This window comes from Grampus griseus (assembly GCF_964374135.1).
Source record: "Grampus griseus genome assembly, chromosome: Y".
In the NCBI taxonomy this organism is placed as follows: domain Eukaryota; kingdom Metazoa; phylum Chordata; class Mammalia; order Artiodactyla; family Delphinidae; genus Grampus; species Grampus griseus.
The window spans coordinates 440,458-512,546 of NC_139016.1; positions in this window are offsets into that span (position 1 = coordinate 440,458).

Genomic DNA, 72,089 nt, shown 5'->3' on the forward strand with positions numbered 1-72,089 from the left:
CTAGTGGGTGTGAACGGTATCTCACTGTGGTTTTGGTGTGCATTTCCCCATCAATGAATGATGTTGAGCATCCTTGCATGTGCTTATCAGCCATTTGTATATTTTCTTTGGAGAAAAGTTTCTTCCGATATTTTGCCCATTTTAAAATTGGGTGGCTTGTCTTTTCTGTTGTGGAATTGTGGGAGTTGTTTACAAAGTCTGGGTACTACACTCTTATCAGGTATGTGACTTGCAAGTATTTTCTCCCATTTCCTGGGTTTGTTTTTTTCCACTTTCTTTTTTATTATTTTCATTCTCTTTATAGTGTCCTTTGATGCACATATGTTTTAAATTTTAATGAAGTCCAATTTATCTATATTTCCTTTTGTTGCCTGTGCTTTTGGTGTCATATTTAAATGGGCTACTTTAAACTTCAGCTGTGACATCTGCAGGGATTGGGAACAGACTTTTTGAGGGACTCAGGAGACATGCAGCTGTGGGGACACACGTCTTGGGGGACAGGGCAGAACAGGATAGGGCAGGAGTGCCTGGCCACCCCTGATGGGACAGTGTGAGGGTTGGTGCCACTAACCCAGGGTGACCTTTGTGCTTTTAAATGTTGTCATGGCTACCAATGAGCACGAGCGCCAGAGGGAACTGTTGATCAATCGATCTTTGAAGAACAATTCATACTTATGAGCCTAATCTCCCACGAGGCTATGAGAAATAGGAAAAAGTAAACAAAATGAACCCACCGTTGAATGTCTTTGCAGTCACCAGACAACTTTTACATGCTGTCAGATTCAGCTCCACGGAAGGGGATGTTAACACAGTGGTTCTGCCACAGGGCACCAGAGATGTCCTGGCCGACGGGATCTGCGTTTCGTGGGAAGTGACCAGTGGAAACTGCCAGAATCCATGTATCAATTTATTAAAAACTCTGCAGAGTGAATGTGGGAGGAGCTTTTTTTTTTCATGTTTCCGAGAAGTGATAGAACTTCAACCCTAGGCAAATGCACCCAGATATTTGCTAGTACGGGAGGTGTGTGAGAAAAAGAAACTCTTCCCAGAGCCGCATTTTTGTAGTTGTCACCCACTGGGGCAGGTCATTATCCACATCTGTGGTCCATGGTCAGCTCGTGGGTCTGCTGGTTTGGTATTTGTGGGTCTCTCTGGTCTTGTCTTCCCGGTGGCAACAACCCAAGGGCAGAGACAGCTCATTTTAGACCATCTGGGAAAGCATGAATTGGGTTAAAGCATCAACAAGTATTTACTTTAATTGTAGACTCAGGGCAGTGATTACAGATCTCCGTGGAAGGAAGGTTAGAAATAGGAAAGAGGCCCCTGGGTTGGGGACACCAGGTCTCTCCTTTGTGGGGAGAGCGCCAGAGGCAGCCCAATGTGGACCCTCCCGCCAGAAAGTTCTTTTTCAGCATCTGCCTTCCAGAAGCTGAGCTGGGACACTTCTTCATTTCAGAATGCAAGTCAGAAAAGTCGTGGGTTATTAATAAACAACAGATGCTATTTCTTTACCCCCGCCCCGACGGTTGACATGCAGAAGTCTCCGGAGAGCTGGATCTGACTTGTGTGCACCTACTCGTTATTATTATTCATATGCCGTCGAGGTGTTCCAGGCATTTCAGGGGACTCAGAAAGGCCAACTTCCTATTTCGAGTTTACCCTTTCAGCCCATGAATTTTTAATGACGATCCCTCTCATCCTGGAAAACCCTCACCTATGAATAAGTGATGTGTACAAACACAGCTCCTCAAGTCACACATGTCAACTTTTTCTTCCACTTTTTCTAGATATTTTCCCCCCTCTGGAGTGTGAACTATGCCATTCTTTTCGTTTTCAAAAATCTCACCACCATTTCACAGACAATGAGCAAAGGGGAGTATCTGGATGTGTCAGACGTTTAACAGTTCTTGGGAGGAAGGACATTCCTCTGTGTAGCCGTGGTGCTTACGGTGGATACGGCGTTGGTGTTTTTTGTGTTTGTTTGTTTTTTCAGTATTATGAACCCCAGAAAACATCTTTTTCCTCCTATTCCTTTTAAAATCAAATTACGATGTGACATTCCATAAAATACCTTTTGTGCAGCTAATAAAAAACGAGACCGTCCCAGGCTTGACAATTAAGCCACAACATTCAGCACACATTCTCTGATCAAGTTTATGGCTTCACTTTCATGTCGGTGTTTCCTATATGTTTTTTTTTTAAGCCCCATTATTGATTAATAGCCTTCTGTGTTTTAAAAGTTTCTTTTTCTTGTGTGGAGAAAAAAATCATTTGCCTTTTAATGGGGTGTCAGATTTGCTTCCCAAACCTTCTAAAAGGTCATCATTGTTACATATGGATAAGAGCTTTCTTCAGAATCAATGAAAAGTCTGTTTCCAGGGCAATTCACGGCCGCCTCTCGGCAGCGGTAACGTGGAAAAGTTAATTTCACCGTCTTGCAAAGTGGAGGGGTGGGATCTTGCCCTGCGGTTAACGATTTTCACATGGAGGGAAAGGGCCTGCTGGCTTCTCACAGGTACTAAATAACACCCAGGCCGTCCAGCGTCCAGGGCATCTTGGCAGCCCGGTGGGGGTCAGAGCTCACGGGACATGTCCACTCCAATTAGGGACATCGTAAACCTGTGGGCAATTAACTCTTCCCCGGCCAGGTGCCTGGGCCTGATGCTGAGGGGAACGGGTGAGGGCTGGTTATATTTCGGTTCAAATTTGCTGAACAAGTCTTTTCCATTACCAGCAGTGGAACTGCTGCCTGAGGGCTCAGAGGGCACGGTCCAGCACCAGCTGGTCTGAGCTGACCATGAGGCTCTGCTCAGGGCTGAAATTCTATCTCAGTGGTCCTGCCCACATAGAGATGGGCTATTTTTTCTATGGAGGGAGCCTGAACAGGAGCTGTGTGTTGGCGTAAGAAACAGAAGGAAGGGGCAGTCAATTCCATCCTGACTGGGGTCCCTGTGGTCCTGTCGGTGGGGGGGGGGGGAATGACCATCCCTGGAGCTGTGGGACCTCAACTGTAAGGTCCAGAAAGACAGGAGTATACTTGCTGTTGCCGGATGGGAGCCCCCAGGCTACACAATGACCAGAATACAGCAGAAAATATCCATTGACAGGCTGATCTTCCTCAAAGACTGGGGGACAGCAGCCGAGGGAGGGGTGCCTTTGAGTGGCTCGTGCACTAGGAGATGAAAACTGTGGGAATGTAGAATCCCCATCCCATTCCCAGGAGGCTAGAGATGGTCTCTGTGATCTCTTGCTAAAGTTTGGTGAATGGAAACATGGCACGTGAGAGACCCCTGCCAAGAGCAAAGGCTGTGGAAATGGACGGTGGTTACGTCCTCGTCTGAGTGAACAGCAGCAGGTGTGTGGCCCTGACCAGTGAGGGAGAGCTGACCCAGTGGGGTCCAGGCTCACTTAGGGTGTGGGATGAGTTTCCCCTTCTCCCCCACTCCTGATCCTGAGGGATGTAAGTGAACCATGGAGGCCAACACAGAGCAGCAGGGCCAGCAGGCTCTGAGAGCTCCAGGGATGCTGGCACAGAGCACTGGTGGTCCTCCAGGGTGGACCGGTCCCCTTTCCCTCTACCACGGATGGACAACCACTGCCAATACCACTCGGTGACCCCAGATGTGACCTCCATAGGAATGAAGGAGGTGAAGGGGTCATCCAGCCCAGGACTGTACAGGTGTGACCTCAATACACTCTACCTTCCTCCCTGTAATAAAGAATAAAGGAGGTGAGGAGAATCTTCCAGTCCAAGACGTCCCAACTCTGCCTTGGTTTTCACATGATTTCTCCTCTGTGTCTTTGCCTCTCGTATTCTGTCTCTTATAAGGACAGTCGTCATTGGATTTAGGGGCACCCTGATCCAGGGGGACCTCATCTTAAATCTTGATCAAATCTGAAGACCCTATTTCCAATAAGATCATGAATACAAGTTCTATGGTCTATGGCCAGCATGTCATTGAGGGACAATTATTCAACCCATTACACTTTCTTCATATATTATATGATTAAAGAACTCAACGAGGTAACTTTAGGATTGACTCAGTTGTATTGACTTTTACTGACTGTTGATCAATATGGAGAAATAGGAGAAAAGTTGATGTTTCACCTGCCCCAGGAGGACAGAATCTTAGTAAGTCAACATTATGAAGTGTTTTCTTGTCTTCCTGTTGTATTCATGGGATGATCTATATTACATATTTCTTTCGCTCCAACTCAGTGTGATCTTTGCTTGGATAAACTTTCACCAAAAGACTAATGAACAGAAAGTTTTAAAAAAATAGAGTAATCACCAAATAATTGTGTTCAGAGTGTGTCCAAGTATAGAAAACCAGGGCATTAGCAGATAAGAACATATTTCAATATTTATGAAGCAATTTTTCTATAATTAAGAAGAATTCTGTAATAGGTTTTTACTGTTGTCATCCTTTTGAATCTTAATCCATAAATTGTTATCAAACCATTAAAAGGAAAATGTATAACCCTGTGTGAATGTCTTCCCTTTGATAAGCCTGGCGGTATACCAGTTGTTTTAGGTTTTTGGATCACATCTGAGGATAAATAAATGCCATTAGAAGTTTCTGACTCATTAGAGGTCTGAAAATAGCCAGAAAAGGAGAGAGGCAAATGAAAGAGAAAGCTATCCGGAAGACAGAATTAGATGAAACATCTGTGTATTTCCAATGTGGTGGTTTATTAGGCAGAAGGCATCTTGTGCACCCTAGATATCCTAAGTGCAGTGTGGTGAAGGTTCAGTGGGCTCATGTCCATTAGAAGGGAGGCCCTCCGCCTCACCAGGTGGAAAGCTGTGTTTCATACCAGGGTGGACTAAACCAGGGGGCTGAAGATTCCCAGGGAAAGGGGATGCATGTGTTAGTCATGCCTTCTGATCCCAAAACCAACTTCTCCCAGGCAGGGGCCAGAATTTCCATCTCCACAAAGGGGACAATATTATGCTCCTCCCAGGGGTCCCAAATAGGAAACACCCTCTGTCAGTTAGGGCTCTCCAGAGAAACAAAACCAATGGGATAGATAGATAGTTGATTGATAGATAGATTAGACAAATGATAGGTGATAGATAGATAGATAGATAATAGATAAACCTAGACAGATGATAGATTAGATAGATGGATACATAGATAAGATAAATGGTGGATAGATAGATGATAGAACAATAATAGATAGATGATAGACACATATATACGTACACAGATGACAGATGATAAGTAAGTAAATAGGTAGGTAGATAGATAAGTAGATTAGATAGATGGATATACAGATTATAAAAAGATAGATGATAGATAAATAATAGATGATAGATAAATGTAAATAGTTGATAGATTAGATAAATGGATAGATAAAATAAATAGACAAATGATAGGTAGATGATAGATCAATAGGTAGATAGATGGATGATGGATAGGTAAATAGATTAGACAGATGATAGATACATGATAGATGATAGATAAGACAGATGATACATAAGTGATTGATGTATTAGATAGATGGGTAGATAGATTATAGTCAGATAGCTAGATAGTTGGATAGATGATAGATAAATGATAGATGACAGATCAATAAGTAGCTATAGAGGTAGATAGATGATAGATAAATGATAAGTAGATAGTAGATAGATAGATAGATAGATAGATGATAGTTTGTTAAAAGGCATTGGCTCACACAATGACAGAGGCTGAGAAATGACTTGATCTGCCATCAGCAAGCTGCAGACCCAGGAGAGGCAGTGGTAGTTCAGTCCTAGTCTGAACGCTTGAGAAGCAGGAGACCTGATGGTATCAGTTCCAGTTCAAGGGCAGGAGAAAACCAATGTCCTTGCTCAGAAGTTAGACAGGGAGGGGACAAATCTCCCTTTCTCTACCTTTGGTTCTATCCACACCCTCAACTGATTAGATGAGGCCCACCCACCCTGGGGAGGGCAATCTGCTTTCCTCAGTCCACTGATTCACATGCTCATCTCATCCAGAGACACCCTCCCAGACACGCCCAGAAATAATGCTTCGCCAGATATCTGGGCCCCCTGTGGCCCTGTCACGTCGACACATACAATGAACCCTCGCTATCCCCAACTTTGATCATGGCCAGTTCCACCCTGCTCAGCTTTTCCTTGAGGGTCCCTCCAAACTCAACCAATGTTCTCTTGGGGAAGTTTCCCCCAAGCTCTGCTTTTTAACAATGCTCGTGGCCATTATGCTGACAACACATGATTCCCGAGGGGTGATCGGGGGCCCAGGGAGGTGAAGACAGACCTGGGCTGTCAGCAACTAAAGCAGAGGAGTGAAAGACACACGGATCCACATCAGAACGAGTCTTCTTTCTTCTTTGATTTGGCGTCTCTCTCTCTCTCTCTCTCTTTCTCTCTCTCTCTTTCTCTCCCTCTCTCTCTCTCTCTCTCTCTCTCTCTCTCTATCAGGGTTGAAGTATAAAGGAAGGGACGCCATGGGCACACCTTTGTCTACAACACATCTGCAATTGTTTTGTGCATTACTCCGGTCTCTTTGGATAAAGGCCCTGGTTCTGTGAGACGCTCTTTGGATCTGAGACGTCTGTCTCAGGAGGTGGGTAATAAGGTGTGTGTGTCAGGAGGCGGGTGGCCCTCACGCTGATGGGAACCTCCCGCCCCACCCCACCCCCCGTGACTCTCAGCATCTCACCTCGACAGACACCAGTAATGAGTGATAATGAGCCTCCTTCCCTTCACCCAACACGGCCGAGCATGGGAGCTGGATGTGGAGGGGACCCCCTGTGGTCGCAGTAGTGATGCAGGCTCGGAGAATTGCTCTAAGTGGTTTCTAAGTCATGTCTCAGCAGGAGAAGCCCATGGTGTTGGGGAAAGATCAGATCACAGTGGGGCAGGGAGCAGATCACGGCGGGTGAGAGGTACCCCTACCCCCACCACCATGCACCCACCTGCTGGTACTTGTGAGGAGGGCAGGTCTGGGCAGCGGGACCTTTTCAAAGCTCACCAGGGAACTGTAATGAACATCTAAGTTCAAGGGTTACTGGGTTAGAACCCCCCCTACTACTCAAGGAGGAGTCTGCACACCTGCAGCATCATTGTCACCTAGGACCAGTCTCCATCACTGTCCTGTTCCAGACCCGCAGAATCACCTGTACGACCAAGATCCCAGGCGATTCCTGTGCACGTGACAGGTTGGATGCACTGTTTTGAAGGATAGTGAGACGTAAAGAAGCCGCCTGAAACCCTAGAATGGAAGATGAGGTCCTGGAGACACAGGTAAGGGTAGGTGAGAAAGGTGTGCTCTTCTCCTGCCCAATACTCCCTCCAGGAATATTGGGTGGGGGGAGCGTGGATGATGGTGTTGCAGGAACCTGCTGCTACCAGCCTGGACACATGATTGGTAACCATTGGTTCACTGGACACATGCACTGGTTAGGGTGACGTATCCAGTAATCCGTTAAGTGCATGGAATTCTTGAAAGTGTACAACATGGGGCATCATCCTCTGTCTTAGCTTGGGCTGCCATAATAAAATTCCGTAGACTGGGGGGCTCATAAACAACAGACATTTATTTCCCATGGTTCTGGAGGCTGGAAGTCCAAGACCCCAGCGAGGGCAGATTTAGTGTCTGAGGAGGACCCTCTTCCTGGTTCATAGATGGCATCTTCTCGCTGTCTCCTCACATGGTGGAAGGGGCTGGCGAGGGAGCTCTCTGGGGTCTCTTTTCTAAGGACACTAATCCCCTCATGGGGGCTCCATCCTCATGATCTCATCACCTCCCAAAGCCCCTACCTGCTTACATTATCACCTTGGCATAGGGTGACTGCTTCAGGAGGCTGGTATCAGGAGCTCCAGAAAAGGGGCGGAACTGAATGAACTGCAAGGGTTTCCAAGGGTTTCCAGCATCTCTGAGCAGGATTTGGGATCCACAGTGTGATATTATATTAGCCTGGCTGGGACCACAGCCTCATCTCCAAGTGGACCATACCCCCAGACACAGCCCCAGCAGGTGGCAAAAAGGGGGGAAGAGGCATTTCCCCCTAAAGAAGTCAGGGAGCTCTCAGGAGGGGAGAAGGGATGATGGGTGACCAGTGACCATTGTCCATCACCACACTTGGGGCAGAAAGGAAGGGCTTGGGACACCTTGAATCCTTAGTGAAGTGCGAAGTGAGGGCAGAAGGAGAGAAGCAGAGCAGTGGGTGAATGGGGCTATGTCTTGTTTTCCCCCTGCGTTTCCAGGGCGCTGTGAACAGCTCGTTACCTTGCAGTGCTCACATAATTCCTCCGGCCGGGCTGTTGGCTGATGAGCAATGCCACTGAGGTCGGGGGAGGAAGGCCCAGTGAGGTTCAGCTGTTTATAGGAAGAGCATAGAGTGGGTCTGAAACAACGCTCACAGATCAGCTTTGGGGAGAGACCGAGAGACGGCTGGGCATATATCAGAAAACAAGGATCCCGTGATATCGGTGAGGTCGTATGGTGGTCCTGCATGGCTGTGCAAAGAAGCTCTTCTTTCTTTTTATAATTTTTCAGAAACAAGCCAGAAAAGTAAATAAACACTATGTCCCCAAGCTTCCCTGGGTCTGTCCAGAGCCTGGTCCTTTGCCAGCGGTGAATTCTGGTTCCCACGTAGCCAGGTCGTCTGAATCATTTAATGAGAGCCTGCACCCTCACCTCTGCACCAGCTCAGCCTTCCTGCATGAACTCTTAATCCAGTGCCCACCTATTTAAAACCTACATGTGACATCCCAGAGTATTAGGTGACAGATGGGATTCACAGTTTTCATGGGCCCCCACGAAGCCCCTCTCCCCGGCTGCTTCTGTATTGGATTTCCAGCCGGGAGATGAGGATGGATGTGCGCGGGTCTGAGGACCACGTTTCAGGATGTGGCTCCAATCCATGGCCAGACGTCAGCGAGGCGAGGCCATCTGTCCCTCGTCTGGGGTCTTTGGAAGCGGCCTGGAAACGTCTTATACAAGTTAATACGGAGGAACAGTATGGTGAGGGCTGTCCTCTGAAGCTTAAAGGAAAAAATTCAAAACAACAAACAAAAATGCAAGACATCTGTTTCTGGGGAGAAAAGGAGAGAAAGAAAGGCGGAGAGAAAAGAGGTAGGGAGAACTCTCCAAAACAAAGCAGCAGGGAGATGGGGGCTGGGAGGCGGCTGGAAGGAAGGGGACCTCACGGTCGGCCAGCAAACCGATGCACATGGCGGCGCCCGCCTTCATGGAAAGTGACTGAGTGGCGTGTCAGGGCTGGCGTCCACCGATTTCACCTGCGGGGAGATTGAATCAGGCAGCGGATTAGAGTGCGGAACGTTCTGACGCTCGCTGTTGTGAAAACACGTCAGGTAGGTAGGTGCTCATTAGATGGGCCGGGCTTGCGCCAGCCCAGTGGAAATTGTATTTATGGCAAAAGGAGGACACAGCGTTCGACCTTGTGTGGTTGGGAGAACAGGTTGATCCCCGGGGTTGATCACCAGGCGATGGGGGAGGAATGGCTACCGTCCTCAGGCTGCCTCTGTGTCCTCCCTTTTCTCCGCATGCAGCCTCCTGTGTGCAAGCACACGCACACACACGTGCACACACGTGCCCAGACTGTGTGTGTACGTGCACACGCCCGGGAGGAAGTATGCTCAGACTTCCTCTCTGCTTTATCTTTTCCCCAGTTTAGGCCGTAGGTAAGCCCCTGTGGGAGGTTGGTAAAAATATGCTAACTCTGTTTAAACCTACAGTACGTATTTTCAGCCACGCTGGGATGGAGACTTTTTTAAGGTTTTCCCACGACACTTGGGTTTTGGGGATGGGAAAAGTTATAAAGGTACTGGTTCAGGTAAAGAGCATAATGCCAGGGAATGTGTGCTGTGGGCTAAGTTTTGTGTTTAGAAAATAAAAGGATATATACCGTAGTGGGTAGAATGGGGTTCTCCCCCGAAAGCCATGTCCATGTCCTAAACCCCATAACCTGGGAACGGGACCTTATTAGGAAACAGAGTCTCTGCAGATGTGATAAAGTGAAGGTCTGAGATGAGGTCCTCCTGGAGGGGGGTCGCCCTACATCCAATGACAGGGTGCTTCTAAGACACAGAAGAGGAGAGACACAGACACAGAGGAGAAGCCCTGAGAAGACAGAGGCAGAGACGGGAGGGATGCGGCCACAAGCCCAGGGACGCCTGGAGCCCCAGAAGCTGGAAGAGGCGGGAAGGACCCTCCCCTGGAGCCTCTGGAGGGAGCACAGCCCTGGGACACCTCAGACGTGTGGTCTCCAGAATGGGGGAGGATGGATTCCCGTGGTTACAGCCACCCCAGGAAACTCCTACATCTAAGACTGCTTTAAACACATACCCTGAATGGTCACTGAGATTGCCAACAGGGTGTCTCACGGGAGGGACGCTCTGGGGCCGGGGGGTACAGGGATGGGATCAGAGGGAACCCCTTTTACCGCACGCCATTCTCGCCCTTAGGATCACGAGCCAGGCACATGCAAGCGTCCCTAAGTACCAAACATGCCATTGGCACCGTTTCATGACTGCAGCCATGAATGCATTGCAAACTCGCTTGTCCACACTGATGGGTTCAGAGGGGTTGGCGGGGGCTGTCCAGCAGGGGTGTAAAAGTCCTGAGGGAGACCGCCACGGTCGAGTCCTCTGTCTGGCTGAGCTTACGTCCAGGTGTCCCCTCGTGCGTCCCTCCCAGCTCAGCCTGCAATCACAGACTCCTGGAACGTTGCTGCTGGCTCTTCCGGGGGTCCTCTCTGGAGACACCACAATTTGACCCCTGAGGGGACCCAGGAAGTGTATGTGAGCAGTGCCAGCTGGAGGGGGTCCTGTTTTCATGCTCCTCTTAACCACCAGGTGTTCAGAGCCAAAGGTCCTCTGCGGCTCTTGGCTGGGAGAGACGGGGAGGGGCGCCCTGGGTGGAGAGGTGGGTCCCGCCTGCGCTGGGGACACGGAGGTATTCCTCGAGCTGGGGAGCCTGCTTCCCTGCACAAGCCCACGTTCCCCCCGAGGCCCACGCCATCAGTCACTCCCTCGCTCCAGCTGTTGTCTCCCAGCCATGCCGCGTGACACGCGACTTTGTCTTAATGCACATCAGCTGCGCGGGGCCGGCTTTGCGCGGACACTGCCGCTTCTGTTATCCAGGGGAGCTCTCTGTAGGAAAAAGAATGACACACGGGGACAGTCACAGGAGCCCTTTGGATGCATTTCCATCGCTGCTGGGATGTCCCGAGCTGTCTTACGGGCAGTCGGGTGCCCCTCTACCATGTTCACGGATTTGTTTGTGAATGTGTGTAGCAGTTTTTACCTTGGGGTGCGTGTTCCCCGGGGGCTGTGGTGCTGGGACAGGGGCCACTTGGCTGGTTGTTTGGCCTGAGTCGCCCTGATGTCTTCATGGCAAGAGGGGTCAGTGACAAAGTCAGTGGCGTGTGAAAGGTGACCTTGGGGGCCGCTGGATACAAAATAGGATGCTCAGTTAGGGCTGAACTTCCAATAAGCAGTGGGATTTTTTTTCTTTTAGTATAAGTATGCCCCAGATTTTGCAAGGGACATATGTATAGTAAAACAATAATTATTGTATGTCTGAAATTCAAATTTTAGCTGGGTGTCCTGTATTTTTAGTTGGTAAATATGCTTAAATATGGCAATCCTAATCAGGCTTTTTCCTCCCCAAGATCTGGACATATAGGACCTCCGGCCTGCACCTCCAGGTCACAACTTTGGGGGAACTGACATAGTGGACAGTAGGGGTTTTCCATCGATTATCTATGTATCTATCTGTCTATCTATCTATCATCTATCTACTTATCTATCACCTACCTGGTTATCTATCATATACATATATATGTATCTATCTATATCTATTACCTATCATCTCTGTACCTGTCTATCTATCCATCATCTATCTATATATCCACGTATCTATCATTTATGTATGTATGTATCTATCGTCTATGTTTGTCCATCCATCTATCCGTCTATCTACGTATTTAGTTATTTATCGTCTATCATCTCTCTCTGTATATATATAAAATGTGTCTATCTATCATCTATTTATTTATCATCTATCATCTGTGTATGTCTATATGTATCTGTCTTCTATGCATCTCTCTCCCTATCTATCTAGCTATCTATCTATCTAGATTGTGGTACAATACGCATAACATAAAATTTACCATTTTAACCGAAGCTCCCAAGCCAGTGCTACAAAGTCTGTTCATAACACGGTGCCGCCGTGTCCACTACCTACTTCCTGTCTACCTAGAAATGTCTTATTTGATTCTGCGAGCAGACAGCGAGCTATGCTGGCCTGAGCAGGGAAGGGACATTTGCTGTTAGGGTTTGGGGCCAGGGATCTGCTGGGACTCTGGGCGGCCGCCTGGGCAGTGCCTGGAGGGCTGACCTGAGCCTCCACCCGCCCCATCTGTGCCTCTACCCCCTGTCTGGGTTTTCATTGCTCACACACCCACTTCCTCCTGATCTATCTGACATCTGGTGGCTCCTCTGTGGTCACACTTGTGTGTCCGCATCAGTCTGCAGTGCAACAACACTCAAGGGCAGGTCTTGGGCTTCACTCATAACACACAGAGATCTCAGACTTAAAGCAAGGTCACAGCACTCTGCTGTATGTGTGTGGGGTCAATGAGGGGAAATGGGATTGCTCTAGGAGTAGCCTGTTGCTTGGCTCTGTAAGCCAGAGTTGAGGATCCTTGGAGTGTTGGGTGGTGACGCTGGGACCCTTGGCTTTCTGTCCTGGTTCAACCCATTCCCAGCAAGGCAGCTCCAACAGGGTCAGCTCCCATCTCCAGGGTTAGTTTACGCTGTGGTTCTGTCACTTCGCAGCTCAAGCCTCTGGGCAGGTCAACTCTTCATCTTACTCTCCTCAGTCATAAGCTGTAGACGGGGGATGCCTGTCTCCTAGGACGGTTGACTGGATTGGAAATAATGGTCTTAGCGAACCCAGTGTGTGGGGAAACAATGATTCCTTTCAGCCCTAAAGTGTAGGTTGTGGCATATTTTCTTTTCCTGCCAACACTGTAAGGTCCTTAGGGATCAGAATGACGTTTCTATTCTGATCTGGGCTTTTAGAACCGGGTGTATCTTGGGTCTGCAAAGAAGATTTGAATGCATGAGTGAAGTCGATGGTCTGGCCTCCAGATTTGAGCTTCTGGCCAGCGGTGTTCCAGGAAATGTCAATCGATTCAACAGTTCATTCCTAATTCACTCAAGATGAGATAAGAAAAGGACGACTGTGAACATCGGTCGTGTAGGATTGCCCTGCCACTCAAGAATACCCATCGCCATGGTTTCCACCCACTGTGGTTAGGAGAGGATCCTGAATGGTGGTTCTCAGCTTTTCTTTACCTTCCAGGTGCTGGTGGCACCTGGCATCCCATGGTGTGCTGAGCACCCAATTAGCAAGCAATCCCATAAAGTGGAGACGGCAAGAAACCTCAAAGGTAGTGTCACCTCCATCCAGAAAGGGCATCTCAGCCACCCTTCTCCAGGGATTGTTACAAAACAAGAACAGCCGTACCACCAGCACCCAGAACAGAACGTGACTGCACCTCTGTTTTCAGACAAGCAGACTTAGTGATTTCAAGGCACTCCCACCGAGATCTCACGTGTGCTGGCATGGTTTCTCCAAAGCTATGACTCCATCGCCTGTCTCCGTTTTCCGAGACTGGAAAGATGGTCACCTCGGGAAGCGCAATGGGTGCCTTGCTGAAGGGTAGACGTGGCCCTGGAGGAGACGCCTCCATGGACTCTTTGTGCTGGACTCAGCTTCTGGATGTGACCGTGGGCTCCCCTGGCTGGGAGTCCATTTCTTCATTGCTGCTTCTCCCGGTTGTTAATAAATCAGAAAGTAGATGAGAGACTCATGGTTAATTTTCCGCAGCTAGTGCAGAGTGTCTGAGCCCATAAACCTCAGAAAGTCTCGAGCTGTGAATTTCTTGATACTGACAAGGCAAACAGCTTAGAAGTCATAATTATAAGTTACAAGTGTCTTAAGGGTTGTTCTTCTGACATAAAACTAATTTCATGTTTTTATTCATAATGTGGGAGAGATGAGAGGCAGGGGCCTGCTCTGGAGGGTGCTCCTGGAGGTATCACAGCCTCCGTTTCCTGGCCGTAATGAGCGGAGGCAGCGGGCTTCATCCCTCTCGCCGCCTGGTTTGCCTTGAGTAGCTCCTGACAACCTCGTGGAAGCTGTCTCTGCTTTCCCACGAGCAAGCTGGTACCTCACCAGTGCGTGACCCTGTTCTCCCCCAGAACCATCCTGCCACCGTATTGGCACACCCAGATCCAAGATCTCTGCAGGAGTGTCCTGGGGCAGCCGGAACACGTGACCACAAACTAGGGGCTTGAAACAACGGGAATGTACCTTCTCACCATTCTGGAGACCAGACATCTGAGATCAATGTGTGGGCAAGGTCGGTTCTCCTGGAGGCTCAGGGGAGAATCCGTCCCAGGTCTCTCTCCCAGCTTCCGGAGGCTGCCAGCAATCCTTGGCATTCCTTGTTTTGTAGAAGTACCACCCCCATCTCTGCCTCAATTGTCACATGGGCTTCTCCCCTGCGTGTGCTTCTACGGGTCCTCTTTTCTTATTATAAGGACACCTTGGATTTAGGGCCACTCTAATCCAGGATGACCTTATCCCAAGTTCCTTCAGTTAACTACAGTTAAATACAGAAAGACCCTATTTCCAAATAAGGTCCCATTCACAGACACGGGGGGTCAGAATTTGAATATATCTTGGGGGGCACCTTTCAACCCATTACAACCCCTGTGATGAATGCTGGTCTTCCTGAGGTGAAGAGGGGTGTCGTCACTCCCCTCTTGGACCACTCTAGGGGAACGGTATACCCGTGGATTAGTGCATCGTGGAGTTTTCAATTCTGCCCATCTCCAGCTCAGCAGAGAGTTTCTCTTACCATTAAGGAGAAAAAAGGTATTTGGGAAATAGAAGAAAAATAGTGTGGATTGGACAAACTCAACCACTGTTTCAATCTCTGTCCATCTAACGGCATGTAGGCACTGCCTTTGTTTCTTTAGGTCATGGTTTTATTCTGATGATCTATGGAGGGTCCTGCAAAAAGATTTGTTGGACACAAGGAGGAATAATGGCAGGGTGTACAATGCAGAGAGAAGAAAATACAAACATAGTGATGGTTTTGTGGGTGCCATGAAGAAGTCGCCGAGTTAGGAAAATTAGAACATTGTTCTTGACTTTGTCACAAATTTTCTATGGAACTAGAAAATTGGATGTCACCTCTTTCAAACGAAAGCATTGGTGGTAAACAAGGAGAGACAGGCTAAAACCACAGGATAACGTCAACGCACTCCCACCAGAATGGCTAAAATGAAAAAGACAGACAGTAGCATGTGTTGACAGGGCTATGGAGTCACTGGAACTTTCCAGGGCTGCTGAGAGACTGCAGGTTGGTCTGATCATTTTGGGAAACCATGGGAGTATATCTACTAAAGTTGGGTGTACACAGGGTCTGTGTCCTGGCAATCCAGCTCCTAGGTGTGTACACAGTGGAAAGGCATGCACCAGTGCCCTGGAGACATGTGCAAGAAATTTCATAGCAGAATAATTTGTAACGGCCCCAAAGTGGAACCAACTCCTCAATCAATGGTAGAATGGATAAATATATCATGATGGATTCCTGCAATGGAATATTACTTGGCAATGAACAATCTCACACAGGGCACGATAGCATGCATGAATCTCACAGCCTGGCTTGATAACAGGGGAAGCAAAATGCAAAAGACTGCATGCTGATTGCAAGTCTGCAACTTTAGAAAGTTCCAAAGCAGCCACAATGAGTCTACAGTGTTGAAAGTCAGGAGTGGGGTTATCTCGGGGAGGGCTTGGGACCGGGAGCTGGTGTGTGTCCTGGTCCTGGACGCAGTTACACAGGTGTCCTGGTCCTGGACGCAGTTACACAGGTGTCCTGTCCTGGACACGGTTACACAGGTGTCCTGGTCCTGGACGCGGTTACACAGGTGTCCTGGTCCTGGACGCGGTTACACAGGTGCCCTGGTCCTGGACGCGGTTACACAGGTGCCCTGGTCCTGGACGCGGTTACACAGGTGTCCTGGTCCTGGACGCGGTTACACAGGTGTCCTGTCCTGGACGCGGTTACGCAGGTGTCCTGGTCTTGGACATGGTTACGCAGGTGTCCTGTCCTGGACGCGGTTACACAGGTGTCCTGTCCTGTACGCGGTTATGCAGGTGTCCTGGTCCTGGACGCGGTTACGCAGGTGTCCTGGTCCTGGACGTGGTTACACAGGTGTCCTGGTCCTGGACGCGGTTACGCAGGTGTCCTCGTCCTGGATGCGGTTACGCAGGTGTCCTGGTCCTGGACATGGTTACGCAGGTGTCCTGTCCTGGACGCGGTTACGCAGGTGTCCTGTCCTGTACGCGGTTACACAGGTGTCCTGGTCCTGGACGCGGTTACACAGGTGTCCTGTCCTGGACGCGGTTACACAGGTGTCCTGGTCCTGGACGCGGTTACATGGGTGTCCTGGTCCTGGACGCGGTTACACGGGTGTCCTGGTCCTGGACGCAGTTACACGGGTGTCCTGTCCTGGACACGGTTACACAGGTGTCCTGGTCCTGGACGTGGTTACACGGGTGTCCTGGTCCTGGACGCGGTTACACAGGTGTCCTGTCCTGGACGCGGTTACACAGGTGTGCTTACTTTGTGGTGATTCATTGGGATGTACGGTTGTGGTCTGTGTACTCTTCTGGATGGATGGTACTCAACAGAGCTGCTTATTCTAACATGGGCGTGTTCTAGGTCTCCTTCTGGTCCTCCCACTTAGGATTCCCTCACATGCGTTTGAGAGCGAGTCTTGAACACCTATACTCAAGGGCTACTTCCAGAATGGAGGTATAGATCAGACAAAGAGTTGCTATAGATCAGACGTGGTTCCAATTCTTGGCTACCCTATATTCCTTGTCCACAGTTAACACTGGATTAAAAAAAAGGTCACAAGCAAGGTTGGATGATTATTCGGAGGGCGTGTCCCCCTTAAAGTGTCCATACAAGTTAAATTTCCACCAATCCATGAGTCAGGATCAATTCAATGGACATGGCAATGATGCCTATCTTACAGGGTAGTGGGAAGGATACTGGAGACCCAGGCAGGATATTCCCGGGGGCACACTCGAATCTCCAGAACCTCTCCAAGTTTTCTAAGGTGAGAACTCTGCAGGTACTCCATGGGTCTCCTCCGGATGGCTTGCCCAGCCCTCACATGGATGGTTGCACCCACATGCCCCAGGGGAGGAAAGGACCATTACCTGGAGGTTTCTTGGTGTTCTCTGGAGTTTCTGGAGCATCCCTGGCAGAGACTATGGTCACTTTACTTCAGAAGATCCATGAAATCTCCCCCACCGGGTCCTCAGACCTGGTGTAAAACTGCTCTCTTAGAAACAAGCCACGGCGGTGGGTATGGGGGTGGGGACCAAAGCTACGGTCTATGTTGGCAGGCGACCAAACATCTTTGCAATTATTGGAAAAACAGCAGAGCGTCTCTGTGTCCCTTGGTCCCCATCATAAGAAGTGGCCTCCGTAGTACTTTAAAATAACAGAATATTTACATTATGAAGAGATTTAGACTCTAAATCAAATAGAAAAAGATAAGGAGCAGAGAAAAGTCTCATTCAGACTGAGAGGCTCGTGGTCCATTCACGGACCAAAGAGATTTTTGTTTTGCGGGGATATATTCCTCCAGAACTCACCTTGGTTCGTGGAAAACGACAACTCAAAATAAAATCATAAAACCACCACCACCGCCCAAAACCCTCTTGCAGGATCTTTTTTTTTTTTTTAATAACAGACTTTAGTCCGCCGACAGCACTCACATCCAGCGAAATTCAGAATAGATGCACGTCTGCATTTCCTTTTAAGATTCTTCATTCTGGGGGAACGCTGTCCTGCCTTTTTGACCCACATAGCAGGACTCCAATCAGAAAAGATAAGAGCATGTTTAATTGATTAGCCCGCGTCTGCAGAGCGCTTTGAAGGTGAGCAGTGCGATATTATTATAATGATGGGGAAGACGCTGTGATCTTTGGAGAATTTCTCCTCTCCTCTGAGCTGCTGTTCTAATTTGAGGCACGCTGCTCAAGTCTACTATGGGAGTGTACCTGTTCTACATCCCGGCCAGGGGTCCTCTGCGAGGCTTCTCAGTGGGAAGCGCCTTGGATATCCCAGCGTGGAGTGCCTCACCTCCGGGCGTGGAGACCAGCCCGGCTGCAGAGCAAGGGAAGCTGTTGTCTGCTCTCCCGGTGGGGGGGCAGATTCACCAAGGTGCCATGGGGGGCTCTGCTTTGGATGTTGGCTGGTCATTTCCCTTTTCTCTGAGACGTGTTGACCAACTTCTCTTTAAGGTGGATATTCCGCCTTTCCTGGGCATCTCCGGTAGAGAAATTCCCCATCGCCTGGGACAGCTTTGCTCTTTCCCTGAACTTTGCCCGTTTCCATTGGATATATTTATGTATACGTATAACAGATTGACTTGGCTGTACACCTGAAACTGACACAACACTGTAGATCAACTAGACTCCAATAAAAATTTTGAAAATTAAAAGAGGAATAAACTTAGCTGTAGCCAATCAAAAGATACGAAACTAAAAAAAATTAGAATATCTTCCTGATGAAAGTTCATAAGAGGAGATAAAGAGTATATGGATTCACTTTCTAAGTCACATGGGTACATTTTAGTAGACAATAATGGTATTTTATTGTCCAAAATCTTTTTATGCGTGGATATCAAGAACCCAGAATTGATTTCAAAAATGCTTTACGGTAACGATTTACCTTATCTCCTACAAAAAGACTGCCATGTTTTGGACATTGAAAAACAAAGAGGAGTAATTCTAAGACACACACACACACAACACAGGTTGTACGCCATATTCCGATTGCTTCTTTAATCACCTCCCCGCCAGATTGTAGGCACCCCCAGAGGGGTTACCATGCCTGTTTCTTTGTTTCTGTAATGCTCAGCCTTTACTATTTAGAACGCTGTTAGGTTTATAGAAAACTCAAGCAGAAAGTACTGAGTATCCCTTCTCCCTGCCCACACGTTCCCATACTATTAACATCTTGAGTGCGTGTGCTACTTCTTTTGCTACAGTTGACACACCGATACTGATGCATTATTATTAACTAAAGCCCGTAGTTTACATCAGGGCTCACTCTTGGTGGTGTCCATCACGTGGGTTTGGGCAAATATGTAATGGCATGGGTCCATCATTACAGTATCATACAGAGTAGTTCCCTACAGAATGGCCTCTGCCCTAAAACTCCCTAGAGTGACACCTGGTCACCCAGGCCACCCATGTTTTCTCATCCTTACATCACTGACAATAGTGTTTGCCCTGTATTCAATCGATCGATCAAGCAGTCAATCAATAATAAGGGATGAACAAGAGCAGGTACTCAGCATCCTTGTGCGGCTCACTTTCCAGGGCCGCTTCAGACCCATGGCCACCTTCCCTGTCCTGTCTGTGCTTGGGGCTGACCTATATGGGGAGCATGCTGGGGGCTTCGGCAGCCCTGGCGTTGGTTGGCTTTGGTCACTAGGGAGCCATAGAGAAGACAGCAGAGAGGGAGGAGCTGCCTGCAAACTGGCAGGCAGTTAACCCCCCGCAGCTGGCCATCGTCTCAGGGGGCCGTCTCCAGACAGCTCCCTCTCCAGCCACTGGAAACAAAGCCCTCACCTGCCACCTCTGGTCCAAGATGGAAACATGCCCCGTGCTACTTTCCGGGGGTTCCCCACGGTCTCCTCCATCCTGAGCTCCACCCACATCTTTGCCTCATCGTCAAAACTCTTCCTATTAGCCCCGTGGAGGCACCCTGTCCTCCCCACGTGGGTCCCGACGCCCACAACGTGTGGCACTGCTGGGCTCCAGGAGGCAAGAAGGTGGAGCCTACAAGGACCTACCGTAGAGCACAGGGAACGCTGCTCAATATTATGTAACAACCTACATGGGAAAAGCATTTGAAAAAGAATAGACACATGTACATGTATAACTGAATCCCTTTGTGGCACACCTGAAACTAACACAACATGGTAAATCAACTCTACTCCAACAGAAAATTAAAAGTTTAAAAAAAAGAAACGAAGATGGAGCCTAGGTGTGTCTTCCTGTAACATCATGGTCTGAGAACCTTCACTGCTCCTTGCGCTGGGCTGTGTGTCAGGGGACACCTAAAATAGACCCCTCTATCGCGATCTGCCTTGACATTTGGGCGAAACCGGAAGGGTCCCAGCGGCCTACCTGTGAGGTGCCCTCCCCACGCAGCTCCCCTGGAGGAGGACCCCCAGCCAAGCACCCCGGCTTGTCTTGGGGACCAAGCGCACTGCTTGCTTATCCCAAATGGATGGGTTTCTGTCTCCTGCCAGCCCAGGGGATTATCCAAACAAGTGGAGCCAGGGGCCACCGCCAGGAACCAGGGGTCACCTCCACCCTGTTGTTACTGGAACGTCTGCCTCCTAAGTCTTTGGGGACTCACTCTGTTCTCACCTGTGACCTTTATGGGGCCCTTTGTGGCGTCCTCCCCCGGGGCTGTGAGCATGTGAAGCTAGTAAACGGTCACCAACCACATCTGGCCGGTGTCGGGTGTCCTGCATCATGTCATTCCTGTCACCTAGGGTGAGCATCCCTCCCTCACCGAGGGGATGAATGGAGACCTCCGAGACAGCCTGTTCCCAGCCCCCATGGGAAGGATGGGCAGAGTGAGCTTTCGGGTGGCTGCTTTGTGCTGAAATTTTTTTCTTTTCACTCGCAGGTGGCAGAAGTAGGGAAGAAGGTGGTGGAGAGGGTTCTGGGCTGGACTATCAGATGCAGCGTCTGGGCCACCCCCGTTCACACCCTCCACCTGGCATGTTCACGGCATCATGCTGTTCAACTCGGGAAGGCTGTGAATTCAAAGAGAAAAACCGAAAACAATGGAACGTCACTTGGAGCACTTTGGCATGAAGAATTGTGTATAAACACGCACCTCCGAATAACTCGGAGCGGCAAATGTCACCACGAGGAAAGCCCCATCCTCACTGTGGGACTCTGTGCGGAAATGGAGCTGTGTTTGAACGCGGACATTGACACCAGTGGTGCCCCACTCTCCTGCCTCTTTGCCAAACCTCCAATGGTCAGTCACTCGGCATCCAGCTGAGAAAACAGGATTTGGGAGGGGCCCATAATAGGCTGAGGGAAAAGAAAGCAGGCGGTTCACCGTCCAGATCGGTGATTCATCACAAATCCATAAAACAATTAGTGATGAGCTACCGATACGTCGGCACGACTGTATTTTTGATGAACGTATAAATAATTTAACGGAGTATTTCTTTAGTCTTGGGAGAGTCTGCCATTATTTACCGGCCTTGGCGTGACGGCTGCAGCCTCTCTGCTGGGTAAAAAAAAACGTTCCCCGGTCCATCCGAGGGGGCTGGTGGATTTTAATGCTCTTAAGAGCTATTAACAAGCCGATTAGCATAATCCATCGTGATACATCATCGTATAAAAATTCGTCCGCCTGACTGGATGGAGCGGTGGGGGTGGCTTTGAAGATTTTACGGTACAATAATTATCCATTTGATAAGCAATTAAAAAGATATTTGGAGACACGGAGCATGGAGACAATGGCGTCTGTGTGGGGCAGTGTGGTGGTGTCGGGACAGATCAGGGTCTCTACCGTGAATTGGCTATACCGACTCGTTGAGGCTCCTTCCGTCTCCGCCCTGGGTGAGACCCTCTTTGCCCCAGGAAGATGGGCAGGTTATCTAGAAGCTATGGGATTAACGTAGGGCTTCCCAAGTGGAATCATGAAGTGGGGCGAAGGATGGAGGTGCCCCGGCGTGAGAAGCTACCAACTTGCCTCTCTCTCCCACCTACACACCTGTGACCTCACAGCCACCCCTCTTGTCCCATGGTCCCAGCTTTATTCTTTTTCTGGGAAGTCGTAGCAACTACCTGGACCTGGATATGGGCCTTGACGAGTGAAGATCACAGGGTTTAAAAACGGGGGTAAAACATATACATATATATATATATATATATATATATATATATATATATATATATATATATATATATATATATAAAGTCCACCTTCACCACCTCAAATTTTGTGGCTTAAAATACACAAACGGTGCTGTGCAACCACTACCACGATCTAGTTTCAAAGCTTTTTGCTCACCCCACCCAGAACCCTTGACCCCATGAGCTGTCACCCTCCCTCCCCCTCCCCCAGCCCCTGGTAACCATGAACCTACTTTCTGGCTCTGTGGATTGGCCTGTTCCGGACGTTTTGTATCAATGGAATCACACACTGTGTGTCCTCCTGTGTCTGCTTCTCTCACTGAGCATCGTGTGTTCAAGGTCCGTCCACGTGGTAGCCTGTGTCAGAGCTTCACTCCTTTTCATGGCTGAGTCATATTCCGTGGTTTATCCATCCATGTATCCGTCCATCTATCCATCCATCCACCCATCCATGGACGCTTGGGTTGTTTCCATCTCTGGGGGCCTAATACCATTTTGATGAGCAGTGAAAAACCTTCTGCCCTTTTCCACTGGCTCTGATTTTCTGAAGGAGAAGCCATCAGTATGGTGCACATGTGGGCTGTTTCCACTTTTATGACTTTTGTGAATAATGCATATGCAAGTATCTGCTTGAATTCCAGTTTTCCACTTTTTGGGTATCTGCGTAGGAGCAGAATCGCCACATCCTTACAACAATCATTAGCTTGGCTTTTGGAGGGTGGCTTACAATTTTAATTATCCAAGCTCACCAAGCCAGGAAAAACTGAGATGGTCCAGAAAAATCTAGAAACTTCCTGAATGGTTAACAATGTACCGCATCAATCTAGAAAAAAAATGAAATACATAAGGGTGGGTTTGCAGTCCTTAGACTTTTCTCCTGTCCAGCTGGGGGTGAAATGGTCAAAATCTGGGTGGGTGAGAGAGCGAGTCCCCCAGGATCCTGGAACGTCCAGAGCTGCCTAAGTTGGGTCTAAGAATGAACCATATCGACATCTCCTAGCCTACCTATGGCTGCAGCAGCTGGAAACCCCAGGAATCCTGACCATCTTGGTGTCCCCAGCTGGCATCCCCATAGAAGCCTTTATTCTGTCTTCATATGAATAACCTGGGGTCCTAAATTAGTGTGGGGCTGAAGGACATCTCATGGTGATTTCATCACTTTGGGACACACTTTTCATTATATCCCCCCATAAATCTCTCTGGGGTGTCCATGTTACTCTTGTTTGACTGTGTCTCTTAAAAATGAGGGTGATACAATCCAGCAATCATGCTCCTTGGTATTTACCTGAAAGAGCTGAAAACTTACGTCCACATGAAACCCTGCACTCGAATGTTTATAGCAGCTTTATTTACAATTGTCAAAACTTGGAAACAATCTAGATGTGCTTCAGTTTGTGATGGATAAACTGTGATCTATCCAGACAGTAGAATACTATTCAGCACTAAAAAGAGATGAGCTGTGAAGCCATGGAGAAACAGAGAGGAACCTTAAATGCATAGTATTAAGTGAAAGCAGCCAATGAGCAAAGGCTACAGACTGTGGGATTCCACCTCTGTGACATCCTGGAAAGGGCACAACTATAGAGACAGAAAAAGCATCAGTGGTCACCAGGGGCTGGGGGAGGGAGGGATGAACAGTGGAGCACAGAGGATTTTTAGGGCAGTGAGACTACTCTGTGTGATGCTCTAATGGTGAGTCCCTGTCTTTATACATCTGTCCAGACCCATAGAATGTCCAACATCAAGAGTGAACCCTATTATAAACTCTGGACCTTGGGTGATGGTGACGTGTCCATGTAGATTCATTGATTACAAATGCATCTCTTTGGTGGGTAAGAGGAGGCTGTGGGTAGGTGGGAAATCTCTGTACCTTTCCCGCAATTTTGCTATGAACCTAAAACAGCTCTAAAAAATACACTGTGGTTTTTTTTTCAGAGTGTGATAAATGGTACCCTTCTCTTTGCCTCTAGAGTTCAGAACTAAATAAAATCTCAGGGGCCAAATGCATGGCGGGGGGAAAATCTCAGCTTTTTTAAACCAATAAAGTTGCATGGTTTTCCCTGATCCAGCTGCATGAAGCATGTGAAGCTTCCACACTGGTCCTGCCAAGTTGAACTTACTCTCCTCTGGATAAGGCAAAAGAGGAAGAAAAGGCAAGGGGCCCCCTTGAAAAGGCAGAGCTGACTGCCCCATACCGTGGTCCTGGGAAGCAGTGGGGGAGCTGTTGAGAGAAACCACCCCTTGGGGGGATGCCTGCATAGAGCCCCACCAGGTTACCCCACGAGATGCTGAGAGCACCTGTCACCGAAGGGGACCCTTCCCCACCCCTGCACCTGCCTTGTGCCCTTGGCTCAGGGTGAATTTGTTTCTTCCAACCCTGAGACCCTTCAAACCCTGCCTGGGGCACCTTTCCATGTAGTCACTGCCAGGCAGGCACGTGGAGGGGTTAAGACACACCGGGGTAGTGTCTGCACAGGTGTGCTGATGACAGCCACCGTGGATATCCATGCAGGTAACACATGAGGAGCAGAGCATCCACACTGGGGTGGAAAACCAACAGTGCCGCCCTCCAAAATCCCCCTGGAAGCCAGGTTTGTCCATCGGTTTGGCCATGTGTTTCTTGAGCTGACCCTTTGTAGCAATCGGTTTGTGGGGCGTGGCTGGGGAGAGAGCAGGTGACAGGCTGAGTGCCTCTTGGGGGTGACTCCGTTTCCACTGTTACAAGAGTAAAGGGTCGTGGCTCTGAGGGGTCCCCTGCACCGTCCAGTCCTAAGAGGGGCCACCTGTCCTAAGGTCAGCAGGCTGCTGTGCCAGGTGCAGCTCAGGTGTACCTGCTACAGAGGTCTGCGTCTGTGTGCACGTGAGGCCGTGGCGTTTGTACAAACAGTGCGGTGCTGACAGATTCCCATTGATTACCTGTCCGTGGAACCTGAGTTTTAGGAATATGCAGCTGAGCTGCACTGCAGAGGACAAGACGGCCTAGGATGGCCTGGGTTAGATTCCTGTCCCTCCCGTGGCCACTCCAGGAACCCGGGTGTGGGACTCAAGGTCTTCATGACTTGACTTCCTGACTCTGAACGGGCAGGACCTCACCTGGAGGGTGGTTCTGAGAATCCAGCAAGTGGCAAAGTGCCTGTGTGGGTTTGTGGCTGCCGGGCTGGGGTCCCTCCGGCTCCGTCGGTGGCAGGGCCAGGAGGGTCCTTTGTGATGCCTCCAAGCCAAGTCGGGAGCACGGAGAGCCACGGTCCTGGGGGTGGAGGGAGGGGGAAACCGGACTCCCATGTGGGCACCAGGTGGACCTTCAGCCTCAGCAGAGGGACAGGTGCGGACCTCCAAGCCAAACTCCCTGCCCACCTCCCCACGAGGATGGTGAGCCCCTGGGTTAGCACCTGGCCTCCGGACTCCAAATGCCGCTGCTCTATGCCCTAAACCCATAGAACTGACTCCCAGGCCAGAAACCCTAAAACGGGAGACTGTGCTGCGTAGCCACAGCTGGCGGTGACCTTAGCAGGGGACACTATGCTCCTGAGTCCTGGTGACTCTGGCTGGCCCTCCCGGGTGGGGGGCATACCCCTCGCCGGGTCCTTCCTGCCATGGGGTGGAGCTGGCCGGCAGTCAGTCCTCACGCTGGACTCCGGTGTGTCTTTTTTTGCTCTGGGGCAGTCGGCCGAGCTGCTGAATTAAAACAGAAGGTCAGGACTTCCCTGGTGGCGCAGTGGTTAAGAATTCATCTGCCAATGAAGGGGACACGGGTTCCAGCCCTGGTCCGGAAAGGTCCCACATGCCGCGGGACAACTAAGCCCGTGGGTCACAGCTACTGAGCCTGCGCTCTAGAGCCCATGAGCCACAACTACTGAAGCCCGCGAGCCACAACTACTGAAGCCCGTGCACCTAGAGCCCGTGCTCTGCAATAAGAGAAGCCACCGCAATGAGAGGCCCGTGCACCGCAACCAAGAGTAGCCCCCGCTGGCTGCAGCTAGAGAAAGCCCGCGCGCAGCAACAATGACCCTATGCAACCAAAAATAAATTAAAAAAAAAAAACAAAACAGAAGGTCATCAGTGAGGCTCACAGCCCCTGGGGGCTGGTGGAAGCAGGTGAGATGTGTACCGTGTTTCTCCAGGAGACCCAGGCAGGAAGCCTTGGCGTCCTCCATCTGTCACCCCCTCACCCTCAAATGGGGGAGTGGGGGGGGTCTGGGATGAGATATATGGAAATGACAGAGAAACCCCAAAACAAGGGCATTTACATACCAGAGGCATCGGTGGGGCCAGAGGGGGGGGGGGACAGGGAACACTGCTTGCTCTGGGACAACAGGTAGCAGCCATGCCCCCCGGGGACCCCTTGCGTGGCGACTGATGCGCTGGGCGCCCCGTCTCCGCGAACGATAGCTGTGTTCACGTTCCTCTCGAGTCTCCTCCAGCGAGGACGTGTGTGTGCGCGTGCGTCTCATTTACATTTCAATCTTGGCCTCATGAATGTAATACCGGGGCTGCAAATTAATAACAGGAACGCGATGAGGTTGCCCCTACCGTGGAGGAGGGGGACGCGGCGGGGTCCGCACCCCCCGAAGCCCATCTCTCCATTGTGTTCCGAGGGCGCCTCATTTATCGGCCGCGGTGAATGACATTACAGAGAAAGGCATATCCGGAGTGACACAAATTTATTTCTGTCCCCAGCGCTGCAGTATATTTTCATACAATCGGGGGCTATTTGTCTGGGGACAATTTAGTTTCCATGAAAAATTTAAATGGTTTCTGCAGAGAGAGTGGAGTGAAATTTAATTTGTTTCTCATTTGCTACAGCAGGTACGAAAGGGAGAAGGATTGGGTGTCTGATGGTCTGAAATTGTCACTGTCCCTCCGCTGGGTCCCCCAAGGCCGGGGGCCCGGGTTGGGGAGCGGAAGTCCGGGTCCCCGGAGAGAAGCTGCATCTCTCCTCCCCTGCTCCCTTCTGTACCCAGCACCGTCCCCTCCCCTCGGAGAACCGGTAACCTTAAACCAACTTACAGAAAACCTTTGGGGAAGCTGCCAATCACCCGGAAAACAACGTTTGCATCGATCCCCTGTCCGCGTGATTTATGGCTTCATTTTACGGTAATTGAGAATTAGTGAGAAGATTAACAAGTCTCAGCACCGCAGCGGGATATGCGCCGCTCAGCACAGCAATTTGTCAAGATGGGACGTCGGCCGCTTTCTTCCCTTACACGGGGTCCCCATCTAATTGAATTTGGGGATGACGCGGAAATTAATTGGAAGCGGGGAGCCTTTGAATGGCACCCTGAGTGGGGGGCAGGGGGCCCTGCCCTTGTGTCCTCGGCCGCACCCCCCGTCCCCGCCCAAGGGCCGGCCGGGCAGGCCGAGGGGGGTTGATGGATCCCGCTAGGGTCCCACGCAGCCGCCCTGCCGAAGGACGGAATTCAGGAAACCCGGTCTGGACCGCGAGCAACGCAGTTCGTCGGCAGCGAATGAAGGATGGGACCTCTCACCTTCTCTGACGGCATCAGGATAAAGGTCTGAAAATGTACTTCTTTGTGGCCAGGGTGCCAAAGGTCACCATCGCGTTAGGGAGTGGACTCCTCCGGTGGGCCGTGGCCGCGGCGGGTGGCCACGGGGAAGAGCTGAGGCCCCCCCAGCACGTGAGGGGCCGACGTGGCAGCACCTGGGAGTCTGCCCGGTGCCCGGGAAGGGGCGCAGGGGAGCCTTGAGCCCCCAAGGGCTTCCTCCAGCTGAAAAGGCTTCTCTCCGCCCTCCGAGATTTGCATGTTTAAGGGTCTTTTTACATTTGAACAGAGACCCCCGTCTGCCGGGCCCTGATCGTGCCTCTTCCTCAAGGGACTGTTTTATGGACGCTGCACATTTGAGTTTCTTGGAGGGCGGTGTGTGGCCCTTCACGCTGCCGTGTTTTGGGGTCAGTCCTATATCTGCAGTAGATGCTGTTAAGTCAGCCAGCAGGGAGACAGAGCTTTGCCCACCCCCCAGGCCCCCCAGATGGGACTGTGCATTAGAAAGGAGGGGATGGGAAGACGGCCCCATCCCGGCTCAGGTTTTCGCAGTTGAAAAATCTCCACCCTCTGTTGTGGGCTCCATGGTTGCAGGGAACACCTACAGCGATGGTGGCCGAGTCTGGGAGCGCTGCCCACACTGAGCGTCCACCCCTGTTGGCTCTGAAACGCAAAGGGGTTCAGAGTCACAGCCCCGGGAGGAGGAATAGTCACATCAGGGTTTTTACACACACACACACACACACACACATACACACACACAGAGTCACACACTTATATGTACACCCACAGGCTTGTACATGCGTCCACATGCACGAACACACACAGACCACAAGCTTATGTGTGTACACACATGAACACGCTTATTCATGTGCCCATATGCGTATGCATACATGCATAACACACACTTATACACACAGTCATAGGCTTATACACACATGCATGCACAAACGTACACATTTCTATATACCTCCACAGGATCATATATAGACATATGCACACGCATGCATATGTATACATACAACACACATTTTATACATGTATTCATACATGCACCCACAGGCTTACACATGCATGCATACACACTTGCACAAACATCTACACACTTATACATGCACACATGTATACATGCACCCACATGCTTGTACATACATTCACTCACATACATCACACTTGCACCACACGCTTATATACACACATGCATCCACACGCTTATACAGACATGCCTGCACACGCACACACACGCATACCCTCACCACACACACGGCCGAGAAGAGCTTTATGACAGAGAACAGAGTGGCATCTGCGTCTTCCAGGCGGGTCCCCATGTTCCTCCAGGTGGCTCTGGGTGGTCCAGGTGGCTGTACAGAGTCCCGGAGTTTCATCCACAAAACCCTGGGGTGGAGATTAAACCCCTGCAGGGGTCTGGGCCATATCAGGTCAGTGCTCGGAGGCTCAGAGACACATTCTTCAAAGATATGCTTCCCCTCCCAAGTGTGTGTCAGAACATGTGGCCTTATTGGGGTTCAATGTATGTGGGCGAGAAGGGATCTCCCTAGGGTGCTGGTCTAACCTGCCCGGCTCTGCTGCATCCTCCAGGTCCGGGGCCTCTGGTCCCCCCACCCTCCCCCCCTGCCCTGAGCTGGCTCCATTTTGCCCAAGTTCGTGCAGGTGCCCAAGGGGACCCTGGACCTGTCACAGCCTCAGGCCCCCATTTTGTTGGTGCGGCTCAGACCATGACCCCTCCGGATCCCCAGCTGGGCTTCCCTCTCCCCAGAGGCACCCGGAGCTCAGGCCATCTGCTCAGGCCCAAGACTGGACTCTTGTCCTGAGTCTCCAGGCTCTTGTGTGGAGCTGTGCTTATGGATGGCATGGGGAGATCACCTGATACTGTCTGTTTTCCCAGCTGTGCTTCTGCCAGCCTCCCTCGGGGACACCTAGCCCAAGTCTTGGGGTGTCCTTGTACCCTTTAACTTCATGGTCAGATACAGGGGGTCATCGCTGAGCCTGGGCCCCCCCAGATGGCCCAGAGGTACTTCCTGCAGCCCCCCAGTAGGCGTCTCTCCCTACTGGTCCATCGTTGAACTGGCATCCAGCACCCCTTGCTCTGCAGACAAGATCTAGGATCCGAGGACGAGCAAGCATCCCCCTTCGTCTGAACCCCCATCCGAGTCTCTCCACTTGGCCGCAACTGCCTGCCTGCCAGTCCGGGACTGTGGGGTCACCTGCCCTGTTCCCACCTGCTGACGGCTCCCATGATGGGGCCAGCGAAGCTTTACAGCCAACGACATCAGAGCATGTCAATTCCTGCCCTGACGTCCTCCCGGGTTTCCATCTGTAACAAAACGCGAACCTCTGGGTGGGTTACAGGGTCGTCCACCTGCCCGTGACCCCCACATCCTCTCCTCAAGCTCACCCACACCCCACGGTGTTCCCAAGCTCTGGAGCACCCCCAGCCTCTTTCCCCTCCAGTCTCCCTCTGTTCCTCACCCTCCCAAAGGCTTCCTGCTCCTTCAGGGTGGGCACCCGTGTCTTGGCTTACTTGTCACGTCTCCTGGGGGGCTTTCTCCACCTTCTACATCCTAAGAAGTTTCTTAGGAACCCCCTACCCCATAACTGCTTTAACCTGCCCTGCACCATCTGAGGTCTTTCCTGCTCACGTGTCTCTGTTTGGTTTACGCTGAGAGCACGTGAGTTCCTGGACGCACCTGGGGCACGAAAGATGCCCACCTGCTAAACACACAACTTCAAGGGTTTATTCTTGCAGCATGTTCAGAGTCTTACAGGACCTGCTCCCCCAAACCTTGCAGACAGCAGCACCCCAAGGAGGCTGGCGTGTCACCTCCGTGCCTCTGTCCTAAGGACTTCTAAGGACACCGAGCGGAGATTCCTCTCCAGGGAAAAGAAGAGGAATTCCCCATCCACGGTGGCTGTGAGTGCCAGCATTTTATGGAGGTGGTTTATCCCTCGAATCCCTGGCTTCCCATAACTTCAGTGAGCATTGATCCCACATTGAGGTGAGTGAACTGGGATCCACCAGGTCCCACTAGGAACCGGGTCTGGGCATCTCTCAGCCACACTGGAAACATGTCCCCCCTCCCTCCCACCGTGCACAGAAGTAGAATTACAAAGAATTGGGACCACCTCCTCTGGGGCCCGTGAACCCATCCCCAGGAAGCCCTCATGCTGTATCTGGAGGCTTGGTGGCATCCTGAATCTTGAGTTTTGAAGTTTGGTGTTTATTTGGACGGTCGTGTTGGCTGAAAAATGACCCCATCAGAGGGGCGCTGGATGGTGGCGGGGATGTCTTCAGGGGGCTGACCACCAAGGTAGGGAGGACTCCACACCACACTGCCCGCGTTTCTGACACCAGCTGCAACGTCCGAGGTCCCGGAGACCACCCTCAGGTTTGAAAATGCACAGGAAGGACTCACAGAATTCGCTAGAAGCCCTTATATTCATGATTATCATGTGTTAGGATGAAAGGATAGAGGAAACCCAGCCAAGGGTAGGGGGGCATGGGGAGGGTCCAGGAGGCGTCCAAGCTTGGACCATCCAGGGGGCCCCTCCCGGTGGAGTTGGGATGACGTCATCTCCTGACAGTGATGCGACAGTGCTCACCGACTAAGGCCACCCAGGGGAGACCCTGAGTCTTGGTGTCCAGGGTCTTCACTGAGGCTCCATCACTTCAACCTTGTTGCCCATCTACGTAGCTAACGCAGCCTCCAGCTGTCCCAGACGACCACAGATTCCACATGACCCGAGGCCCCGACAGTGAATCACTCTGTCTCTGTCTACCTGGCCAGAAGCCCCCAGGTGACCAAAGAAATTTCCATAGGGCAGGGCATTCTAAGGGCTTGGAGGTGACCTCCTAGGAGCTGAGGGCAAAGGCCACCGTGCTTTGGGTGAGGATAAATTCTCCACTGCACGCTGACCCAGGAGGTGGTGACCCAAAGGTGGCCCTGCTACCAGCAGAATCTCCACGGGGTTAGCCCAAAGTCTCCTCCTTGCAAAGACAGCCGAGACCCTCTTACTTGTCCTCTGACAGGTGACCCTGTGCACAGAGGTGCCTACAGAGCTGTCATGTCCATCCTGTCCCTGGTGAGTGTCTGGCGTGGGCCAGCGCCCTGGGCCCGGCCTCACCCTGAGGCAGAACGGGATATGATTTCGCCCCGGCAGGCACTGTATCTGGTGTTTATCTGTTTTATCCCCGGAAAACCTGTTCCTCCAACGAGTAATGTAATTTGCAAAATCGGATTCGCCGTGTGCATTCTGCATGTACGAGTCTCTCATCACATTTGCAAGGGCCGCCGCTGCTAATGCAATCTGGGTGGGGCGCTAACAGGGTGGGGGAGTCGCTAACACGATAATCCTGAAGGGCTGGGGCCAGGCTAGCGACTCCCCATCCTGTCCTGCAGCTCGTGGAAGGCATCGGGCAAGCACAGCTCCTGGACACAGAGAGGGGAGGTCACGGAAACCAGGGGGAAGGAGGGAAGACCCAGAACACTGCTTACGGGCTGGATTGAGATGGATTGTGCCCTTCCCCCCAACCCCCCCCAAAAAATGACATGCCCACGTCCTAATCCCTGGTTGCTGGGAACAGCACCTTATTTGGAAACAGGGTCTTTGCAGACGTGATGAAGTGAAGGGTCTGAGATGAGGTCCTCCTGGAGGAGGGTGGCCCTAAATCCAATGACAGGGTCCTTTCAAGAGACAGAAGAGCAGAGACACAGACACAGAGGAGAAGCCCCAAGAAGACAGAGGCAGAGACGGGAGGGACGCGGCCACGAGCCCAGGGACGCCTGGAGCCCCCAGAAGCTGGAAGAGGTGGGAAGGACCCTCCCTTGGAGCCTCCAGAAGGAACCAGCCCTAGGACACCTTGACCTCAGATGTCTGGTCCCCAGCACTGAGAGATGATAAATTTTTGTAGTTTTAAGCCTCCCAGTTTGTGGTGCTTCGTTACAACAATCCTAGGAAATGGATACCCTTGTCTAACCCATCTTTCTCCACCAGAATCCCCGGAGAGCCTCCTTGCCATCCTCTGCTAAGGTGGGACCTCTGTGTTCTGAGTCCTGGGAGGACAGTGTCCACCTCCTGTCCACGGGCACCTTGTGTCTTCCCATTCCGAGGTCCATGGGGACATGGACAGGCAGTAATTAAAGGCTTCTCTGCTTCCCTGTGCTTCCCATCCAGGGTCTCGGTGCCCCCATGAGGCAAAAAACATGGTGCCCTGAGTCCCACTGACTCCTGTGATGAACAAGTGTCTTCACTTGTTGATGCGGTTGCCTAGTAACCCACTTCCTGTGAGGCCCCAGGAATTCTGGCCAAGCCATCCATGAATAAATGAAAGGCTCCATTCAACTTCCCCTGGTAGAATTGTCTTTTCAGATCCCCCCAAACCCAAGTGGTCTCCACCCTCTATTGGCCTTGTTCACCAAGATGCCCAAGTGGATGCAGTCTCCAGAGAACTGTGCCGTATCCTCTCTACCACCCACCTTGGTTCCTTTCTCCGAGAACGTCCTGGTCCTTGACAATGGTAGCCTGGCCCCCAGACCTCTGTTCTGTTCACCTTGCAGACCTTCTGTGGACCACCATCTTGCAGAAGTCCTCGTGGTTCAAACTGACTGTTGATTCCCATCAACTTCCAATAAGTCAGGACCCTCTAAACTCAGAGATCTGGCCAGCCCTAGCATGCTACCCACCACAGTCCTGGGAGGAGTAACCGGTGCCAGGACTTTTACACTGACTCCACGGTTTCTCAGAGTCGGGAGGGGGTGATCTCATCTGTCCATCCCATACTGGGAGGGGGTCTCTACCTGCTTCTCTGAGCAGGAAGCTGCTCTGTCTGCATGAGAGTTACCAGCACACCGGGTGTGAGGGTGAGTGCTATGTGGCTGGGCCGCCGGGTGTCCAGACACTTGGTCACACATCATTCTGGGTGTTTCTGCTAGGGTGTTTTGGGATGAGTTTAACACTTAAATGGATAGACTGAGCAGAGAAAATGAGCCTTCTTAATGTGGTGGGCCGCATCTAATCAGTTGAAGGCATTCTAACAGTTCATTCCTCCTCTGAATAAGGGGGAATTTCTCCTGCCTCGGTGCTGGGAAGTTGGCTTTATTCTGCCTCTGCACTTGAACTGAAATGTGGGCTCTTCCTGCATCTCGAGCCTGCAAGCCTTCAGACTGGAATTTACACCATCAGCTTTCCTGGGTCTCCAGTTTGTGGACTGCAGGTCTTGGGATTTGTCAGCCTCCATGATGGCATGAGCCAATTCTTTATAATAAATTATCTAACTATATGTCGTCTATCTGTCATCTATCAATCCGTCTGTCCATGCATGCATCCATCCATCATTTATGTATTATCTACCTATCAGCTATCTATTATATCCATCCATCCATCCATCCAAATTCATCCACCTATTTTCTATCAGCTACTTATCATCTATCTATATTAGTTATCTATCATATCTCTCTATCCAACCATCCATCCATCCATTTATCCACCTATCTTTTCACCCATCCATCTGTTCAAACTTATCTATCATCTGTCTATTTTACTATCATCTACCAACTATCTATTATATTTACCCAACCAATTATCCATCCATCCATCTATCTTTTTTTTTTTTTTTTTTTTTTGCGGTATGCGGGCCTCTCACTGTCGTGGCCTCTCCCGTTGCGGAGCACAGGCTCCGGACATGCAGGCTCAGCGACCATGGCTCACGGGCCCAGCCGCTTCGCAGCATGTGGGATCTTCCCGGACCGGGACACGAACCCGTGTCTCCTGCATCGGCAGGCGGACTCTCAACCACTGCGCCACCAGGGAAGCCCCATCCATCTCTCTTTTCATCCATCCATCCATCAGTTCAAATTCATCTCTCTCTCTATCATCTCTATCTATCAATCTGTCAATATCTATCAAATCTATCATCTATCCATCTCTATCTTATCTATCTTTATTATCTATCTAATAAAATTTTCTATCAACCATCTATCAATCTATTATCTACCTGTCATCTCTATCTATCTATCTATCTATCTATCTATCTATCTATCTATCTATCTATCTATCTGTCATCTATCTATCCATCTCTATCATCTATCTACTGCATTGGTTCTGTTTCTCTGGAGAACCCTGACACACAGCAACAAACTTTGAACCACTTCTAACTGCTTGATTACGCCAGGGAACCTTGCAAACAGCACTGTCCAATAGAACATTCCACGATGATGAATATATTCTATATCGACTCAGTGTGATGTGGACTTGAAATGTAAACACTGCAACCAGGGGGAGGAATTTTTGCTTTCTAACCTACCATTTCTTTAGCTCTTTGTTCCACTCTAGTACCCATGTAATTTCAGTTTCGTTAACCTCTCCTCCCATAAGGGGCCAGTTTACTCACTAGAGTACACCATTTAGGGTTAGTTTCCTTTTTGTCTTTAGCCTTACAGATTCTAGTCAAAACACGGTTTCCCACAGCTACGTGGGTCAGTTCCCCTTTTCCTCACTCCCTCAGCGAGGTTATGTCTTATATTTGCAACAGCGAAATTCGTCTGTCACAGTCTGCATTCTATCCCGGGATCCCCTGACATCCTAAGTGAATTTTTTTTTTAATTTGCATCCCTTAAAATCCACTCCTTGTGATGTACAGTTGTACGGGTTTTGACAGATACACGTTTAGAGTGATGCGTCTGGTACATGCGGGGAATGTACATGTGGGGAATCCCGTCCCTGTGAAGATTCCTTGTACATTCGCTTTATAGGCAACCACTCCAAAAACCTCAAAGCCACTCACCTTCCTTCCACCCCTGCAGTTTTGCTTTTTCCAGAATGTCCTGGAATCGTACAAAATCTTGAGCCTTGTTTCACTTAGAAAAATGCAGGTAACTGTGACCTGCGTAGTTGCATGGATGAAGAACTCATTCCTCATTTGTTTCTGGGTGTTGTTCTGTGGACGTACCACAGTTTGCACATCCATTCCTCCATGGAAGGACATCTTGGTTGCCTCTGGATTTGGGCTCCTTTACTTCATCACATCTCTAAAACCCCCATGTCCAGGTACATTCCCGTCTGAGGTTCTGGAAGGACATATCTTTATTTTGAGGGAGGAGGGAGCTACCATTCAATCCAGTTGTCTCAGTTTTCCCAGAACAAATTAAAGCAGAATCACAGCAGTCAGTTTGCCACTTACAGGATTGCTCTTTCCTAAATTATTATGCTTTTAAAGACAAATTTGTTGTGATATTGGATATTCACTGTAAGCGCCTGAACGCAGGCAGTAAATTCTTTAAAATAAAATTTAAATCCTGGCTTAATGAACTCTATGCTCACAGGTATAGTAATGTTCTACATCAACCGGCCTGTGCGTTTGCTTTCACATGGTTTAATCTCATTGGAATGGAATTCTCCTGATCAGGAAACTGGTTGAGTCGTAGGTGCTTCTGGGGCCGGGGACCTAGAAATCATGGTTGTCTGTATTGAAAGTTGTCTTTCAAACACTCATGTCTACCCAGGGCCTGTGAATGGGAACTTATTAGGAAACAGGGCCTTTGCAGATATGATGTAGTGAAGGGTCTGAGCTGAGGTCCTCCTGGATGAGGGTGGCCCTACATCCAATGACAGGGTCCTTCTAAGAGACAGAAGAGGAGAGACCCAGACACAAAAGAGAAGTCCCGGGAAGACAGAGACAGAGACGGGAGGGATGCAGCCCCAAGCCCAGGGATGCCTGGAGCCCCCAGAAGCTGGAAGAGGCAGGAAGGACCCTCCCCTCGAGCTTCTGCAGGGAGCACAGCCCTGGGACAGCTTGACCTCAGACGTCTGGTCCCCAGGATGGGGGAGGATGGCCTCCTGTTGTTTAAACCTGGTTTGGCGTCACCACCTGTTGTGGGCACCACAGGACACTCATCTACCTGGATGGAGTGGGCAAAGGCCAGCTAGCATTGCCTCTGGGCCTCTGGGCAGGAAACCACCCTTGGGTGGGTGCCTCCTCTGGGCCGCCACATGCCCTACCGTGGACATCGCCTGCAGGGAGCGGTAAGCCACGAGGACAATTCACCAGCCTGATGTGAACTCTCTGCATAAAAGCTTTTCCAAGGGTCGCCCCGAATGTGTTTTGCTACAACAAGCAAATCCACGCGTCTCCGCTGGGTCTTTGCTGGTCTTTGCTCCTCCGGCCCTACAATACGATTATTGGTTTCACTTTCAAATCAGACCCGTTTAGTCTCACATGTGGGGGTTTGGGCACCAGCCCTCTGTGCAGGGCTCCAAGCTCTACGAGACAAATAGTCTACTTCGCCGCCAGAAAAAAAAAAAAAAAAAAGCTGAACTGCTTTTCTTGCCTTAAATAAAAAAGCGCTTATGCACATGAATGTCAGGGGGGAGAGCTGTTATGATCACACCTACATTTCTGGGCTCGGGGTAAAGCCGAGAACATCTCTGAAGAATCACAATAAATCCAACCCAGGAGGACGGATTCCTTAAAAATGAAACTGGGTTCTCAGCTGCTTTCCATTATGGGTTTTCAAAAATAAATGGTGTTTCCCTTGCTTATTTATGGGCTCTTGGAGTGTAATGGCTGTAATGATTAACACCGAATTTCTGAATTTATTCTAAAAAGGTACTTCATAAATATTGAACAGCGCTATTATCTGCAGGTAACGCCATTTATTTTATTCAAATGGAAATTCAGAAATCATCAATAAAACGATATTGTGCCTTTTGAGATGGCCCCAGAGAGTCAGGAGCAACAATTTTTAACCCTACCGTCATCACCTCCCCACTGAGGTACGTAGGTTGGCTGACTTTGACCCAACCCGCCGTGCGGTTCCTGGTTTGGGGGGGGATGCGTGTAAGCTCTGCCTGTATGGATCGGGGAGCAATTCCATCAGCCAGTAGACGGGAACAGTGGTATCCAGAGTGAGACCTGTTTGGGTTTTAACTTTCCACTGAGAAGGAACAGCCCACAAGGTTTCATAATAGGCATTCCCAATCGGACCAGATTTGTAGGTATTTTATATCTTGAGAATGTTCCCAGAAGGAGGTGAGCGGCAGGTACGAGCAACTTTCGTAAAATGTTGTCAAGATGGGGGGCTTCCCTGGTGGCGCAGTGGTTAAGACTCCGCCTGCCAACGCAGGGGACGCGGGTTCGAGCCCTGGTCCGGGAAGATCCTACATGCCATGCACCACAACTACTGAGCCTGCGCTCTAGAGCCCTCGAGCCACAACTACTGAAGCCCACATGCCTAGAGCCCGTGCTCAGCAACAAGAGAAGCCACCGCAATGAGAAGCCCGCGCACCGCAACAAAGAGTAGCCCCCGCTCACCACAACTAGAGAAAGCTCGCGTGCAGCAACAAAGACCCAACGCAGCCAAAAATAAATAAATAAAATAAATAAATTAAAAAAAAAAACACGTTGTCAAGCTGGAGAGGAACCAATGCCCTGCATGGGACACAGACCAGCTGTGTGACCCCGAACTGGGGCCAGGGTCCTGCCTGGTAACGTCAGGCTGCTCACGGGGTTGGTGTGGGGTCTGAAGGGATAACGTGAGTGTAGACAATGTCTGGGGGTCTGTCACGAGCCAACACCCATCAGGTATTTGTCATCACCACCATTATGACTGCTGGTCGGCCTCTGGCGTGAGCCCAGAAGGTCCATGCGGGGGAATCCCTAGTTCTAAAGAGAAGTAACATCAGAACCTTGGGGATTAATGAGAGCTGGTGATGAGAGAGACCTCGGAAGACCACCCAAAAAATTTAAAACACCAAAACTGTTCAATTTTTTTTCTTTCTCTTTCTCTCTCTCTCTCTCTCTCTACCCGCCTCTTAGAAATACACCAGCAGGAAGTGGAGAAATGGGAACCCTCGGGCACTGCTGGTGGGAATGTAAAATGGTGTAGCTGATGTGGGAAACAGCTAGGTGGTTCCTCAAAAAATTAAAAATACTACTACCATATGACCCAGAAATTCCACTTCTGGGTGTAATTCTAGAAGAATTGAAAGCAAGTCCTCAAAGAGGTATTTGTACCCCCATGTTCACAGCAGCGTGAGGTAGACCATGGGATGCCCGGTGATGTTGAGTTCGACTTGGGCTTCCTTGTTGTACATCGTGCATTTCCCCCATGAAGTCACGTTTGAATGCCCCCAATTCCAGGCCAACAAATGGTGATGGAATTCCTGGTGAACCCACGATTTTGCTTGAGAGTAATGAAGACCTTCAGTTTGAAGAGTGAGGGGTGGCAGGACCAATGGGCAGGAAATGCCTCGTGTGGATGCAAAGGTAACCATTGGAGATGAAGTTGCTTCCTGCAAACCCTAAGGGACAAAGGGACACCTAGGGGACAAAGGCACACCTGGGATGTACCAAAGCAGAGAGAAGTCACGGCAGAGACAGAAAATTGCAAACGGCAGCTCAATGGATCTAGGGAGAGCCTAACATGCTACAAGCTTTACAGAGAAAATCAGAGAAAGGGATATTTCTGTGCCAAGACGACAATCTATGCTTTAGGATGACGTCTGTAAGCTCCAGCTAGGATGTGTGGGATGTCCCTGGAGAGTTTCGGAAATAAACCCACCTGCCATGTATGACGTGGTTGGGGGACATTGGATAGAAACTGGAAAGAAAAATAATACCCTTGAGAAGAATTTTTTTTCTGGCACGCCTGGAGTTAAAGTAAGTAACGCTTTAAATGTTTAAGAGCAAAAGTGACTTTGTGTTTTAAAATTTTCCTGGGGGAAGGTAGGAGAATTAGGCATCGCCACAGACCGAAGGGTTTTATTGAGTCAGAAAATCAATAAATACTGGGTATAGGCTGGCGATGGGGTGAGCTATGAGAAAACAGTTGAGATTATCCGGAAAGATCCTCCTGGATGTGGAAAATGAAATTAACATGGGGAGCAGCCCCTGGATATGAGTCTCTCGCAAGCTCTCCGCATGTAGATTGATTAAGCTGGCCCATTGCCTCTGCTCCCTGAACGCTTGTGGTTCTTAGTACCTTCCTGAAGGATTCTACATGTTTTGAGGACTCAAACCTCCCTCTGTATATGCAGGGGTTTTGGGGTTTTTTTTTTAACTGAAGGGGAAGAATGTTTATTCATATGCATATTTTTTCCAGTATATTTTTAAAATAATTTATTGACATGAAATTCATATAAATATAAGAATAATGACTTTAAAGTGTAAAATTCAGTGGCATTTAATACGTTCATCATGTTGTACAACCACCACCTCTATCTGGTTCTAGAACATTTTCATCCCCCCAAAAAGGAGACCCCGTCCCCAGCCCCGGTACAAAGAATCCACTTTCTGTCTCTGCGGATTGGCCTGTTCTAGACGTTTCCTGTAAGTGGGATCACACACCGTGTGTCCTTCTGCGTCTGCTTCTCTCACTGAGCATCGTGTGTTCCAGGTCCGTCCACGCTGTAGCCTGTGTCAGGGCTTCACTCCTTTTCATGGCTGAGGCATATTCCACTGTGTGGATTTTTCTTATCCATCCATCGTTTTATGGCCGTCTGAGCAGTTTTGTCCTTTTGGCTCTTGTGAATAGGCTGCTATGAACATGGTGTACACATTTTAGTTGACTCTCTGCTTTCAATTCTTTTGGGTGTCTACGCAGGCATGGAATTGCCCGTTCCTATGGAAATTCTACATTTCAGTTTTTGAGGAACTTACAGCTAGATCTCTGACTGTTACCTCTCCAAGGTGAGCAGAAGATAACGTGCCTACATGAGTCTACTTAATCCTTGATTTCCCCAAGCTGTCTAGCAGGAGGTGGTGCCGTGACTGGTGGCAGGAGCAGGTGACCAAATGACCCCGGTGGACAGCGTGGACAGTGAAGGACAAAAAGGGAAGGTCTGGGTGTCCAGAGGAGGCTGCTGGTCAACCCTGGATGAACTGGGGATGTGAAGCAGGCTCTCCTCCACGGCCTTCTTGTAGCCACTTGGCCAATGGAGAGGGAAAACATCCCAGAGGTAGTTAGTTGCTGGGACAGAACCAAAGTCAAAATTTCTATCACGTCATAAAACTCGAAATCATGTTTTCTTTTGTGCATTTTTATTTCTTCCCCTGTGCCAAACTTGAGCCGTCTCCCCAGCTCCTGGAGTTTCACTTAATTGCCCAAATAAGAACGCTTCCTGGGCAGACGGTTTCCTTTTCCAGATTGGTGTCAACACCCGGGTAGTACAAACATTTGCTCTGACCCGCGAAGCCCCACGGCCGCCGGGTCGCTTCGTTGGAAGCCCGTCACCTCCGTGACTCTGCCCGCCTCGGCGCCAAGCATCTCGCTCTCATTTTCGGACGTCTTGAGCCCTGTGGTCAGAGGTGGAAGGACTACCCGTGAGGCCGAGGAGGACACTTTGGCTTTTTACCCCTGGAGTATTACCGATGGTTTCTCTGGAGTCTCACGCCTGGAAATGGTCCATGTCGTCCTTGACTTTGTGCAACGTCACTTCCAAAGACTCACCCCTGACGACGGCACACTTCGAACACGATGGAACGTTGGGGAACCTAGGCCAATGAGGTAGCCAAGACAGCAGGAAAAAAGAGAGAGGAAAGGAGGGTGAGGACACACTCGAAATACCATTTTCCTTCAAGAAGTAGAATGGCTGACATTCAATGGATCACGAAAGCTTTGATGGCCAAGTGTAGGACCTCCTGAGAGAGAGGATCTCTTCCGTCTTGTTAGGTCACTTCGAGGCTGGATACAAGGTCTAATCTGTGGGGATATTAAGTGCAAGAGCAGGAATCACCCAGCTCTGATGGGAAATTACCTCTCAGGATGTATGAGACCACAGTACAGAGGAGACCCCCTAGATCTGGACCCTCTTCTCCAACCGTTTCTGCATTCTTGGACAAGTTACTTTCCCTTCCCAGTCTCACCTTCCAAGTGCATAGAATGGGACCATAGCAGTGTCCTCCAGCATCTGTGTGTGTATTAAAAAGATGATACAGACCTCTCAGAAGCTCTTCTGCCTCCGACATCCCTGTGGAACCATTGATCATACAATATATAGATGGAGTAGCTCAGACTTTTGTGTTGGTTCCTTTTTTTTTTTTTTTCATGAGACATAATTTTTGGTGACTTCTCTTGCAAGGCACCCCTGAGGCGTTCAGGCTGCAGTAAACGGGGTCACCTCAGAGAACGTGACAGGATAAGGGATCTCCAAGGACTGACAAGTGTAAGCAAATGGAAAGTCCACCCAAATTAGAAAAGAACAGATGTACTCTGGAGCCTGGGGGAAAAAGAAGAAAGAAGAGGTGGAGGAGGCAGAGGAGAAGAAAACTGGCCCCCGGGAGCTCACTGGCCCCCGGGGGCTCACTGTGCATTTCTCTTAAGTGACCTGAAAGATTTCTTTGTCCACCCATTCAGCCCTCTTCTAAGTGTCAGCTGTTTATTAAATGCCGGCATGGTGTAGGGCTCCATCCTGGAGGCTTTGAAATCCTTGTCTCTTCTGGAACTTCTCCATCCAGCGAGGGAAAGACAGCGGAGGAAGCAGGCAGATGTAACGAAGGATCCCAGGGGCTGGGATGGAGCAGCTGGAGGCGTAACACAAGCGGATAAACAGAGCGCGCTGCCCACAGGTGGCAGCCTCGGAAGCCGCGATGGGGAACTTGGGCTCCACGGAGAAGGCAAGGGAAGCCGTGTGGGTAGTTTCCGCAGAGCAGTGCCGTGGTCCTGTGTGTGTTGGAAGGATCTCGCAGGTAGGTGAACCAGAGCCAGTAAAGTACAAATCCAGACATGATGCATAGGATAAGTGGACGGCGGGGACAGAGGGGAAAGCTGGGTTCCTGGTGCTCTCATTTTTGCTTTTGCTTTTGAAATAATCGCCACGTCCAGGCGAGTGGGAAGATGGGCCAAAGGACCCCCGGTGCCCCTCCAAGAGAGTGGATTTCACCCGTTTAGGGATATCAGTGCCGTACGCGGGTGGTTGTTTGCCCTCAGGAGCTGATATTCTGGCGTTGGAAACATTATCAAAAGATGACTCTCTATGCCATTTCATTTGACTTGTTAGAACATTTACCACGATGCTCAGTGTGAGCAGCTCAGAGTGAGGGGTGTGGGGGGGGGCTGGATTCAGACCACCCTCTCCCAGCACACGCACTTCCAACAGCATCTTCCCAGTGTGGGTATGGTCCCATCTCTACATACTCTGAGTTTTGTCTTTGGGGCTTGATCCACAGTTTCAGAAATGGAGAGGAACCTTGTGTCTCTATGGTCTGTGGACCCGGGGTCTCACACAAAGAAGTTGAAATGGAGGCTTTCAGTGGGAAATGGGTTTGGTGGGTGTAGTGGGGTGAATGGTGGCCCCCCCTTCCCAAGAAGATATATGTGTGTCTTGAACCCTGGAGCCTCAGAATGGGACCTTATTTGGACATAGGGTGTTTGCAGATGAGATTAATGAAGGGTCTGAGATGATGGCCTCCTGGATGAAGGTGGCCCTAAATGAAGGTGGATGCAGAGGTGGCCCTAAATCCAATGACAGGATCCTTCTAAGAGACAGAAGAGGAGAGACACAGACACAGAGGAGAAGCCACGTGAAGACGGAGGAAGAGATGGGAGGGATGCGGCCACAAGCCCAAGGATGCCTGGAGCCCCCAGGAGCTGGAAGAGGCAGGAAGGACCCTCCCCTGGAGCCTCTGGAGGGAGCGCAGCCCTGTCCACACCTTGACCTCAGACGTCTGGTCTCCAGAGCTGGGGGAGGGTGGATATAGGATGTTTGGGGGTCCCCAGTTTGTGGTCACCTTATACAGCCAACCCAGGACACTCCTATAGCAGGTATTTTGAAATGCAGAACCATATCTCATGAGTCCACCAGGGCCCCAAACCCTGTTGCATCTCTGGTCCATGCGACTCATCATTAGGTGAGATGTTCCACATACCTAGAGCTGACCCCCACCCAACACCCAAACATGGGGGGATGTATTCCCCAGGTTCCCGTCCATCTGGAGAGGCTGTGTGGATGAGGTAGGAACCATCTCCAGGAGGTTTCTCGCTGTCTCCCTGACAACAGGGAAGCCAGGAGGAACTGGTGGACCTGTGGGGGCAGTCACACCTGGAATTCATAATGAGCTCGAGACGATACAGGTTGCCTCATGACCCCTCTCTCCACACTTTGAAATCAACGTCCTCCCCCCGTCCACCGCCAGTGATGCAAACCCACTTAAATCGCTCAGCCATGCCTGCGTCATCTCAGGCTTCAAAGTCCATTTTAATGAGCCACTTTGTCCACGCCCCATCTGAAGAGGAACCCGTGGAAACTTCGTGTGGAAACACTGTTTGCAAGTGTGTTTCTTTACTGACCTGCCAGTTACATTCTCCAGCTTCAGAGCAAGGAAAATAGCTTTCAAGGGCGAACGGCTGGAAGATGGCTTCTTTCTGTGGTCGGCGGGTATATCGGAATTTGAGACAAATGGAAACAAATCACAGTGTCTGTCCTGCTCTTTCTGAATAAGTTTTATTGGGGGCGGGGGCACAGAGGCTTCTTGTGATAAAGACAATACCGCACGGAGAGTACATGGAATGAACGCTGTGTTCCGGAGCCCCAAACAAAGAAAAACCTTTTACAAACCCCCTGTGTCTAATTTCGTTTTAGAAAATTAGATACTCGGAATTTTGCATAAGATAACTGTATTACCGGGATGCAATTTGGTCTGGGTTGCTGGCTTTAGTGCATGCGGCTGCTTAATAAAAAGTGTCAGTTAAAATGAAAATACAGCTTGGGTAATTAAATTTAATTGGATCTTGTCACTTTAAATCGTCTTCTTTTTTGAGGGTTTCCGCAGAATTGCAGCTTCTGGTTTGCTAATTTCTTTATTGCAAGCTGCTGCCGAACCTGACCCGCCTCTAATAAACTGAGACCTTGCTTTTTTGGGGGCTCTGAACCATTAAGGCGACGGCAAACAAAGGGATGGGGTGACTTAGAGCCGGGAGGGAGGGGCGGCACCAGGGGGATAGAGTTACCTGTAGCTTATTGACTTTTACCACCAGCTGGAAGAGTGTAGTTGTTACAAGAGGAGTGCAAGTCCCAGGGCTGCACAAAGGCACTGGGTTTGTGGAACAGGCGTGATTACCATGGTGCAGGGAACATAACACCCACAGATGTTCTCTGTATACACTGTATCCACCACGTAGTAGAGCTACCTGCTCAGAGCTACATACATATGGGTGTATGAGCTTCCCTCTTATAAGGACTTTTGTGTTAGACTGGTCCACCGGGATTAACCAGGATGGTCCCCCATCTAAATACCCTTAACTTAATCACATCTGCAAAACATCCTGTGCCCACATGTTTAAGAGATCAGGGGATTAGGATCTGGACATCTTTAAGGGCTGTTATTCAGCTGGCCACAGGTAGTATAGACTTTCCAGCAAATACGAGGAAACTGGTGTGTGAGATGCACAGGGGGGTGCAAACTAAAGCCTTTATCCACCAACTCAATGAGCCCTGGCTGCCGCCCCTGCTGACTGCATCGCCTGCTGGTCCTGCAAGCCAGCTTGCAGGGTGAGTCCTTTTGGCCCCAGAGGGATTCTGTGTCCTTGCTACAGGTCCCTAGACTCAGCATCCCAAATCAAGAAAGGCTTGCCCGTGAGGGAAGGATTGAGGCGTGTGTTGTGGCTCTGGAATCGTGACCATTAAAAGGGTTTGCAAGACCCCTTAGTGTTGGCTCTCCTTGAAGGTAGCTGGCCAAATCCCACGCGGGAGGCTTGCTGACCCACTGAACTCGCTTCAAAGGCACGCGGCGGACACTGTCCAGCCTCAGACCCCACATTTATAAGGTGTGAATCTTCTGCCTTTCCAGCTTTCCCCATGAGAAGGGGACTTTCTCTTATGTTTTGACTGGGAGGATGCAGAGTGCTAACTCACATTGATTTTTGCCTCGGTTTGTTTTGGAAATGCCTTCATAAATGCAAGGCTGACTGTTACACTTTTATTATCTCAAACAACCCGGCGTCAGGGTCTCCTTGGGGCTTTCGTAGAGCTATTGGCCTAAGCGTTGCCACATGGACGGTGAGATGCAAGCAAAGGTGACCCTGTGTGGTTCTCACGCCCACCTGGGCCCCACCTGGTCTGCAGGTGCTTGGGATGGTGGCCACGGGGCCCAAGCATGTCCTTCCTCCTCCGTTTCTTGTCACCTCCTCTACTTCTGCTGGGCGTGTCTTGACTCCCCAGAAAGCAGAGCCAGCCCAGTTGGCCTTCCTCCTCGGGAAGGATTCCAGCCTCTAAGAGCTACACCTGCCTTGTGCACAGGTGAGGCGTCTCCTGTGAAGGTCACATCATGTTTGCACTTACCCCTGGAGCTGTGGTTTCCATTAGTCCCAAGTCTGCCCCCGTCGTTGGTGGAACCGAGGGCCATGGATGATGGACCTTGGCGGCCCTGGACCAAGAAGCTGTGTTAAGGCAGAAGGCCGCTGAGCTGGTGGTGGGCAGATGGGGCTGTTGTCTTAGCCTTAGAAGGAAGGTGCAAGCTGGAGGGACTTTCGGATTTGAAGGCCAATGCTTCTGACTAAGGCAAGACACTGGTGGTCCTTTTCTGGGTGAAGACGCACCCAGGGTCTCATCATCCTTAGAAATGTGAGGAGGGACTTGGACCTGGATGAAAACCCTCCTTCTGGATCTGTGGTGGGGACTGAGGGTGTCATCGTGACGCATGTGTTGGCTTTTTCTGGGATTCACCATTTCCATGAAGGCAGCATGACATCTCATAGCTAGTGGCAGTGACCCCAGATCTACTGATCAGATTCCGACTTCCCATCCTGTGTCATTTTTCCTGAAGATTCACAGCTACGTACGGAGGTGTTTCTGACAGCCTGACACAGCCTGGCTCACGTAAACCCCTGTAATTTATGAGGGGTCTCAGGTTTAATATTGCATCTTTCCTCCCGTGTCCTAAATTATCAATCACTTTAATGACATGCAGAAAAAATAACAAGCAAATCTTAGATGACATTCTTATCACCTATTTTAATACAATTTCCTAAATCAAACACCTCTGTAACGCCAAAAAACAAAAAAAAAACGTATGCTTCGTGAGCAATTAAAGAAATACACTTAGGACAACACTACAATACAGGTCGACTTACGACCCCTTTCATTTTATACAAACGAATTTCTGTTCCTATTAAGAGTTTGAATCTGGGTCCATATCACTGGAAACACTATTGGAGTTGGGAACCATACCTCAAAACACCGATACATTAAATCTCTGGGCTGAGCTGCGGTTTCCTGGGGCCCTTGCAGCTTCTATGGTTCAACACGGTGACTCTCGAGTTGAAACTATTTGTTCAAAGATGGTGTTATGCAGAGGATGATGTCCACATAAAGGTATGCTGAAGTCTTAATTCTGGGTACCTGTGAATGGAGGCTTATTTGGAAATTGTGTCTTTGCAGATGTGATCACGTGAAACTCATCATCATGGGCTCTAATCCAATATTGACCAGTGTCCTTATAAGGAGAAGGAGGACGGTGACTCAGGACAGTCACCGTGTGCTACCATAAAAACTGCAAGTGTCTCAGGAAGTAGCAGCTCAGTCCAGAGATGTAACATATCGGTGGTTTCAGGAAGACAGAGACGCACATTGGAATGACGCGGCCACAAGCCAAGGAACGTCAAGGATCCCCGGAACCCCAGAAGTTAAGCGAGATGATGGAACAGATGCTCCCTCAGAGTCTCCCGAAGCAACCAACCCTGCAGATACCTTGACCTTGGATGTCTGGTCTCCAGAACTGGGAGAAGAAATGTCTGTTGTCTTGATCTACCCACTTTATAGTATATTATTATGGCAGCTCTAGGAAATGTATACAGATGGTGACTTTTGTTTGCTAAACTGTAAGTCTTTGCATGTTCGGAGGCAACTTAAGCATTAATGCGTGGTATCTGTGAAGGACGCCCAGCAGCCCTCTCCACGAGAACACACTGTGATGTAGACACAGACCTTTATGGGCATCATCTCCCCACACCAACCATGGCCCAGCCCACACCTGGAAACCAAACTCACATCGTGAAGACCGAAACGTAAAGGTCTGTGGCAGCGCTAAATGTTTTGGATGGCCAGCTTCACCAACGCTAAGCACACTCAGGAGACCCTGGTTTAAATGTTTAGATGACACATTTATGGAAGACAATAGGGCAACGAGGAGGAGGATATTTGGATGTTGATAAAAGTCATTTGCAATCGGGGGTGTCCTAAATGCCGCCCTGCTCTCATCTTCGTGGACCACTTTTATTCCCCAGTTCCCGAGGGTCAGGGGGTCCAGGGCTGGGTGAACTTCCTCCACTTTTCCCCCCAAGAACTAATACCATTGGGATGGCTCATGGGTGTCACGTCCGTGCTGTGGTTCATGAGGAGAGAAGGGTGTCCCCATCCTTTTGGGAGTGTGCATACAGGCACACATGCACTCTCTCTTTCTCACTTGCTTTTGACTGACCTCTTCCCCCCAAGGCAGGCCCTGCCCATGCACAGCCCTGGGGTCCCCAGGTGTCACACAGGTGCCCATGTTCATCTGTTCAGACTTCTGGTCAACCCGCTATCATGTGCGTCCTCAGGCTCTTTGTCCCTCTCTGTTGTGGCCCCATCCACACACTAGGAGGAGGCTCTCCTGCTCTGGTCACAGCAATGCCCTGGGGGCCTTGTGGGGCAAGGCATTCTGTAGGGACACAGAAAAATGGGGACAGCTGGGCAGTGGCGGGGGTCTGGAGAAACAGCTCTCTGGCCTCACCCGCACCCTATGCCGCCTTCCACCGATGATCCCACATGGGCACCCAATGGGAGTCAGGGCCAGGGACCACACCCAGCACCACCCACCCTCTGGGTCACTGTGACAATTCAGTGCAGTGACAATGACATGGAAGCTGTATTTTATGCAGTGTTGGACAGGATCGGTACCTAATACACAACAGCATGGAGACGGAAGGGTAGGATCAGTACCTAATACACAGTGACATGGAGATGGAAGGGTAGAACTTCCTGTGGACGGTGCTCTTGCGAAAGTCTGCATTCGTGGGTGATGCCCCCCCAGAGACATCTCTGGTGCTCACACTAGTCTGATTAGGTCTGTGCCCAGCCCCAGCTATGGGAGAGCCGATGGAGGTGGTGTCTGGCTCCAGAGGACATGGGAGGAAAAAGGGTGGAAGGTGGGCAACTGAGTGTCCACCCCTAGTGAGGTATGGGAACATGGCCATTTCATTCTGCTCCTAGAGAAGAAAAAGAGGGGAAAAGGCAGAAAGGGAAGGAGGGGTAGGAGAAGGTAGAGTAGGCGTGAGGGAAGTAGAGTTGGGACTTTGTGGAAGCAAAGTATGGGGGTCGGGAAAGGAATCGGCGGGGGTGGGGGTGGGGATGAGGATTTAAAGAAACTTGTAAAATGCAAGACTCAGATGGAGTGAGCATAAGTGGTAGAAAATGGCCCAAAAGAGAAACGAGGCAAAAATCCACTTGGGATTAATCTCAATTAATACAAGAGGGACTTGGACTTCTCTGGTGGTCCAGTGGTTAAGGCTCCACACTTCCACTGCAGGGGGCATGGGTTCGATCCCTGGTCAGGGAACTAAGACCCCACATGCCACATGGCTCGGCCAAAAAACAAAACAAAACAAAACAAAATGGGCTTCAGGCCAGCCCTTTCTTAGCAACTTTTACGAGATTAAAATTCCTAATTCTGACTAACTGGGAGGGGGTTAGGTCAGAAAACCATGTGCGTTTGTGAAGCCTGTAAGATATCAGTTCAGACATTTGCTTCTCACGAGATCCATTTTCAAGCACGTACAGGGATTTAAACTCAACCAACCGGCTTCTCTGAGGAGCCGCTCGATAAAGGAGACTTTGATGAGAAGATGAAAGTGTGTGGAAATTGTTATATTGGTAGGTGAAATGTTTTCGCTCAGGGTAGCGGAGAGATTCTCACGCGACCTGTGAATTATTGATTTGTTTAGGAGACGCCGCTTGCCCCGCCTTCCACGTCTTTGCAGGGAGCGGAGCATCCCCTAGACTCGCCATCTGGGTCTTGTGGTGCAAGAGGTGAGGCTCTGGTGTTGATGGGAGTGAATCTCTCAAGGGAAGGCTGTGACCCAGCTCTCAGAGCTGAGAGGACATCGGAATGTCGTGGAGACCAAGCTGAGGAGTGGAGTAAGTGAAGGGGATTCGAGATCCCGGCAGGGCCCCGGCCAGAAGGAGAACGCGCCGGCACTTCGTTTACCCCAGCATTGAACGCCGAGGTGGACGCACAAAGTGGGTCACAGAGGAACCTCGGAGGGCCTTTTCCAGCCCCTTCCTCTGAATTCCAGACCATGCTTTTCCAGCTGACTACGAGTTTCCCTTTTCCGAGCGCTCATGACATCAGAGCTGACCCCACCGTGTTTCCACGCCTTCTGCCCCTTCTTAAATATGCCACCTTAGTTCTCAACAATGGGAGGCAGAATCTTGACGCCTAAAAAGACATCCATGTCCTGCGCCTAGACCCCCTGAATGTTAACTTACACGGCAAGAAAGGGGATAAGTTAAGAAACCCCGAGATTGATGTGAATGGCTATTAACTCCCTGCTGTTTTCATATAGATTTTAATCATTGAGTTATTTTAGAAGCATTATTTAGAAATATATAGTTGTCACAGTGGACATTTTGGTTTTCTATGTGTGTTGTACACAGTTTTTCATTCCTTTTTGGGGTTGAATCTCACAATATTGTTTTGTTGCATCAAATAAACGTCCTCTGTGGACCAGCAGAAATTTTTAAATGTCCCCTCTTCAGCAGTACTTCCCTCAGCACTATTCTCACTTCAAAGGGTCCCTGATTTCAGTTTTCAGCCACGTATTTTATATTGTAAAAAATCCTAAAAAAAAAAAAAGCAGTTCTAAGACTTGGAAAAATTCAAATACCATCTTCTGGTGACACATGGGGGAAGAAGGGGCAAGAAAATTTGACAGAACAAAGGGGTTTCTGTTTGAACTCGGATGTTTGTTCATTCCTGGACACACATGCCTTGATTGTCTGCCCCTCGGCTGGTTCTGCACGGACTCTGGGGGATTCGGGGTGCAATGACATTGGGCCAAATGCGGTCGGTCCCCATGCATTCCAGGGAGAGAAGGCATTGCATGTTTTAGGGACAATAATTAAATCTGTTTGCAAAAGGAGTAGGTTTCCATTTAAAACAGAAGGCAGCAGCTTATGGTGAAGGGTGAGGACGGTGCAGTCAGGACTGGGCTAGTCGGTCACTCCGATGGGTCTCAACCTCCCTATCTGTGAAATCGGGGCAGTTCTTGAGGTGGAAATAAAGCCAGGCATGTGGAAAACCTTGGTCCACGTCAGGCACAGAGCGAACCCTTAAGAAGTGTGGTTATTACTTCTGTTGTAAAGTGTTCAAGTTTCCTGGTGCAGCTCTAACACATGAGCACACACCGTGGGACTTAATAGGAATTCATCCTCCCCCATCCTGGAGACCAGGCGTCTCAGGTCAAGGTGTCCTAGGGCCACGCTCCCTCCAGAGGCTCCAGGGGAGGGTCCTTCCTGCCTCTTCCAGCTTCTGAGGGCTCCCGGCATCCCTGGGCTTGTGGCTGCATCCCTCCCATTCCTGCCTCTGTCTTCATGTGGCTTCTCCTGTGTGTCTGTGCCTCTCCTCTTCTGTCTCTTAGAAGGACCTTGTCATTGGATGTAGGGTCACCCTCATCCAGGAGGACCTCATCTCAGACCCTTCACTTCATCGTATCTGCAAACACCCTATTTCCAAATAAGGTCCTGTTCTAAGATTTTGCTTGCATGTGAATTTTGAGGGACACTACAGCCCAGTAAGGCAGTACACGCTGGTTCTTGTTTTGTGGAAGAAGTTGCCATTTGCTGGAGGAGAAGACGCCCAAATCAAATATGCATGTTCTCCTTCAGGGACGGATTAGAACCTCGATGGGATGCATCTCCTTCAGCTGCTGATGCTGTGAAATGATGGGGTTTGATTACGAACCTTGAAAGGACATCCAGCCCGATTTTATGAGCTTCCCTCATTTTTTTCCTCTTTTGATATGCACTGAAGATTCTATGGGAGAAGAAACACAAGTCTTCAATGAACTAAGATAATTACTTTAAAAAGTCAACAGCTAAGCTTACGAAAGGGCTGTATTAACTCAACCCCAAAAAGACAAACAACCCAATTAAAAAGTGGGTAAAGGATTTGAACAGACATTTCTCTGAAGGAGATACACGGAGAGCCGACAAGCACATGGAACGATGCATCAGTAATCATCAGGGAAACACGAATCAGAACCACAGTGAGATACTGTCTCACACCCACGAGAGTGATGATGACAATAATAACCATGAAAATAACAAGGGTTGGGGAGGAGGTGGAGGACTTGGAAGATTCATACACAGCTGGTGGAGGCATCAAATGGTGCAGCCGCAGTGGAAGGCAGTCTGGTGGCTCCTCGGAAAGTGAAGCATAGAATCACCATGTGACCCAGCAATTTCATTCCTAAGGATTTACCCCCAAAGAATTGGAAGCTGGGTCTCAAACAAATACTTGTATATGAACATTCACAGCAGCACTAATCACAATAGGCAAAATGTGGAAACACCCCAAGTGTCCATGGATGGCTGAATGGATGGATGGATGGATGGATACACAGCATGGGGTCCATGCACACAGTGGAATATGACTCAGCTGTGAAAAGGAGTGAAGCTCTGACCCAGGCTACAGCGTGGAGGGACCTTGAACACACGATGCTCAGTGAGAGAAGCAGACCCAGAAGGACACACAGTGTGTGATTCCATTGATAGGAAACGTCCAGAACACGCAAATCCATAGAGAGGAAGTGGATTCGTGGTGCCAGGGGCTGGGGGAGGGGGATGGGGAGTGACTGCTCACGGGGACGGGGTCTCCTTTGGAGGATGAGAAGGTTCTGGAAGCAGACACAGGTGGTGGTTGCACAACACTGTGACTGCACTAAATGTCACTGATGGTAAACTTTAGGTTACGTGTGCTCTACCTCAATGAAAAAAGTTCAAGTGAAAATGTCTATTGAAATGGGAATACTGAGAATCCCATAGACGGAACGAGGCATTGGTGGGCGGAGCTTACAGCTGTCCCCACACCAATACTCAAACTCTCTGAGTTCGCTTGCTGCAATGCTCCTGTCCTCAGCCCTTCTGCCGGTGGCTTTGTCCCAGCTGGAGGCCAGTGCGTGGTCACCGTCTATGTCCCGTGGCCCACAGGGACGTGTCCTTCACGAGGCATAGCACATGGGGCCAATCCCACCGCACGGAGCTTGGGCTTGAGGTGATGTCCACACACGGCAGGTGGATTTGGGGTTCCGCAATTTGGCGTTTCTTGAACGAAAGGCTCTTAAAAGAGACAGATATTCTCATCCTAAGACGTATGACGGTGCAGAATGTCTTTGAAAGGTGTCACATTTCATCAGTTACCGCTGCTTAATTATTCACAAGGAGGTCTGCACGATTTTCTGGCTGTAGCTGCGTTACCCGTGTAGATGCTGGAAATCCGGGGAGCAGCGGGCGTGTGGGGGGCTTGGTCTAGGCACTTCCTCCCACTCTGTCTGCAGGGTCAAGACTAATCGTTCCCTGGGCTGGGGACACTGGGGTGTATAGTCCCTTGGCATGGTCCTGCGATGCCCTGTACTATGGGGCTTCCAATTTCCGTAGTAGGAGCAGCCACCCAGCCCCTGAAAGACTGGGATCTCGAGCACCTTTCAGGATGGAAACCACCAGACATGCGTTGGAACTGGTCCTTTTCAGTGTCATCCAAGACTTTTAATTGGATGTTCATCCTCAGTGTAATGACCGGGGTGGTCGGCCATGGGAGTGAAGGCAGGGTATGACATTGTTACTTTAAAGCACAATCAAATATGCCCCTGTCTTGTAAATATGGAGTCAGGGGGGCGGGGGGGTGTCCCTTCCTGATCTAAATCCGTAAATCATCCTGGTGCAGATTACACACACACACACACACCCCAACATGTATGATCGATCCATCGCCTGGCCCACACCTCCCGCTGGTACCCAAGTGCACATATGCAGTAGATGTGTGTATTACGGCTGCTGGTGGCCACCCCGCGCTCTGTTGGAATATGAAGCGGGAGCCCCCTACCCTCTCCTCACCTGCTTTGATCTGAACCCCAGGCTGATCTGGATGCGGGAAAGGCTGCTGTTCTACCCCATTCCCATTCAATCCGTTACACGGCTCACCGCTGGGTGCCTCCTCACTCTGACTCCTAATTTGACAATGACAAAGAACTCCGTGGCGATTTTAAATTTCATAATTTTAATCTGTCAAGCCTGACATTTAATTAGTGCCCTCTCTAACCCGTAGCCATGCGCGCGGGCCGCTGCAGTTGGTGTTCCCTCGGAAAAAAAAAAAAAGAATTCCGCCCTGGTGGAAGAGTGGATTAATAAATACAGGCATAACTGGCAGGTGTTAAGACAATGTGCCCATGATGGTCTATTAGCCCCAAATCTAGACAGATGAGGTTAATCGTATTTTAAAGTGCGGCTTTATTGTATTAGGAGTGATTAAGCTCTGGCTCTGCCCTCACATGCCATGCTCATTGCGAACATGAAATAGGAGGTCTGGGAGGCAGGCTCGTGCGAACAAACCATCATCGACACAGGCACCTCGGTCCTGGTCCCTTACAGGATCCTGTGATGCCAGGTTAGCATTCCTGGAGTGGCTGGCCCCTCACGGCACCCCGGGGATGCTGGGTTGGCATTGCTGGGGTCTCTGGCCCCTCACGACACCCGGGGATGCCGGGTTGGCACTGCTGGGGATTGGAAATAAGGTGACACAGGCAGGGCTCTATAAGTGGCCGGAGTGCTCTGGGTGGTCAGCGGGGGCGTGTTGGAGGTCCCTGGTCTGTTACTGCATCATCTGGGAGACAAGTGGGGTTCTCTGGGGGAAAGTCCCCCTCACAGGTTTCCAGGCTGGTGCTGCCATCCCAGGAAGGGCGTGCCCATCCTGACTCCATGATGTGAACCGAGGGTACCCGTCTTGATTTACGTTCAAGGTAGTTTGTTTTTTGACGTCATGGCTAATTCATTTCCTGTTGATCCATCTTAAGCAGGGCAAATTTTTCCAATTGAAACTCTAGGGAAAGCTCTTCTCCCAGGGTAGAAACACTAGCTGCTGTGGCACTCCCCAGAGACGGTTCACTGGGTCTGGAGAGTGGCCAGTTGGTGGCCCCTCCCTCGATGTGGCTCCTGGGTGGATCACAGCAGGGCTGGTGGAGGGGGTTGTCGGTGGTAGTTTACAGGGGATGTGTTTCAGGCTCCCTGTCTCCTTCCTATTTCTGTAGATGCCTGCAGGCCTCTGTGCAGTCAGAAGCTGCATCCGACCAGTCCTTCCTGAAGATGTGCGTCTTCCTCGTGTGGGAAGGAGCATCCAGTTGCTGAGATGTCTGGGTCTCTCCAGGGTCATGTGAGCAGGGCTGGGCAGGGTCCTTCCCTCTTCGAAGGGGAGCATCTCTCTTTTGGGGTAAGAAAATCAGTCTCACAGACTGGAAGGGCATCCCCCTAACCTTCAGGTTCCATCTATGCATTCGTGCATTCCACAAACCGAACAATGCCGGGGCTGCTTGGAAAGCATAGGGGAATGGAGCCCACCTGTGCACCTGGGGCCCCTGCTCTCCTGGGAGGTAAAGGGAGATATGGCAGGTGCTTTCACGGACGGTTTGCATGGTGTTTGGCGGGGCCAGGGAAGGCAGCATCCACTGAAGCTGATGAGGGAGGTCTCCCTGATGGAGGGGGAAGTGGATGGCACAAAGGCAGGCCCATTCTGGTAAACACTGAGGAGCTGGGTCTTGTGACAGCAGAACCCAGGATGGGACAGGTGTCACTGGTGGATGCTGCCAGGAGCTCCCAGCATCTATCCCCACCCTTCCTTCCTAAGACACTTAGAGAATAACTTATATTCAGAGCCTCACCTTGTCCCTGGAGGATGAGTAAGTTGGGTCACAATTGGCTTTGCTCTCCTTCCCAGGAGTTGCTCCAGAAAGCAGCACATGGCCACGATCTGGGTACAGGACTTCCCTGGTGGAGCAGTGCTTAAGAATCCATGTGCCAATGCAGGGGACACGGGTTCGAGCCCTGGTCCAGGAAGATCCCACATGTCGCGGAGCAACTAAGCCCGTGCGCCACAACTACTGAGCCCACGTGCCACAACTACTGAAGCTCGCGTGCCTAGAGCCCGTGCTCCGCAACAAGAGAAGCCACTGCAGTGAGAAGCCCGTGCACCACAAGGAAGAGCCGCCCACGCTCACCACAAATAGAGAAAGCCCGCGCGCAGCAACGAAGACCCAACGCAGCCAAAACAACAAAACAAAACAAAAACAAAAGTTAAAAAAAAAAAAAGATCTGGATACAGAGACATGAGGGCGAGGGTGGAGGAGAGTTTCTCTTTGGTGAAAACATTCTGGAACTAGATACATGTGGTGGTTACACAATGCTGTGAAGGTGCTAAACACACACAAATGGTGCACGTTCCATGCTTAAAATAGTAATTTCTCTGTGCTATTTTATCACAATTTAAATTTTTTTTAATTTTAATTTTTTGAAATTGAAGTATAATTGATTTACAATGTTTTGTTAGTTTCAGGTGTACAGCAAAGTGATTCAAATGTATACATGTATAAGAATATATATATATATATATATATTCTTTTTCAGATTCTTTTCCATTATAGGTTATTACAAGATACTGAGTATAGTTCCCTGTGCTACACAGTAGGTCTTTGTTGATTATCTATTTTATATATATGCTAATCCCAAACTCCTAATTTATCCCCCCTCCCCTCTTTCCCCCTTGGTAGTTTGTATTCTATGTCTGTGAGTCTACTTCTGTTTTGTAAATAAGTTCATTTGTATCATTTTTTAGATTTCACATGTAAGGAATATCATATATTTGTCTTTCTCTGACTTACTTCACTGAGTATGATAATCTCTAGGTCCATCCATGTTGCTGCAAATGGCATTATTTCATTCTCTTTTTATGGCTGAGCATATCATAATTTTTAAAAATGGAGTATTATTCTGATTCTCAGTAGCCCATATTAACACAAAAACCCCCTCTTTAAGTTCCTGGATCTCCTGATAGAATTTTATAATCTTGTGTTTGCTGGGACCTTGCATGGTCATCTGGTCTACCCTGACTTTCCACTTGGGAATGATAAACACTTTCAGAGCTGTCTCATGTGACCTGCTCTGGGGCAGCGTCATCCTGGGTGGTCACTCTCTGGACACAAGATCTTCTTGTTAAAAGATAGTTTGTTATCCCAGTAGTTTCCAAACCAGGCTTAAAGGTCCCTCGTCCCCCATTCGTTGCAACCAGAGAGATCACTGATTCATGTTTATGTATTGTTCTTTCAAGCAAAGTTTTGTATTGAGAAGTTTAAAATTAAAAATATAAGGACCGCAGCAACCTAAGTATCCATTGACAGATGAATAGATAAAGAAGATGTGGTACATATGTACAATGGAATATTACTCAGCCATAAAAAAAGAATGAAATTTTGCCGTTTGCAGCAACTTGTATATACTTGGAGGGCATTATGCTTAGTGAAATGTCAGACAAAGAAGGACAAATACTGCATGATATCACTTATATGTTAAATCTAAAAAATATAACAAACTAGTGAATATACCAAAAAAGCAGGCTCACAGATACAGAAAACAAACTAGTGGTTACCGGTAGGGAGAGGGAAGGGGGAGGGGCAATATAGGGGGAGGGGATTAAGAGGTACAAACTATTAGGTATAAAATAAGCTACAAGGACATATTGTACAGCACAGGGAATATAGCCAATATTTTATAATGACTATAAATGGAGTATAACCTTTAAAAATTATAAATCACTATATTGTATATCTGTAACTTGTATAATATTGTACATCACCTATACTTCAATTTTAAAAATACTTTAAGATACATAAGGAGCAGTCTACAAGCCAATTGTTAAAGTCTTTCGGATTTCAGAAGTTCTGTGGGTGGGGCTGGAATCCACAGAGGGTCCACACCACACCACGTGAGTCCACATGAAGAAGTTGCCGTGGGTTGTGTCTCACCTTCCTGTCCTCTGGTTCACCTGATGTAGGATGCAATTGGTCTGCAGCCTCTTGTGTGCAAATCGCTGCAGAAACAATTTGATGTATCACTACAAAGAAGGGTAGAAGTTTAGGTAGATAAGTCCATGGTAAAATGCAATGAGCTGGGCACACCTGGGCAGGAATCAATTTGTTGTAGTTGAAATGAGGAGCCCGACGACCTCAGACACGTTTGTAAACTTCCATGGTGAAATTAGTATAATCCTGTTTGCAGCACTGTTGGGAAGACGGACAGTGATACAGGACTCTCTCGGCACCCAGTCAAAACTCACTCAAGGGTGATTATGTTACCCACCAGGGTTCTTGACCCTCCTTACTCAATAGAAATTGATCAAAGGCCAGACAAGAAATTCAGGCAAGGCTTTACTGGGGTCCCTGCTGCAGCAGGGGGGGAGAGAGAACAAGTAACGGGTGCCCTTGCCCCGCTCCTCGAGGAGGGGAGAGCTGGCTCCTTATACGAGGTGAAGGTACGGGTGGGTCCAGGGGTCGGGCTGGAGGGGAGGCAGCTTAGGTGGTTTGCCCACCCCTTTGGTGGTGTTGAGTGGAGGAGGCATGCAGTGCCCTGCTTTTCTCCCACCCCCCTGTTTTGCTCTTGGCTCTCCAGAAGTGGCAGTTGGGTTTTTTGTTCTTTTTGTATCTTGTCCATAATTTGCCCCAACTGTGCATGCACGCAGTTATTTTTAGTCCGTTATAGTTTCTTGGTATCTGTTGCTGGAGGAGACGTCTGTCCAGGTGCAAGCCCTGCAGCAAAGGGTCCCAGGTCCCGGATTCCAACCTGTCTCAATTATTATTAAAAGAGGGATGCATGACAGAAGAAAGCCAAGAGAGATGAGGCTTTGCATCCCCATGTCACACGGTATTAGCTGTTTGATTTGGGACAAGCTACTTAACGTTGCTCACTCCGTTTCCCCATCTGTAAAGTAACACTACTCATGTCTGCTTTGCAAGGAGGCTGGAAATACTGCAGAAATGAATCAGGATGGTAAAGAGGCTGGAACAGTGCTTGACATCTGATGCTGCAATTATTGAAATCTCCCTGAAATTTGGGTTTGCTGGAGTAAAATGAAGCATCCTCATACCTTGATGTCTTACATTTTCTCAGCAGCTCTGTCTGAACACTGATGCTTTGTGTCTATGGAACGTAGAACTAGTGGGAGTAGGAACAAAATGTACACTTTAGAGTCCCCTTAAGTAACATCAAGGTGAGCTTAGGTATGCACACCTGCTACCACGGATACAGCAAAGGCAAGTGACTTAGTGTCTGGTACTGGAAACAATGATAAAATTAGAACACTGTGTAAGCACAGACATTAAGAGTAACATATATACACTACTGTGTATAAAATAGATAACTAATAAGAACCTGCTGTATAGCACAGGGAACTCTACTCAGTGCTCTGCGGTGACCTAAATGGGAAGAAAACCCCAAAAAGAGGGAAAAGTGTATACGTAGAGCTGATTCACTTTGCTGTACGGCAGGAACTAACACAACATTGTAAGGCAACTATACTTCAATAAAAATTAGTGAAAAAGAATCTACAAACAGAAAAACAAAAAAGAGTAATGTATGTCTCATTATGCTGGTCCCAACTATGACTTCCTGTAATTGGAATTATTTTGCAATCTGCTCCCCCGTCCACCCTGCTTCACCTTCTGGCTGTGTGGATGCAGTCCATAAAATTTGGATTTTCAATGGGCAGAGACAGATCGCCTTGGATCCTGAAAAAATGTATGGGGTGGCTCAGATGTCAGTGTCTGGTTTAACGGTCCACCGAGAAAGTTATTGGGGCCGCTGGGCTCTGCTCTTTCGTTTAAGCCTGTTGCCAAGTCTCTGGTGAAGCCCGGGGCTTTAAATAACAAGTTGCAATGAAGTCGGCTTTTCAAACTTTGGGATTTGTCTCTCCCTCTCGCGCAAGGCTGTGCGTGGAGAGGCATTTAATCAATCTTATTTGTCAACGATAGTTTTATAAGGCAGCAAGTTCACCTTCCCAGTGATCTATGAGGATGGCTTACTTGCTACTTTGCAGATACACATCATACATGTTGCCTGTGTAGGTTGTGTGTGTGGTTCCCGTGTGCATAGCTGATAGGAAGTACATATGCTCTTCTGGGGCACAAGTCCTCAAGAGCTGTCCCCAAGCTAGATGCTCACCATCATCCCATTCATAAGATCTTAATGCATCCCTTAATTAACTTTTTAGAGCAAGCTCTTCAGAGGCAAAGGAAAGGATACCAATAAGACCTCCTTCTTACTCTTGGTTGAAGGCAAGTCATTATTTCTGGAAAATAGTCCTATTTGCAGAGCTGAGGGACAGGTGGTCTCCAAAACAGCTGCAGCATCTCTTTCTTCTGTTCTCAGGTATGTTGGAATAAACCCATCATTCCTTTATGACCCTTTTTTAAAACAAGCATTTTTATATTTAGCTTGCTACTATTTTGTATAAAAGTGTTTGTCTTCCTCCGTAAATGAGGTCGACCTGTAATTTTGCTTTTTAATAATTCCCTGCTCAGTATTGGCCTCATAAAAATGAGTTTGGGAAGTATTCCCTCTTGTTGCAGGTGCTGGAAACGTTTGTGTAAAGTTGGCATTTTTTTCTTCCTTAAGTATTCATTAAATTTACTAGCAAAGCTATCTGGACCTGGTAATTTCCTTGTGGCAAAATTTTAAATTATACAGTAAGTTTTTTGAATTCATGTTTTTATTTCTAAGAACTTGTCCATTTTATCTAAGAATTAAATTTTGGCCTAAAGTTGTTTTTTATCTCTTTATTTTTTAAAAGAAATATAAAGGATCTACAGGCATCTCTTTCTTCTCTTAATATTGCTTTTTAACGTCTCTTTTCTATCTTCCATTGTTTTCTTGATAAGACTTGTCAGGGGTATATAATTTGTGTTGGTCTTTTCACACAGCCCATTTTGGTTCCGTTGATTTTTTCTGTGTTATGTTCATTATTTAATTAATTAATTTCTGTTATTTCTTTGGGTTTCATTACTTTTCTGACTTTTTGAGATGGGGTCTTAACTCACTGATTTCCAGCCTTTCTTCCTTTTTATAAAAGAATTTAAAGCTGCAAATTTCCCCCCACAAATCTGCTTACACTGCACTTAAATTTTGATAGGTCATACTTTTATAACCATTCTGATTGAAATACTTCCCAGTGTTTGTTTTGATTTCCTCTTTGGCTCGTGGGTTATTTGAAAGTGCAGTGCTTAACTGTCAGACTTAAGGGATTTTCTAGTTATCTTTTCATTATTTACTTCCAGCTTAATTGCACTGGAGCCGGAAAATGTACTTTATACGATTTCAATCCCCGATGTCTGTAGAAATTTGGTTAATGGCTCAGCATATGGTTAAATCTTGTAAATGTTTCATGGGTGCTTGAAAAGGGTAAATATTCTGCAGTCATTGGTTATAGAGCTCTAAATCTACTCACGAGGCAAAACTCAGAGTACAAGATTTGAACAAAATTAAATTCTTAAATCCATAATTGGGTTTTGACATGCTTATTCTCTCTACTGCTATAAAAGTACATTAAGATGCCCTAATAAAACTGTGGGTTGCTTATTTTACTTCCTCTAAGTTTTGCTTTATATGTTTTGAATCTTTGTTACCAGGTGCATACAAGTTTGTAATTGTTTTATATTCCTGGAGAATTGAGCCTTTTATCATAAAAAAGTTTTTCTCTTCATCTTTAGTATTTATTTAAGTTCTACTTTGATACTAATGTAGCCTCACTAGGTTTTGTTGTTGTTGTTGTTAATATTTGCATAGTATAGTCAATTATCATTATTCATGGTAGATGTGCTCTATGAAGTCCCCATAAATAATAAAATTAGTGAAGATGGACCCTTTGTTCCTAGGGAAAACATGATATTAAGTTCCTATGATCCTCTGGTGACATTTCATCAACAGATCAAAATGTAACCTTATTTTATCATGTTTCTTCTTAAAGACTCCTCGTTGAATACATTATTGTGGATTCATCCACACTGAAATCACAACCAACAGCCCTATAACTCTTGCCTGAACCAAGCTCATCTAACACATATTTTCTCTGTAAAACACAGCACAGCCTTCTTGCACTAAGTAACACCAGCTAGAATTTCTTCACTTGCTTAGGGTCATTTTTAAATAGCAAAGTCACCAACAAAAAGCACACGAATGCAAAAAAAAATGTCCTGAAGTAGACCGAGGAAAAGAAACTGGTTTACAGTCTGAGAGTCGAAACAAGAAGACTGAGCATCACCCATCCAACCTCAGCTGGGACCGCGCACCTCAGGTGACTCACACTTCCCACCACACCTCACATGTATACAAATAAGTGGGAAAACATTGTGAGTATCAATTTTGGGGTTACACATAAATTTTAGCAAGTAGACAACTTTGCAAATACAAAATCTTTGAAGAATAAGGATGGACTATTTATTTTCCCACGTCTTTATTTGAACACTTTCCTTACATTTTAGATGTCTCTTAGGCAGCCTACAATTGTTTTGTTTAAATCTAGTTTGATTGTCTCTGCTTTTTTAATTGGTGCATTTAGCTGATTTACATTTAATATAATTCTTGATGTTTTGGAGTTAAAATCCATTCCTCTTTCTCACTAGCAAAACTGCACCAGCTCTGAAAGGTGAAGATGTAGTTTATCAGTAGGGCACATGAAGAAGGCTGATGATTCTTCTTGGGGGGATAGTTAACATATGTATGTGTACATGTATGTGTGTGCACATGTGTGTATAAGATGTGTGACTGTTTTGGGTGTATGTGTATACCTATGTGAGAGATGTGAGGGTTCCTGATGTGTATGTATGTGTGAGAGATGTGTGTGCACGTGAGGGTGTATTTGAGTGTGCATATGTGTGATGGTTGCCAGGAATACCGATGTGGTCTCAGACCATAACATGGGGTCCCACTTCATCCTGAGATGGTCAGGCAGCTTCTGGAGGATGGCCTGGTGGTGGTAGCCAATGACACACAAAACTGGAGGTGAGCAGGACAGTGAGACGGTGGTGGGGACACTTATAGAATCTTCTGCATTTGGAGAAAGATGGGGGGTCTGGAGGTATTCAGCCCAAAGAATAAAAACCTCCCAGGAAAAGAAGAACTAGGCAAGGCTGTGATGTTTGCCTGCAAATATTTGAAAGTCAGCCATGTGGAAGAGCCATTCGGGCTTCCCTTTACAGTCTAACATAGAGGGTAAGGAATCATGCACCCAGGAGACCAATGTCAGGTCCACACAAAGAAGGGATGTCTAAACACCAGAGCTGTGCAAGGGAGAAATAGATTCTTAATGAGGGGGTGCGTCTTCCATCACTGGATGTATGCAAGCACAGCCTGAATTCATGCTCAGGGAACACTGACAACAGGTCCAAGCAGGGGTCAGAGGCTGAAGTCCAAGACCCAGCAGGTCTTTCAAAACCTTGCAGTCTGGGAGAAGACAATTCACTGCTGTGTGTGCCAGCATCCTCTCCTCACTTCTAGGAAAGCCAGATGAATCTCTTCAAAATTGAAAATGCCTCTTTGCATCTTTTTGGACCACAGAACGTCTCCAGTGGAAAGAACAGCCACATCATTCTGGGCAGAGTTGGCAAATTCCTCGTAAAATGAACGATTGTACAATACGGCCTTCGTCTGAATCGCCACATTATCCGTAATTTGTCCCCGAAGGAAACTGAGCAGTTTGTAACAATGCAAGAAACACGAATCCTTGCAGTGCAATTTCAGTCCAAAAAAAAAAAAAGAAAATCCTGAAAGATCAGATTTTCTTTTCTTATGATACATTTAGAAATTTAGTCCAGAATAATCAAGCTTTTTTTTTTTTTTAAGTCTGCATTTAATCCGGGAAAGTCTCAAGGGCCTTAAATTTCCAACATAAAGCCGGGACAACTTTCGGAACTTGGCATGATGCTTTTTAAAGTGGAACAGCAAAGCAAACGAGGTTCTCGGATAACTTCCCATAATAAACGTCTCGGGGCAATTTAGAGAAAGAAAGGGAGACCCTTCAAAATTTCACGAGGGATTAGGAAAAGATAATAGTGATTGACAGGTGGGGAAAATATCCTGGTTTCTTTTTTGCAAGAGGGGTTGAGGAAGGAGATGAGATTTTCAAAAGGTCTTCTCTCCTCCTCAAGGCAGACAATGACATCTCCCATCTTTCGCGGTGCCTACATCTCTTGCATTGTTCTCTTGTACATGCTTATAGTTGCTTGCACCTTCTCGCCATTAGACCAGGATCCTTTGAGGACATGGCTGGTGACTTTCTAAGGAGGGTTTATGAAGGGTGTGGTGGGGATGCCATATTCACCAAGTCTTTCATCTTCTGCATTCAGAGGCTCCACCATCTGGAGTCTCACTCACCCTGGAGGCAAGAGCTAGCATTAAAAGTACACCACTGGGGTGTGGCCACTCATCCTCTGATTTGAAGCACAACATTCTTTCTTCCAAAGCGAGCACTTTCTGGTGGATTCTGTCTCACCAATGCTGCCGTGAATTATTGGCTGCCTTTCTTTTCAAAGGTTGTGAACAGTTCCATTGGGGCATCTTCGCTTTCCCAAATGAAATAGAGATGCAGTAGTTACGTTGCTTGGTCCGAGTAGCTATTGCCTTGGGGATTCCGTTTTAAAATCCTACTAGTTTGGGAAAGATGCTCTGTTAGTTTCCCAGGGCTGCTGCAACAAAATACCACAGATGGGGCTGCTTAAAACAGAGATTTTTGGTCTCACGGTTCTGGAGCTCAGAGGTCTCTGAAATCAAAGTGTTGGCAGGGTTGCTTCCTTCTGGAGACTCAGAGGGAGACTCCATTCCAGGCTTCTCCCCGAGCTTCTAGGGACTGCCCCAAATCCTTGGTTTGCAGCTACATTGCTCCCATTTCTATTCCATCTTCATAGGACGTCTCCTTGTGTGCTCGTCTGTGTCCAAATTTCTCCACCTTATAAGGACACCAGCCTTACTGGATGAAGGCCCACGCTTCTCCAGTATGACCCATCTTAACTCACTACATCTGCAATGACCTTATTTCCAAACAAGGTCACTATTTGAGGTCCTGGGGGTAGAACTTCAGCACAGGAATTTTGGGAGGACACAGTTTCACCCCTAGAAGATGAGGATACATGTAAATACAACATGATAACCCCCTAATCCCCCCCCCCTGCCAAAAAAAGGACAGACGATAAATGCATTGAGACCCATTGGCTCAGGCAGTGTGCAAAGTTGGTCTTAGTACTTCACGGAGTGTCTGGGGGGTTGGACCCCAAATGGGCAGAATGAACAGTGTGTAACTCAAAGAATTAGAAAGACAGAGAGAATTGTGGAGCAGAAAGCTAGAAATGAGTGAAAATGTGCAAATATTTGTAGCTAAGGGTATCGTTGGTGCCAGGACCCAGGAGAATTGCCATCCATGTTGGCTAAGAATTTAGGTAGTGCTGCCTGAAACTCAGTGGGATTCGGTACTGTTGGAAGAGTTAATTGATTGTTGGCTGCGATTCTGGGGAAGACAGGGTGTAAGAACACATCAGGGGGTAGGGTGGAGGTGGGCGCTGCACCTTGGGAGCTGTCTGGGAAGCGGGGGTGGGCAGTGGAGAGTCGGGGTCTATGGAGTGGGCGAGGAGGGGGAGCCGTGGTCCATGAGGCACAGCTGGGGTGCCAGGAGCCTGGATTGGGGTGGAGACTGTCTTCTCCTTTCCCCCCTTCCCCATATGGCATTAGGGTCCTCAGGTGCCTGCAGTGAGGGGCTAGTTCAGAGCTGCTGATGCTTTTTTTTTTTTTCATCTTTATTGAGGTGTGATGGACATATAACATCGTGATGATTTGATCGCTGTTTATATTATGAAAGGATTTTTTCCCCCAAATCTAGTTAATGAAAACATACGTCACCTCAGATATTTATCTTTTTTCTACTTTGGTGAGAGCATTTAAGTTCTAGTCTCTCAGCAAATTCCAATGATATAAAACACGGTTGTCAACCATAGTCACCATGTTTTACATTAGGTGCTTAGCCTGTATTCCTCTTACAGTTGAAAGTTTGTTCCCATTTACCAACCTCTTCCTGTTTCCCCAACTCCAAAGATGCTTCTGTTTCTTTTTTTTTTTTTAATTGAATGAAAGATTCTTTAAATTCTCTAGTGCTTTGCAAGTTTCAAAACTCTCACACGCATAATTTCATATAATCCCATAGTAATCCTTTTTCTCCCCTACTCTTATCTTGCCCGTTCTCTCCCCACTGGGACCCACTAGTTTGTTCTCTGTATCTGTGAGTCTGTTTCTTCTTCACTATTTTCTCTGGTCTGTTTTATTTTTTAGATTCCACAGATAAGTGATATCATATGGTTATTTGTCTTTCTCAGTATGGCTTATTTCACTAAGCATAATACCCTCCAAGTCCATCCATGTTTTTGCAAACTGCAGAATTTCTTTTTTTTTATTTTATGGCTGAGAAGTATTCCATTGTATGTATATATTCCACATCTTCTGTATCCATTCCTCTTTTCTTTTAATTAAGGAAATGTGTTTTTAATAAATTAATATTTTTGATGGACCCTTAGGTTGCTCCTATGTCTTGGCTATTATAAATAGTGCTGCTATGAACTTTGGGGTGCATGTGTCTTTTCAAATTAATGTTTTTGGGGGGTTTTTGGGTATATATACCCAGGAGTGGAATTCTCAATACTGAATTTCATAGCATTGCACAATAATGCACACCCATATCAAAGAGGATGGTGCGTCTTTGCTACTGTGCTATTACATATACACCTACATGTTTCTGTATCTGTTTATTTATCACATACATTTATAAAGTATATGTGTGTATCAATTTAGATCTGTTTTATTTAGATTTTAAATCCATTAAGTTAGGTTTATTAATACTGATTATATATACACACACATTTATGGAAGTATATATACATATATATCTTTTGTATACATACGTGTTTATTTGTAGAAATACATATAAATCTTTACATAAATACATATATATGCTTCTGTATTTGTGTCTATTATATACATATTGCATCTGTATATTGTGTATCTATGTCTATTTTATTTAGATTTTAGATCTAATTTGAACTTATTTATAGATATAGCTATCTACATATATCTATATCGATTTCCATATATATGGATATATATGTAACTTTCATATACACATGTATGTATATAAAAATATGCCTTTATATGGGTTCATATATTTTCTGTATTTATGTCTTTTTATATACGTATTTTATATATACGGATGGATGGATCTATTTATAGCTATTTATTTAGCTTTTTAGATCTATTAATGTAGATTTATTTATATAGATGCCATATATTTTTTATATATGGAAAATATATATACATGTGTATCTTCTATGCATACATGTATATACACACACACGTCTCTTTATATATATACGTGTATATCTTTTTATACAAACACACATATATCTAGAAAGACACTTTAGTTTCAAGCTAAGAGACAGATGATATGTAAAAGCTGTTTGTGAAGAAATTGCAGCCACACTCTCCCTCCGCTTTCTTCCCGCTCTGACTACATGTGTTTAAATAACAGTGTGCCCTTAAATAGATACTTTTGAGAAGTTGTGGTTAGTCTAGCTTGTATTACATGTTGGGCTTTGAGGGTAAGTGACATATTTTCCCTAGAATGCCTTGTCCCTCTGTGCGTCCTCCTTGGTAGAAGCTTAATAAATATTACTGGTGAGACAGCAAGCCCCATGGCAGGGTGATTATCCCAGTGTGTTTATGCGTCTTGCTAATTTTAAGCAAGTAGAGAGTCCATTTATAATGAACGCCCCCCGTCGTAAGAAGCATGGATTTGTCACTCCACACTCTCTCCCCGGCATGTCTGCATTTTTAAAATACAAGTCTAACCAAGATCTCCAAAAGGCATCTGAAAAATGTTTTAATGTGTATAAACCCTTCATTTCCCCATGGTCGGACAGCTCAAAAATAGATGAATGGATTTCTGAAACTTTCCCAGAAAATCCCTCTTGGGCTAAAACTAACATTCAGTGCAGAAAATAATGGGAAAGCATAAGATACTGAAAGAAGGGGTTTAGAGTAGAATTATAATTTCAGTCTAAAGAATAGCCTTGTTATACTGACACGAAACTCATATTTCAGGTAGCATTAGGAAATCTGATCTGGTGATGAAGAAACTCGAGATGGTTTTAGTCATTTCCATCACAAATCCAGAGAACACCGTCATAGATTTATAAGAAGCTGGACCCCTATTTTTGGCAACAAAATGGTAGCATTAGGGTTTTTTTTTAAAATAAACTTTTATTAGACAAAGAGTTACCAGCCTCTAAACCATCAAAAGTCACAGTTTTATACAACGATGCCTTCCTTGCTTTGTTTTATCAAGAAATATTAATATTGCTGCCTCCCTACGCCTTGCCAGCTCTGGCATAAGGTGACCCCTTATTTTAGCTCCCAAAGAGTACGATTTCTAAGCTCTTCGTAATCAGAAACCAAGAGTGAGAATCTGAATGCAGAGGCAAACGTAACACAGGAAATAGATTCATCTGCTACGTATATTTTAGATGTTGAAAAATGAAGTGCTTTGTACAAAAAGAAATATCAGAGACGCAAGATGGCAGATTTTTCCCCTCTCCTGGAATGTTCTTCTTATAGAGAATTAAAAATGAATTGAAAGAAAAAAGGGGAACTTAAGAAAAAAATAAACGCACTTAGAGTCTCTTTGGAGGGTGAAACTCAGCTAAACAGAGAAACAAATTGGGCAGCTGGGATCTTTCTATTTGGTTTCAAGCTTGTTGATGATATCACCAGAATCCCTTCCATACTTAAAAAGAATTATGCTAGGTTACCGGTCTTCAGTTTCAATTAGATCATGCAAAATGAAAAAACCAGAAGCACTAAGATATTTTTAAGGTTTAGTATTTCAAGCATGCACAAACATTTACCCTGACCTTCGCTTGTGGGATGGAGGTTGTATTTGTCTCTCTGTGTGCCTCCCTTTTCTGCTAATCTTTTTTCCATCTTTGCAATGTAGAAATCTTCCTTCTTGTGGGCTGCTAGAGTTCTTACCCATTTCCAAGTAATTCTATCTTTTAGACAGGTGAGGTTAGAAATGGCAGGTTTATCCTGTGGCCACAGGATACACCATCTATATTAATTTCCTCTTTATTTCTTCTGGCCAAGTCTACTATTTCTCTGAAATATTTTTATTATGATTTAACATGAGTCTTTAAACATTTAAACCACCCCCAAGTGTGTGTATGTTAATTTTCAAAACTGGGGCTGTGTTTTCCATCAATCCTCCCACTCTTTCTTTCTTTCTTTCTTTCTTTTTCTTTCTTTCTTTCTTTTTTCCTTTCCACTCAGTGCTTCAACCATCATCCTTGCATTGGTTTAAGGAATCCAAATCTCACCCCCTCTGTGGCTGGCTTGAACTGGTGTCTGTAGCTTTAGTCCTAGAACTCCATCTGTTCTGGGTACATGCACCTGGTAACCTGTGTAACCAGCAAGCCCAAGATCCCTGGGACTTTTCTCTCCTTCAGGTAACAAGAACCCTGAAGGTAGGCTGCATGAGCTGGTGCAGAGTCTCAAAGATGTTGGGCAGATCTCTCTGCAATTATTTTTTTTTATTGCTGTTCCCTGATGGCTTGTCACAAGATGGCTACTGTAGCTCCTGCCATCACGTCAACATTCCAGATGAGACGAATAAGAAAAACCAACTGACAACATGGCAAAAACAGGGGAAACCATCAAGGGATATTATTCCCCTTTTATAGAATTTGTCGGAAAGCCACACCTGACAACGTGGCTGCCCTGATGTGGAAGAGAGGTTGGAAAACAAAAGAAAAATATGTCATATGTGGCTGGGCATCTGACAAATCTTACAAGATTGGAGTTGTGGAGTGAGGAAGAAGGGGAGATGGGATAGAGAGGGCAGAGTTTCCTCAGTACACATGTTCAGTCGAAAATAGCATCCTCCTGTTTCTTACATCCGTGTAATATGTGCACATAATTCAACCTACACCTTTGAGCCTCAACTACCCGCCCAGCCCCCTATGAACTGGGGAGAATGACAGGCAGTTGCTGCTCCAGTGTCTGCGTCCCAGTGCAGGGAACAGACTAAAGAAATAAAGTGAACAAGGTAATGATTCTCGGAAGAAGGAAAACGGTGGCGGTGAGGGAACCTGGTTTCTTTGGGGTGGCTGCACCCCTTAAAGAGATGATACTTCAGGTACATCTTCAAAAAGAGGAAGAAGTAGTCAGGGCAAGACCAGAAGAAGAGCATTTCAGGCAAGAATCAGCCCCTGCGAGGTGACAGCTGTGAAGAGCTTGGTGTGTCCCTGGGAGGACCAGTGTGGCTGCCACGTGTGGGGCGTGGAGCTGGGGAGGACGGCCGTGGCTGGGAGCCGGGTTCCGTCGCAAATGCCGCGGATGACCCTGGACCATTCCAGGCCATGCAGTTTCAAGGTCTGCCTTACGAGGTAGCAGGGCAGTCCTGGACCCTCCGTGCAGAGTGTGTGCGCGCAAACAGGTGGGTGTGGGATTTTAGGGGAGCCCTGATGGTGGGTGCAGCAAAGCTGTGGTCCAGAGCTGAGCAAGATGGATGGATTTGAGAAACTCTTTGGAAGTGGATCCAGCAGCACTTGCTGGTGGCTTTGGGGGGATGGAATGAGGATGGAGACGGGCTTTTGGTTTTGGACCAAGTTGTACAGCGGCTGGCAGAGCCCCTTCTGAGTTGGGGAAGTCAGGAGCAAGTGTTGGGGTTAGGGTTGAGTTTGGGGTGCATAGTGGTCATGCAGGGGAGATATCTGCTTGGCGGTTGAGGACAGAAATCTGGAGCATTGGGGATGGTCAAGGAGTGGACCTGTGTACACTTAGGTTCATTCATTCATGCGTGAGCTCGTTCTACCATCTTTGGGATGACGCATGTTTACTCAGCACTTACTGGGCTAGGTGTTCTCCCCATAAGCCACTGAGCAGAGGGGCCAGTTGCCCTGCACTGTGTGTCACCGAGCTCCACCTCTGGGCTGAGCTGGGAGCCAGGGTCAGAAGGAGGGGCTGACCTGGTCCCTCCTCTCAGAGAACGTCCCGTCCTGGGATGGACTTCAACGGACGTGGACAGCTGTTATGACATCCAGGTGAGGAGGTCAGGTGTGTCTTGTGGTCGGCTGTCCGGCCCCCTACCTGGAGTAGTGATGACAAGGCACAAATGTGGTCATTAGAGAGCTGGCAGTGTGAAGGTGCAGAGACAGCACAGGTGGCCATCGCTAAACTCTGAGAATGGTGTGCCCCTGGTGGTGGCTTCCGTTATGGGGTCATGTGGACCCCTTGCCTTCGAGTGCGCGGGGACTGGAGTGGGTGGACAGCCCCCATGCTGCTTCTTTCGGGGGCATCGGAGAAATTAAAGGTGCACACCTTTAGGTGCTGTAGCGGAGTCTCAGCACGACACGTGGGCAGGAAAAGGGTGATAGAAAACTCACAAAGCAGAGCGGTGAGATGGTGTATACAGTCCCCGAGGGGCTGAGAGCTGCCCGCAGATCCCGACGGCTGTCTGGTGTCCAGCAACAGCGGCTCCCATACCAGCTGCAAAGTGGGCTCTGAGTCCGCTGCCCCACCCACTGCTGAGGGCGCTGGGTCTGGCGGCCACCCCTCCTCTTCTTTCTTCACCAAATTCTCCTCCTTTCTCGCCCTGCCCTTCCCCCCCCCCTCCTCCTTTATACTAGAAATATTTGGTTCTTCTCCATCAGCTTTGGCTGGTATAATCAAACAAAGACATTTAAATTGCTCCCAAGTTAAGCATTTAAAGTTCACTGGGCTTCCCTGGTGGCGCAGTGGTTGGGAGTGCGCCTGCCAATGCAGGGGACGCGGGTTCGTGCGCCGGTCCGGGAAGATCCTAAGTGCCGCGGAGCGGCTGGGCCCGTGAGCCATGGCCGCTGAGCCTGCGCGTCCGGAGCCTGTGGTCCGCAACGGGAGAGGCCACAACGGTGAGAGGCCCGCGTATGGCAAAAAAAAACAAAAAAAAGTCAATGCACTATTTTTAGGAATAATGATAAGGTAAAAAAGGGAAGAGACACATTTCAGAGTTAATTCTGAAAGTAAAGAGACATACCCACCAAATACCACAAAAGATCTTTAAAACACTACTTTAAAGAAAACACACGTAAATATTGTTCTTTGGGGAAATGTTTTGCTCTCTAAACAGTTAATTAAATGTTCGATATTTTCAGTAACCTACCAGAGCAATAAGTTCTATATTCTGCACACATTAAAGATCCCATGTATATCCCTCCCGAAGCCCAGATTTGCAGCGGTCTCAGCAGAAAGTAAACAGAATTTAGAGCATTACAAAAGTTCACAGAACCTCTGTCTTTGCATCATTTTTGTCGCAGCAAAGACTACAATAACAAAAAGAGAAGGTGAACGTCAGCCAGCGCATTGCTGAATTTACTGTTCTTACTTCTAAGATGTAGGAGTCCATCTA